General features: G+C 46.7%; 2 protein-coding genes and 2 long non-coding RNA genes across 4 annotated transcripts; 3 read left to right on the top strand and 1 right to left on the bottom strand.

Annotated features, from left to right (window-relative positions):
- Positions 1–11219: 11219 nt before the first annotated feature.
- On the top strand, positions 11220–25697 carry LOC136580384 (START domain-containing protein 10-like). Its single transcript, XM_066580923.1, has 6 exons — positions 11220–11499; positions 17314–17461; positions 18431–18534; positions 19368–19485; positions 24471–24523; positions 24970–25697. The coding sequence occupies exons 1-6, from the start codon at positions 11338–11340 to the stop codon at positions 25198–25200; spliced, it is 816 nt and encodes a 271-aa protein (XP_066437020.1). The 5' UTR covers positions 11220–11337; the 3' UTR covers positions 25201–25697.
- Positions 25698–27396: 1699 nt separating this feature from the next.
- On the bottom strand, positions 27397–60870 carry PDZD11 (PDZ domain containing 11). The gene is made up of 8 exons (XM_066580922.1): positions 60790–60870; positions 50638–50662; positions 42997–43158; positions 41351–41434; positions 38003–38059; positions 36916–37014; positions 31921–31981; positions 27397–28305 (listed from the first exon to the last, which is right to left on the bottom strand). Exons 3-8 carry the CDS (start codon positions 43087–43089, stop codon positions 28271–28273), a joined length of 429 nt encoding a protein of 142 aa, XP_066437019.1. The 5' UTR covers positions 43090–43158; positions 50638–50662; positions 60790–60870; the 3' UTR covers positions 27397–28270.
- LOC136580383 (uncharacterized) lies at positions 43213–46876 on the top strand. The gene is made up of 3 exons (XR_010786952.1): positions 43213–43667; positions 44699–44806; positions 46187–46876. It is a non-coding gene; the product is annotated as an uncharacterized lncRNA (long non-coding RNA).
- On the top strand, positions 53150–54436 carry LOC136579724 (uncharacterized). The gene is made up of 2 exons (XR_010786903.1): positions 53150–53939; positions 54166–54436. It is a non-coding gene; the product is annotated as an uncharacterized lncRNA (long non-coding RNA).
- Positions 60871–64176: the final 3306 nt, after the last annotated feature.

Genomic DNA, 64176 nt, shown 5'->3' with positions numbered 1-64176 from the left:
AGAGCTGTAGTTTTTATTGCTAGCATTTACTGGGTACATATAATGTATAACTTTTTGATTTAAAAAAAAAAAGCCTCAATTCTATTACTAGATTTTTTACAATTTTTTTTGCAGCGTGACTCATACAGCATAAATGACATGCTAAAAAAAAATTCTGCAGTCTTATGACAATACCAAAAACTATTGTTTTATGGAGGGGGTGGGGGGTTAGGATTATTCACGATTTTATTCACAATGCTCGCTCGAGCAATTGCCTTTAGCGAGTATACTCGCTCATCTCTAGTTACTACCATTATTTCCATGTACAACAATCTATGGTACATTTACTGATCCCGATATTTATGAACACAAAGCAAGATTTATCCAATGACAGTCGTGTGATCATCTTCTGGAACATCATAACAATCCAAACCCGGAATCTCCTGGTGAATTTCTTGCGACTCCATTTCTTTCAGAATCATTGGCCCAAATCTCTCATGTCTAGCAATAGCACTGTCCTTAAATGAGTACTTCTTTTCTTGCCTGACTCGCACGCAGGGCCACAAAAAATAAGGGTTGTAAGGTACCTAGCTCCCACACACTCTCTGGTAACTTTAATAATCACCCACAGCAGTTCCTGGACCACTTGTACAGCAGGGACGGTATTGCAGCTTCCGGCCACCAGGGGGAGCTCATCACAGCAGGGACAGAGCTAGGTCTGTCTTTGGTGGGGGGGGGGGGCTTATATTTAGCACTTCAGCAAAACCTCTACTAGGTCTTATTTTCAGGCAATGTCTTATTTGCAGGGAAACACGATAGTTGCAAAAAAATCAGATGCCTGGTTGTTCAGTAACTGCTCAGACCCTGCTGTCCTAACCACGACAGGAGCTCTGTGTAGTGCAGTAACCCCCTACATATAAATATAACTCACATATGAGATAGTCTCAATATAAATACATATATATACACTAAGGAGAATATTCCTCACGTATATGTATACACTGAGGCCTAGACCAATCTACAGCAAATTTCCTACATAGGCTAATGAGACGCTTCAGAAGGCTTTAGACCAGATTTTAGCTCTCTAGGACCTACGAATCTTGACCTATATACAAAAAAAAAAAATAGATGCTGAAACCCCCCAGTAGACTGCAGTCTCTGCTGCTAGATACTCAGACCCTGCTGCCCACATCCTAACCATGGCTCTGTGTATTGCAGTAAACCAACACATCTAAATATATATGTGCAACATCGGTTAATGCGGACGTTCCGAAGGTTTCAGACTTTCTTTCAGATCTCTAGCATTCTCGAAATATTTGTAAAAAAAATCGGAATACAAAAGCAAATATTAATTACAATCTCTTCCAGATGCACCTGCTGAGATGTCAAATTTCCGTGCGCAACAACCCCGATGGTTTTCTTTACTCGCCGTGAATGGACTGTACCTATATTGAATTTGAGCATTCTCATATATTAAACCCTTTCTGAACAGTTATGCCTTCAAGAAGGAACCCTGCACTTGGATGAAAGACTCCTGCGGCAAAGCTTCCTGCTGAAACCACACAGCAGCCCCAAGCCCATCCTTCCATTTGTATTCTGATTTCTAGCAATGTATGGAGAACGGTTGGTCCTACAGAACTGAAACCTGGTCTAGAATGTTCCAAAGTGTGTGATCTACTCATATTGCAAAATTGATAGTTGTTTGGCCGTGCATAAAGAGAAATACATATACCCTGTTTCCCCAAAAATAGCCCCTGTCCTGATTTTTTGGGGATTTTCGGGGAGGCTTGAAATATAAGTCCTACCCCAAAAATAAGCAATAGCTGCGATTACATATAAAAAAGAAAAGATACTTACCAGGTAGTTCTGGGTCCTCCTGCTGCTAGCCGGAGCTCTGCAGTTCATCGTACAGTCCCCATTTGCTCACAGAAAATCACTCCACGGTTATGGGATTCATAAACCCCACCTCCAGGAAGTGATGGCTCTGATTGATTCTCTAGTGCTGCTCAGCCAATCAATGCAGTGCTCAATGAACCAATGCGATGTCTGTGATTAGTTCTTCGAGCACTGCATTGATTGGCTGAGCAGTGCTGGATCAACCAATCAGAACCATCGCGTTGTGGAATCGGGATTTCAGAATTATACATGTATATAAAGATAGACTTTATTAACCCCTTAATGCCACAGGATGCAAGCTTACATCCTGGCAGGGTAGTAGTTAACGCAACAGGATGTAAATCTATGTTCTGTGGATAGCTCAGAAGTGAACTCGTGCCATCCTGCAGCAGGAGTCTGCTGTGACAGTGGGGATCGGTGAAAATGATAATAACCATACCTCCTAATGGATGACCAGAGTGAGGATATTTCCGTAATCATGCACTCATTCAGAATAAGGCCTTATTCACACGAGCGTGATTTTAACGCAAAATAGGCGCATGAAAAGATCACGTCTAATAGAACCAATGGTTTCCTATGTAAAACATTCAGATTAAAGAATTTTAGACGCGCAAAAAACTCGCACCTAACAAAGATAGAACATGCGTGTGCAAATCTCACATCTAAGGTCTGTGCTGCGAGAAGACATAGGACCTGACCTCTCTTTGGTGTGAGCTGCGCAGGAGTTTCCATAGACTCCTATGGGAGCTGGATAACATGCAACACGCAGCTCTCGATTGTGTGAACGGGCAATTTCACTGCTAATTAAGCTTGAGACTTAATAGCTGGAAATCACCCGTTCATGCTATTTTTTTTAGTGCAGTATAGCCACAATTTTTTCACGTTACTATACTGAGCTAAAACCACGCCTGTGTAAGCGAGGCCTCAAGTAGAGTAAAATCAACAAGTGTGGATCTCCATGATTACGTAATACCATGTCATACTGGGTGATAGAAAAACCCTTGATGAACCCCTCCTCGCATCCGTGGAAGCCGGAAACACACCAGAAGTTATTTGTGTCTTAGAATAATCTGGAGGATTTTCTCTATATTTATTTGCGCAGCGTAATCTAATGATTTAATAGTGGTGAGTCTTAAGGACCACGGTGACGCCCTTGTCAGGGTGAACACCTTGTACATAGTATTGGCATTGCGGGGCTAGGTTTATTCTCTACCCTTCCCAACTTCCTTGCGGGGATGGATTTTAATGTTTTTTCATCTGACCTAAGGAATTACACATTGAATGAATGAAGTTGTACCTTTGGAGTCACCTGGCAGTTTGTGAGCGCCACACTTGTGGATTTTACCCTACTTTATTCTATATGAGTGATTGTATAAATATCCTCCACTCTGCTCATCTATGGCTATTATAATCTGATTTAATGAATTTTTTTTTTTTTAAATATTGTGAATTTTTAATTTTTTTTTTTAGACATTTTAGGACTTTTTCACACGAGCGTAAATATGCGAAGTATTACGAGCATATTTTTTACGCACGTAATATACAGTGAGTGGATTCATTCACAGCTGTGTATTTGTCACGGGCTTTCGTTCGCATTAAAACAAATGTAGCATGTCCTATCTTGGTGCGTATTATGCACTGAAGTACCCCATTAAAATGTATGGCCATACATAAATATGCAGGAAATCTGAATATACGCTGCGTCTTTACGCAAAATCAGTGGGATTTTGTGCAGTTTTTCTTATGCACGTAAATATGCAGTGTATTTACCAATAGGCAGAAACATGCAGGGAATCGGCATATTTCGGTCAGTAAATATGCATACGCCCGTGTAAAAGAACCCGTAATGAATATTTAATAAAATATTTCATACATTAGTGAAAATGGGTGGGGTGGGGGCGTATTGCTGGGTGGTTTCCTAAACAATAGACAATATTGGGGCAGGCTTCTGTGTTCTCTGCACTTGATATATCACTCTCTTTCTGGTGATGGGGCTTTGAATACCCCGCCTCCAGCAAGCGAGTGCTGTGATTGGATCACGAGCGTCGCTAGCTCAGCCTCGGAGAGAGTGATATGTCAGTGCAGAGGACACGGAAGCCTGCCGCAGTGCTGGAGACCAGCGCGAGGGACTCAGATGCCGCGGGCTCGGTGAGTATTGATGTTTTTTTGTTTTTTCCCCCATGTACTTTAGTTGGGCTTACTTTCGGGGGATGGCTTTTATTTCATGCAGGAAGCCTCACAGTCCCACCGGAAGTTATAGGGCTTCATGCGGCTTAAACCTAGACTCCTTCCCTGTCTCCTGCTCTCGGTACAATAAGGATATGTTCACATGGGTGGAATCAGTGTCAGATTTTTCCGTGTGGATTCTGCCTCAAATCAGTAATCATCCGGTATCGCAGCCGTCCACTTTCCTTCATACCCTTGTTCAGTTGCACATATGTCCTGGTGAAATCTTTCACCCTGAAGTATTATCAGACAGTTCTGATAAATGAGGCTCGCGGTTTAAATGGTCAATATAGAACTTGTGGGAGAATGTTAATAGGCTATACAATGCTCTGACTCATGCTGGGATCAACTTCTCCCCAGAAATGGCGCTGTTATCAAGTTTTCCAGGCTCCAATCAGGCACAAAAAAGGGTCTATTTAGGCCGGCTGTCAACGGGTGTGCAAAGTCCCGCGGCAGATCTCTGCCGCAGGAGCCGCCGCCCAGGAGCAGGGGTCGCCGCCGAATCTCCGCCGGTCAGCCCTATCTGATAGACAGGCTGGCTGCGGAGAAGCGGGGCAATTCACAAGCATGCTGCAAATTGCCCGCCGCGAATGGAGAATCACAATGATTCTCCGCTCGTGGACAGGGGCTGGTGCTTCCCATAGCAATGCTATAGAAAGCCTCGGCCGGCGTGATTCGCCAGTGAATACACGTCCGTGGACAGGGAGCCTTAGTTTCTTCATTCTGGCCATGAAGCAGGTGATCCCGAGGCTATGGAAGTCAACAACATCCCCAACCAGAATTACCTGGCTGGAGAACATAGACAATTTAAGACAACTGGAAGAGACCATCACCAGAGATGACAATAGGCTTCAGAGGCTCTATGCGATGTGGATGACATGGTTGACATTACGATCATCCGATCAACTCAAGGAATGGCTCCACAGAGGGGATATTTCCAAGTAAGTTGCTACAGCTCCAGCAAAGGTACAAAGGTACAAATTGACGAGTGGGGACAGCGCTCCCACCAGGCGTGGTGGAGATCTTTTTTGTCTTTCTCTTTTTTATCTTTCTTCATCTTTATCTTTAATTCTTGACTGTTTTCGCTACTCTCTGTCCTGATATTTTACACCTGCACGGGGAGGTTTTCCTCCGGAGGGCATCCCCATAAACTATTTTGTTGATGTTGGATATAGCTTTATATACGAAAACCTTGATATAGTGAAAGTTATATGAAGTAGATTTTTTCTGATGTGACTATGTGAAGGATACACGTATGTCAAAGCTGTTCTTATTGATTGGTTGTACGACCAAATAAAATACGTTTGAACCATAAATGGTCAATATACTGCGACAAAATAGTGCAATATTGAATATCCCACTTTCTTATGACGTCTAGAATGTCACTATCTTGCCTGACAGACAGTTTTGTTTGTAATATTTAGATTCCGCATTCTGAATATAGGTAAGAACACGGATATTACACAGGAACATACACCCTTCTTAGGTCGCCTTCACACAGGTGACTGATATCGGCCTGAGAAACTCGGACTGCTACCGTACTCTGATACTAGCCATTCTGGATGGGAACGTGTTGCATTTTTGCTTAAAAAACGCATCTCATCTACGTACTTGCAATTCTCACGTGTGTTTTTCACGAGTGTGTAAAAAAAATAAAAAATTCGCACTTCCTTCAATGGTTTCAAGGGTAAAAATTGCATGAAAATTACGTGAGATACAAGTGTGTTGCGATTTTTAAAACATGCGATAGGAAATAATTGCCGATTCCTTGCGAGGAATCACCCAAAAATAAGACATGCAGCAGCTCCTCGATCTGTCAGCATCGCGGCGAGAGAAAAATCGCTCATGTGAATAAACGCATTTACATCAATGTGTTATTTTTGTGCACAAATTCCATCTATACCGCTATTGGATGAAACATGAACCCCCCCCCCCCCTGTGAATGCACCCTCATGCAGGGAATTGTTCATATGCGGTGGCATGGCCGGCCTCCGCTATGTGCGACCCGTGTGGTTACAGAGAGTACCAACCACCAGTTTGTAGGGGGCACCAGGCAGACGTAGGCTGGAGGTACTGCCCCCTTCATGGCCGCCCGGACAGATGATCTTCTTCCTCTGTGTGGCAGCATCTTGTGAATCTACATTAATCATCCTCCTCCTGGCTCTGTCCCCTCGACTCTGATGTTCCGAGGCGCCACTGTCAGTGCACTCGTGCCCAGCAACAGCACAATCACTGAGATCTGCTACTGTACATGTGATGAGCGTGGTACTTGGACTGTATCTATGTACCGAAGTTAGTTCTGGGGCTGTATTTATGTTATGAGCTTGGCTCTGGTATTATATCCATGTACTGAGGTTGGTTCTGGGGCTGTATTTATGTTATGAGCTTGGCTCTGGTATTACATCTATGTACTGAAGTTAGTTCTGGGGCTGTATTTATGTTATGAGCTTGGCTCTGGTATTATATCCATGTACTGAGGTTGGTTCTGGGGCTGTATTTATGTTATGAGCTTGGCTCTGGTATTATATCCATGTACTGAGGTTGGTTCTGGGGCTGTATTTATGTTATGAGCTTGGCTCTGGTATTACATCAATGTACTGAGGTTGGTTCTGGGGATGTATTTGTTATGAGCTTGGCAATGGTATTACATCTATGTACTGAAGTTGGTTCTGGGGATGTATTTATGTTATGAGCTTGGCTCTGGTATTACATCTATGTACTGAAGTTGGTTCTGGGGATGTATTTATGTTATGAGCTTGGCTCTGGTATTACATCTATGTACTGAAGTTGGTTCTGGGGATGTATTTGTTATGAGCTTGGCAATGGTATTACATCTATGTACTGACGTTGGTTCTGGGGATGTATTTATGTTATAAGCTTGGCTCTGGTATTATATCCATGTACTGAGGTTGGTTCTGGGGCTGTATTTATGTTATGAGCTTGGCTCTGGTATTATATCCATGTACTGAGGTTGGTTCTGGGGCTGTATTTATGTTATGAGCTTGGCTCTGGTATTACATCTATGTACTGAAGTTAGTTCTGGGGCTGTATTTATGTTATGAGCTTGGCTCTGGTATTATATCCATGTACTGAGGTTGGTTCTGGGGCTGTATTTATGTTATGAGCTTGGCTCTGGTATTATATCCATGTACTGAGGTTGGTTCTGGGGCTGTATTTATGTTATGAGCTTGGCTCTGGTATTACATCAATGTACTGAGGTTGGTTCTGGGGATGTATTTGTTATGAGCTTGGCAATGGTATTACATCTATGTACTGAAGTTGGTTCTGGGGATGTATTTGTTATGAGCTTGGCAATGGTATTACATCTATGTACTGACGTTGGTTCTGGGGATGTATTTATCTTATAAGCTTGGCTCTGGTATTATATCCATGTACTGAGGTTGGTTCTGGGGCTGTATTTATGTTATGAGCTTGGCTCTGGTATTACATCTATGTACCGAAGTTAGTTCTGGGGCTGTATTTATGTTATGAGCTTGGCTCTGGTATTATATCCATGTACTGAGGTTGGTTCTGGGGCTGTATTTATGTTATGAGCTTGGCTCTGGTATTACATCAATGTACTGAGGTTGGTTCTGGGGATGTATTTGTTATGAGCTTGGCAATGGTATTACATCTATGTACTGAAGTTGGTTCTGGGGATGTATTTATGTTATGAGCTTGGCTCTGGTATTACATCTATGTACTGAAGTTAGTTCTGGGGCTGTATTTATGTTATGAGCTTGGCTCTGGTATTACATCTATGTACTGAGGTTGGTTCTGGGGATGTATTTATGTTATGAGCTTGGCTATGGTATTACATCTATGTACTGAGGTTAGTTCTGGGGCTGTATTTATGTTATGAGCTTGGCTCTGGTATTACATCTATGTACTGAAGTTAGTTCTGGGGCTGTATTTATGTTATGAGCTTGGCTCTGGTATTACATCTATGTACTGAAGTTGGTTCTGGGGATGTATTTGTTATGAGCCTGGCAATGGTATTACATTTATGTACTGAAGTTGGTTCTGGGGCTGTATTTATGTTATGAGCTTGGCTTTGGTATTACATCAATGTACTGAGGTTGGTTCTGGGGATGTATTTGTTATGAGCTTGGCAATGGTATTACATCTATGTACTGAAGTTGGTTCTGGGGATGTATTTATGTTATGAGCTTGGCTCTGGTATTACATCTATGTACTGAAGTTGGTTCTGGGGATGTATTTATGTTATGAGCTTGGCTCTGGTATTACATCTATGTACTGAAGTTAGTTCTGGGGCTGTATTCATGTTATGAGCTTGGCTCTGGTATTACATCTATGTACTGAAGTTAGTTCTGGGGCTGTATTTATGTTATGAGCTTGGCTCTGGTATTACATCTACGTACTGAAGTTGGTTCTGGGGATGTATTTGTTATGAGCTTGGCAATGGTATTACATCTATGTACTGACGTTGGTTCTGGGGATGTATTTATGTTATGAGCTTGGCTCTGGTATTACATCTATGTACTGACGTTGGTTCTGGGGATGTATTTATGTTATGAGCTTGGCTCTGGTATTACATCTATGTACTGAAGTTGGTTCTGGGGATGTATTTGTTATGAGCTTGGCAATGGTATTACATCTATGTACTGAGGTTGGTTCTGGGGATGTATTTATGTTATGAGCTTGGCTATGGTATTACATCTATGTACTGAGGTTGGTTCTGGGGATGTATTTTTTATGAGCTTGGCTCTGGTATTACATTTATGTACTGAAGTTGGTTCTGGGGATATATTTATGTTATGAGCTTGGCTCTGGTATTACATCTATGAAGTTGGTTCTGGGGATGTATTTGTTATGAGCTTGGCAATGGTATTACATCTATGTACTGAAGTTAGTTCTGGGGCTGTATTTATGTTATGAGCTTGGCTATGGTATTACATCTATGTACTGATGTTGGTTCTGGGGATGTATTTGTTATGAGCTTGGCAATGGTATTACATCTATGTACCGAAGTTAGTTCTGGGGCTGTATTTATGTTATGAGCTTGGCTCTGGTATTATATCCATGTACTGAGGTTGGTTCTGGGGCTGTATTTATGTTATGAGCTTGGCTCTGGTATTACATCAATGTACTGAAGTTAGTTCTGGGGCTGTATTTATGTTATGAGCTTGGCTCTGGTATTACATCTATGTACTGAAGTTGGTTCTGGGGATGTATTTGTTATGAGCTTGGCAATGGTATTACATCTATGTACTGAAGTTGGTTCTGGGGATGTATTTATGTTATGAGCTTGGCTCTGGTATTACATCTATGTACTGACGTTGGTTCTGGGGATGTATTTATGTTATGAGCTTGGCTCTGGTATTATATCCATGTACTGAGGTTGGTTCTGGGGCTGTATTTATGTTATGAGCTTGGCTCTGGTATTACATCTATGTACCGAAGTTAGTTCTGGGGCTGTATTTATGTTATGAGCTTGGCTCTGGTATTATATCCATGTACTGAGGTTGGTTCTGGGGCTGTATTTATGTTATGAGCTTGGCTCTGGTATTACATCAATGTACTGAGGTTGGTTCTGGGGATGTATTTGTTATGAGCTTGGCAATGGTATTACATCCATGTACTGAGGTTGGTTCTGGGGCTGTATTTATGTTATGAGCTTGGCTCTGGTATTACATCTATGTACCGAAGTTAGTTCTGGGGCTGTATTTATGTTATGAGCTTGGCTCTGGTATTATATCCATGTACTGAGGTTGGTTCTGGGGCTGTATTTATGTTATGAGCTTGGCTCTGGTATTACATCAATGTACTGAGGTTGGTTCTGGGGATGTATTTGTTATGAGCTTGGCAATGGTATTACATCTATGTACTGAAGTTGGTTCTGGGGATGTATTTATGTTATGAGCTTGGCTCTGGTATTACATCTATGTACTGACGTTGGTTCTGGGGATGTATTTATGTTATGAGCTTGGCTCTGGTATTACATCTATGTACTGAAGTTAGTTCTGGGGATGTATTTATGTTATGAGCTTGGCTCTGGTATTATATCCATGTACTGAGGTTGGTTCTGGAGCTGTATTTATGTTATGAGCTTGGCTCTGGCATTCTATCTATGCACTGATATTGGTTCTGCTGCTGTATACATGATAGGAGCTTGGTTCTGGTACAGTATTTAGTCACCGCCGTGCTTTCGGCATAGGCAGAATACAAATAGACTGCCTATTAGTGCATTATGTATCTTTTTTTTTTTTCTTATGATGGCGTAGGTGCCAAAATATATTCTGTGCAGAGCGCTATCTAACTTTAGGGGGTATACCGATCTTGGCTTTTCATGGCCGAGAAGGGAAAACCCGGAAGCTCTTTTCCGAACGTGCTGTTACTGTAGCTCTGCGTGAATGGAAGCAGGATAGTGCAGCGTGCTGCGCTGTGTCCCTCAGGGTGCGTTCACACGAACGTATATCGGCTCGGTTTTCACGCCGAGCCGATATACGTTGTCCTCGGGTGCAGGGGGGGGGGGGGGAGGATAGAAGAGCCAGGGCCAGGAACTGAGGCTCCCGCCCCCTCTCTGCCTCCTCTCCGCCCCTCTGCACTATTTGCAATGAGAGAAGGCGAGACAGGGGCGGGGCTAAAGGTCCCGAATTAGCCCCGCCCCGTCCCGCCTCTCTCCATTGCAAATAGTGCAGAGGGGCGGAGAGGGGGCGGGAGCCTCAGTTCCTGGCCTTGGCTCTCCGAGAGCTACGGAAAACATGCTGCACTAAGCGCTCGGCTCTGTCCATAGGCTTCGGCCGGTCGCCATGGCAGTGGTTTCCCATCTAGGATATGAAAAGCCAAGATGCGAATACCCCTCTGGCCGCTACAGCCCAGCGGATGGGATGCACAAGTCTCTGAGCTGCGCCATTCTTCTGAAGGGGCTTATTGTCCCAACGGCTGGGGATAATCGTTATCTCCTGGACACCTCTCTACAGTGTACACTAAGAACCATAACAGCTCCTGCCACTAGAGGGAGCCCTCGGCTCTTGTCACCACGGCGCCATGTCACATATGTAAACACAGAAGAGGATGGAAAGCCGGTTGTGAAAGCAGCCAATCAGAGAGCGCAGTCGGTCGGGGGGGCGGGGTCAGCAGCTGCTAGGGCGGGGCCGTGCGGGTACCGGACACCTGTTACCTGTCCGCAGCCGGAGAGCCGCCATACTACAGCCGGGAGGGCGCTCCTCCCAGCACACCTGTCCCTGCTGCAGCCTCACTCCCTTCGTCTCCATGGCTCGGCAGGTGCCCGACATTCCCGACGACTCCGTGTTCCTCTCCTTCCAGGCGCAGTGCGAGTCCCACGAGGGCTGGACCTGCTACTACAACAAGCCGGGCATCGGGGTGTGGATGAAGCCCCCTGGCGGGAGGAGCTGCCTGGTGCACACGGTGAAGGTGAGGCTATTAATAGCTGACACGTGACCGCGGCCGCTGCTGCAGGGGGGCTTCCTCTTTGATAATACAGGGTTAATTTTTAAAGGGTTCCATCGGTTGTAGGATTTACTGACACGTCACTTGTAAGAAAGTGACACCCGCAGGAGGAGGTTCTGCATCAGCTGCGCCCTCCTGACCAGGCTTTAGGGTGTATTCACACGGGTGATTTTCTCGCATGCGTTCCGTCCGATTGCAATGTGAAAAGAACGTGTTAATTTAAATGTTTATTCCTATCAGCAACTTCTCTCTTGTACTTCTGTGCCATCTCGTCACGTTCTTCGGAACGCATCGCCCATCCGTTTTGTGGGACCTTTAATGCTTGACAGGCCGTGCGATGTGCAGGCGAGTGCGATACGAGGTTCCCCACTGTAATCAACGGGACACACCTTTGATCCTCTATCGTGCGTGAAACTCGCACAAGAGGGGCGGAACTTCACAGATGAGAGGTGTTTTTGCCTGAAAAAGGCTTTGCATCTGCAGGTAAATGGCACTTTCACGGCCCGTTATTGCGCTCGCCCCCGTGTGTAGATAGCCTAAGGGTGTATTTACATGGGCAGTTTTTCTCGCACAGTAAGGCCGCCTGCACACAAGCGGAAATACCACGGCGGGATTTCCGCCACTGGAAGCCTGCATAGGATTGCGTTAACAAACGCAATCCTATGCAGACGGCTGCAATTTGGCCGTGCGAAATCTGGCATGGCAAACAAACCGCGGCATGTTCCGTGAGCCCCGCACAGACATGTCACTCACCCGCCGCCGGCTCCGGTCTGCGCATGCGCTGGCTGCCCGGCAAGCCGGCACATCAAATAGCCAGAGCCGCGGGTGAGTACGTGCTGGTCCCTGCAGACGCTTGGATCGGGTCCCGCGGCGAGAATCCTCAGCGCCGGATCCGACCCGCCCATCTGCAGGCGTCCTAATGCTTGCTGTGTATATTCTCCCCCCAATTTTTATTATTGAAACCCCATATACCCCCAAACCCGTCCAGCAATGTGATGCGCTTTTCTCACAATACACATTGCATTCGCAGGAAAAAAATCACAGGCTTTCTAAGGCCTCATGTCCACGGGGAAAATAAGAATTAAAATCCGCAGCGTTTTTCCTGCACACGGATCCGCGCCCCATAGGGATGCATTGACCACCCGCGGGTGGATAAATACCCGCGGATGGTATTTAAAGTGAATTTAAAAAATTCTGGAGCAAGAAAAAAAAATGGACATGCTCCATTTAGGTGCGGATCACACGTGCGGGAGCTCATAGAGCACATAGCTCAATTGATCTCCCACATGAAAAATAAAAGACAATGACAGTGCATCCGCAGCCCAAATCCACAGCGTATCTGATTTTCCCCGTGGACATGAGGCCTAAGGCCGCCTGCAGACGAGCGGGTCGGATCCGGCAGCGAGAATTCTTGCCGCGCGATCCGACCCGAGCGCCTGCAGGGACGAGCGCGTACTCACCCGCGCCTGGCGGCCCCGGCTCTTTCATGTGCCTGCTGCCGCGCAGCCGGCGCATGCGCAGACCGGAGCCGGCGGCCGGGTGAGTGCGTGCCCTGCAGAAAATTAGGACATGCCGCGGTTTGTTTGCCGCGCGAGATTTCGCGCGGCCAAACCGCGGCCGTCTGCATAGGAGTGCGTATTGTAATGCACTCCTATGCAAACTTTCAGCGGCGGAAATCCCGCGGCGGGATTTCCGCTCGTGTGCAGGCGGCTTAAGTGCGATATTGCGCTGAGTTTCTCAGACCAATATCTGTCACCCGTGTGAATACGGCCCTGCAGCTGGCACCCCTCGGGTCCTCATACAGAAGCTACAGACCAGTCTGTACCGGTCAACTTGCGGGTTTTTTTTTTGGTTTTTTTTTATGGAAATCTAGTGCAGACTGCAGCGCTGCTTCATTTCTTCTAAAAAGTGGAAAATGAATTAAAAGGAACGTTTTTGTTTGTTTTTTGTTTGTTTTTTGTTTGTTTTCCCTTTTTTTTTTAACATTGTCAGCGGATGACTGAACTGAATGGGGAAAAAAAGTTTATTTTTGGTTCCACTTCTAATCTTTGTTTAATCTCAAACAGAAAAAAAGATTACAAAATGGATTGATTGAAAAACGGTAAACAGAATGAAGTGGAAACAAACTGGGATGTTTTGTTTTTTTTTGTTTGACAATCTAGCAACCTACCCCCCCCCCCCCCCCCGCCCCCTCCACCTCAAAAAACGATGGTTTTCATTGGTTCAGTGTTAGCAGAAATTAATTTATCTGTTTCATGTAAATGAGCCCTTCCATGCATTCTAGAACAACCCCATGCACCTAGACTACGTTCACATGGGGCAGACTGTGCTGCAGACTGTCGGAGCGGATTTTGTTTTGCAGATCTGCTACAATTTGGTGTCGTTTTTGACTTTGAATTTCTTTTAGAATTAACCCTTGATTTGAAGAGGTGAAATCCACACCGACAATCCTGTACTTGACACGTTGTGGAACCCAAATCAGGTCCGTTTTTGCAGCATGTGGACCAGACTTTACAAACCTTTTCTACTTTGCTGCTAACTGTAAATGCCGCAAGTTTTCTGTGCGGAGGGGCTGTATGGCAAATCCACCCTGTGTAAACATAGCCTCGTGGGGCAAATCAGTGCCAGGAGAGGGGTACTTTGCATACAGGTGATAAGTCTGCACCTGGATACTGGTTTATAACCCTCCTGTACTCTGCCCGGCACTAAGACGGCATTGTTTGCAGTGTGCATTAAAGGGAAAGTGTTTTCAGAAAAGCAGCTATTTTATAAAGTTTTTATGATCAGCACCAAAAAATTCTAAAGGTTTTTTTCCTGTAATTTTCAATGTCATGATTAAAAAAAAAACAATTCTCAAATTGTGCAATTTTGCATACTGATCACTAGGTGTAATCCTAATCTGGCGCTTCCTGTTCACTTATCATCCCAGGCAGTGTTACAATGAAAGGTCACACCTATATAGATGACACAGGATCTACCATTCACAACAGGTGATGTCACAACTCACCTCCTGCCCCTCCCTGCATAATGACCTCTGCACAGGGAACAGAACATGCCTACAACAGTCACCAAAGAAATCAATGGATTCTCTCCTGTCCATTGTGTGACTGGCCGTGAGATCAATGAACTGCAGCTCAAGTGATGGCCGCCCACAGAGTCCTATGCAGACAATAGAATAAAACATTTACAAAAAAACCTGTTTAGAAAATGTAAAATATTTAACAATCTGGTTTTAATTGCTAAAAAAAATAGGGGATATATTCCCTTTTAATGGGGTTTACCAGGAATAAACTATTGATGACCTATCCTCGGAATAGGTCATCAATAGTTAATCGGCAGGGGTCTGCCACTACGGTAGCCCACCGATCAGTGGGTTGAAGAGGCTGTGGCTCTCGGGTTATGGAGCTCTTCTCAGCCGTGTGATATCACGGTCATTGGTCACATAGCCTGAGTGCAGGTCAGTCCCGTTCAAGTGACTAGGACTGAGCTGCTCTACTAGGCACAGCCGAGGGAAATCCTAAAATCGTCAGGGTTGTTCTCCCGGATCTCAGTAACAAGACCCATGTGTCACAGGCTGTTTCTTTGCTCCAGCCACCGCTTCGACCCAACTCTACATGGACACGTCTTTCTTCTTCCTTGTCCTCTTCCACGGCATTTCGTACACCAGGGTAGTGCTATATAGACGTTCCTATCCAAAATGGCTACAAATGGTGAAAGTTTTTGGAATTTAATCCCTAAAGCAACAGGGTACAATAATCATCATATAAGTGAATAATATCGTCTCACTGATGGCGGCGCTACATGGCTATACATTCGCCGGTAAGAAGAATTTCTTCGCGCCACGAGGTGCTGCTGCCAGCGATGCTTCTGCGACTACAGGCTACGTGGGGGAGCATTCGGGCAAGCTACTCCCCTTTGCAGTTGAAGCGTCTACTATCACGCATATACGTTGGAAGAAGTAGCGAAACCGGCTGGCATGCGCAAAAGAGGCTGAATGTATTTTCGAGGCTCTGGCTCCGATGATTTTCCTAGCCGATGGCTGAGCAGTAGGTGGGCATGTAAATAAAAAGGGCCGTTGTCCTGACAGCCAATCGCTGTTCCTGTGCAAGAACACCCCACCAAACGATAACCCATCCTCTTAGCTGAGGAACGACTGGCATTTAAACCAATTTTGTCTAAATGTCAACGGTGGGTAACCAGACAATCCCTGTAAAGTGACTCTCTGGGCTTGGAGAAACAAAAATGGCCACACCGCTTTCCCGACTACCTGATGTTCTCGGTGTATTGGTATGCCTCAGTAGTCTATGACGTTGCATGCTATTCTGATTGGTCAGCATTGCTCACGTGCAGCACTAGCCAATCGGAGCAGGTGTAGAGTGTTAGAGTAATGATGCATCAGGTAGTCAGAGAAATGGTGCGGCCATCTTTGTTTCTCCAGGACCGGATGGTCGCTTTCAATCATCAGCTGCAGAAATGTATGGAAATTGGAAATTACTGAACAGGTTTTCTGAGTTGTTTTATTCTTCGGCCTGGTGAGGTTTCATAAACCTGTCACGGGGGCTTTTAATGTAGAGACCCAAGGCAAGTTTACGGGACATTACTTTTGATGTCACTGTTCCGCCTGCTGTTGGCTCTTTCTGGTGAGAATGAGGAAAAAACGACAGTTCTTAATGGCCCATTCAGATTTTCAGGTCTAAGTGCTGTTCGTGTATTTCACGCACGGCACTTGGACCCATTATAACCAAGTCGGCTATTCACATGGGCATTTTGTTGCACGTGGACCAATGGGGTATTAGTGTATCTTGACGCCACCAGGAAGTCCTGGTGGAGCCATAAGTGACGAGGGTGACGCCCCCTGAACCTGATTGGTCGAAAACGTGCTTGTGCTGCAGTTCCTGGAAGGGCAAAAGCAATTCCGTATCCCAGCTGCGGATGATAAGCATTCAGCTTCGCAACATTAGCAGCGGACAGCGGCCATCATGATTACACAGCCGGGAGAAGGGCACAAGATATTGCCTATCTCAAGAGGACGAGGGGTTAAAATAACAACTGGCTGAAACTTTTTTACTTTATGAAGAACAATACAGAAATCTCAGCAGAGCACGGTGTGGGAGGGAGGCCGGGGGTGTTTTCACAGGGGAGGTTTTGGTGCAGCGTTTAAAGCTAAAACTAGGAGTGGATATAAAAAAGAGAAGTCGAACCTCTGGTCTGCACTCCCCCTCGCTCTACTATCCTCTCTAGCTTTGGCTTCAGTCAGATCGACAAGTGCGATCTGCTGTAAACCAAACAAGATGTATTTACATGATTTGCACTTGTTTTACACAGGAAACTTTGCACCCAGATTGAGGAAGTTCTGATGACTCACAAAAAACAAGAAATGGCTAAAACGGCCTTTTCTATATGAAGCTCACACATAGCGGGATGTTCAGCTGCAGAATCCGTGCAGAAACTCTTCTGCATTTGTCAGTATGCTGTCCATACGCGTACATTCACGCGAAAAACCGCACGCATACACAACCATTCGCTATTTATTTCCATGATCACTCGCAGTTATTCCACTGCGGATATCTGCGCGTGGAATCCAACCCGCTCGTGTGAGTCCGGCCATATAGTGGTTTTTTTTGTTTGTTTGTTTTTTCGCTTGAACCATCCATTCGTGTCAGTGTCTGTATATAGCTTCATAGACTATAATGGGGCCGTGGATAAACCCGGACAGCACATGGCCCCAAATGCTCAATGAATTTTCTCTGCGTATTAACTTTATTTTTTCTTCTTCAGGGGTCTATGACTTTTCCGGATGTCGCAGCTGAAACGGTATATGATGTTTTACATGACACGGGCTATCGCAAGAAGTGGGACGTAAACATGATAGAAACCCGGGACATTGCTCGGCTCTCTGTGAACGCAGATGTGGGATATTACTCTTGTGAGTTATAAGTAATAGTAGATGATTAAAATCCATAGGAGGTTATTATGGTCCAAGTCCTTATACTAATCAAATAAACTAGTTGTCTGACTTATTCATCATTGTACAAGAGGGAGAACAGGAACTGCCTTAGGCTGCGTGTCCACCGGCGTTTGTTCATTGTGTTACCCGCGGCGGGTATCACAGTGAACGCTTTCTATAGCGTTGCTATGGAAAGCGCAGCCACCGCGTCCACGAGCAGAAAATCCTAGCGATTCTCCGCGGTGAGTATATGAGTCAGATAGGCTCACCGCAGAGAACTGACAGCGCCCCACCCCCACCCCTCCTCCCCCGCGGCGGAATATCGCTGGCGATATTCCGTAACGGCCATGGACAGGGGGCCTTATACAGAGACTCAAGAAAAAGCACTAGCGCTCCATTTACTTTGAATGGGATTGCAGAAATAGCCGAGGGGGCGCCGCTTCTCTGTTTCCATCAGGCCCATTGAAACAAATGGATTGCTGACCGCACATACACGGTAAAGGGTGAGAAGTGACGAGAGTAGGACATGAGTCTCGTTCTTGAGATCTGTGGGGGTTTTGGGCATAAGACCTCTACATAACAGCAAGTTATCCCATATACTGTGGATTGGGTATAAGTAGCAATTGTGGTACAACCCCTTTAAGTGGTACATATGTTTTAGTTTTCTGTTCTCCTTTTTTTCATGACATTTTTTTCCCCATAGAGAAGCCTATGGGAAACCGTCTATAAAGAAAGCCATGCCTAGAGCATGCTGGGATTTGCAAGAAGTGCCACGGACCCCAAACATACACCAGACGTGCGCGGGGGGGAGCACATTGTTTGTAGTGCGCCTCGTAATTCTCTATTGTGCCACAGCTAACTTCTGGATGTGACATTTGTGCTGCCAGTATTTTTTAAATAGACTGCCTATGAAATCGCTCCTAATCAGCCCCTTGTTTCCCTCCTTAGGGAAGTGCCCTAAACCTGTGAAGAATCGGGATGTGGTCACACTACGGTCATGGCTTGTAATGCCGGATTGCTACATCATCATCAATTTCTCTGTCAAGCATAGCGTAAGTCTAAGAAGCTTTACTGCCCACAAAACTCCTTATTGGGTAGATTGTACTTCATGGGTAACCCGGGCTGGCACTTGGGGGGGTTATAGGACCTCGTTCAAATAGTTATTATGCAGCGCAGTTCTTTTCAAGTCTCTTGTGAAATGCTTGGTTAAAGGACGTCTGTCAGCTAATTTTTGACTATTACTTCCTCCCCCTCTTCAGGCGCATGCGCTGTGACTCCTCCCTGGCAGGAATGCCCTCACACACATGCGCCATCCTCAGTGCAGTGCGGTAATGTCAGACGTGCAACGTGGAGACGTCCATCAACATAGAAGGGGGTGTTTTTAGCAGAAAAGGGAGACCCAGCCCTCTGGCAAATGTGAACTGCCCATTGGATGGTCCGAGGCTAATTAATAGATGGCGCAGGAAGACATTCTGTGGCTTTATTCAGAGATGGCAACCACAGTGCACAGAGATAACGGTACTGTTTTAACCAACATTCAAATAAGGGAGATGGAAAAATACCTCTGCAGCGCCACCTATTGGAAGGTAGCTTCCTGCAAGTCAATGAGTCAAACATTGAGTTGCAGGAAGCTACCTTCCAATAGGTGGTGCTGCAGAGGTATTGTTCCATCTCCCTTATTTGCATATTACCCAGCGGAGCATGAATGGCCTTCTAAGTCTCACTCACCTTCTAGGTGCTCTCCCTAAGGAGAAAAGCTAGCGTTCCTAACCATCATTCAGTCGCTTGTGCATTGGTATATTGAGTTTAATAGGGAAAAGTTAGCTGACAGACTTCCTTTTAATATCAATTTACACTTCACAATTAATCTCCATGTCTGTTGCAGATGTATCCACCACGGCGGGACTTGATTCGAGCAGTGTCCTTTCTTGCGGGCTACCTTATTAAAATCAATGGTCCTACAAGCTGTACACTTACCTATCTGGCACAGGTGGATCCCCGAGGTGAGACTTAGTCCCAGCTCCTAACTAGATTGGGCAGTCATAAAACATTCTATTCCATCAAAACACCATATAAAACATGAAAGGTATAATGTCCCAGTAAATGGACAGTCTGGAGAACTACAATTGCTGCCTAAAGGGGTTTGCTGGGCAAATTATATTGATAACCTCTCAGTATAGGTCATCAATAGTTAATTGCTGCGGACCTGCCAGTTGGGCTCCCTAGCAATAAGCTGTTTGTCACTGCAGCGAGACTAGACATCCTCATTGGGAATGGTGCAGGAAGTCTCTGAGGCGGCTTCACTCCCACTGAAATCAGTGGAAGCGCTACCTCTTATTACACTTCAATGTCTGACCCCAGAAGTGCCGGAAGTATAATAGGGGTTTTCAGCTTTCATTAATTTCAATGTGGGGGAAGCTACTTTGAAGACTTCCTGCTCCGACCCCAAAGACAATGAATGGCCCTGCTTGCACTGACAGTGGACCAGACGATCAGCTGATCACCAGGCATCCTGAGTAGCGGGTCCCCAGCTAGTCACTATTGATGACCTATCCTGAGGATAGGTCATTCATAGAATTTGCCTGAAAAACTCCTTTAATCATTAATAGTAAAATGGCAACAATCATTGTGATCATGATTACATAAATTATGTAGTGCAGTGTAGTTGACTTTTGACAGCTTTCCTACTAGACTATGATAGGGCCACCAGCCCTGCATTACAGGGTGCCAGTAAGTAACTGGTGGCATCCACGCACCCTGTCAACCGTTTGCATGCCGTGTTTACTATTGTCTGCAGCATGTAAGGGGTTAAACGACCAGGATCAGAGGTTTCTCCACTCTTGGCTGTTAGAGCAGGAGCTCTGCTGTCAGAAGACCATGAAGTCGCAGCTCATCCCTGTACAAGATTCCCATGCTGGCCATTGACTGGGCTGCTGTATATTTACAGCAACCCTCTTCAGATGGGGGAGTGTGAGTTGTACCCAAAAATCATCAGACAATCCATCTATAACTTTCTGGTACAGACCCGCTCACAACACTGACCGACGAGACGGATGCCAGCAGCCATTGCTTACTGTTTACAAGCCTGCCTGACACTCGGCTTGATAAAAAAAAATAAAAAATTAAAATCGCTACTTATAATAAGTTCCCGGACAAGGTTAGACCCCCGCCCCCCATTGTTGGCTGCATATTGTTACTTGTGACAACCCCCCCCCCCCCCCCACCTACAGAGCTGCAGAACCAGTCTGTCTGACTTACTGATTCCTCCGGCTCATATATCTGCACTCCTTGCCATTTCCCCACCGTGCGCTGTGAAAGCAGCAACTGAAGTGCATCCAGTGGACTACTTTGGCGCACACTTTGGGCTTATTCACATGCGTGTAAATACAGAGCACTGAATCCCCATTGATTTGCAGTACATGAAAAACACAGCAGCCTGTCTTAGTTTGGTGTAACGGACTGATATAGGTCATTAAGTCAGTGGGACTGCGCAAATATGCAGTGAATACATATGATACATGCGTATTTGTGCATAAAATTAACCCTTTCCAATCCAATTTGTATTCTGGTTTTCTTAGGGGCTTACTCTTTTTCTGCTGTTATACAACGGCGCTATCTGCTGGCTAAAGCCAGTACTGCATGAGGTGACACATTGGATAGGCTCTGACAGCAGAGAGGCTGGCAATATACAGTAAGAGAACTCCGATGGACTTCTTCCAACATCAAAGCTGTACAGCCTTAAATCATAATGTCTTTAGACGTCACAGTGGATTGGAGAGGGTTAATAGTCGTCTTGCGTTTTTGCAGGGATTACAAGTGCAAAAAGACAAGAACGCAAGAACTTAAAACAGACTCCCTATAAAGAGTAGCTGCACTTTTTTTTTTTTTTAATTGTACAGTATATACGATTCTAAGCATTTTTACGGTAGGTTTTCTCAGTCTATTCTGTACATTTGTGGTGGAAAATCCCCTTTTCAGCTAGAAGATTGTGCAGAGAAATACAGCTTCAGCTAACTGTATAGTTGTCCATGGAGCTGCAGCTGTCCTTGCACTGTTCTCTAGTGCAGGCACAGCTGTCCCATGATGATTGTTAGTCTCATCCGACCTTCAGTTGCTCAATGCTCTCCATGCATTCCTGTCTCACAGCTTCTTTCAGTTCTGTGGTTGACATGTTTGTGGTGGCCTCGAATGAATATATATATATATATATATATATATATATAGCCATCTTGTTCTTTGTTGTCCTGATCTTCTCTTTCCACTGACCTTGCATCAGTCCTGTTTCCAGTGAGTTAGCAGGCAGCATTTGTTCAAAACAAGAGAGCCGCTGTTTGATTTTTTTTTTTTTTTTTACCCTCTAGTGATATTTTCGGTTTGACACGTTCTAACACTACCTTGTTCGTTATCATGGCAGTCCAAGCTATCCATAGCATTCTCCTCCAGCACCAGAGTTCAAACGCATCAACTTTTTTATTCTCTGTTTTCCTGACGTCCAACTTTCGCAACCATACGTCGTTATGGGAAAGACGATTGCATTGACCAGTCTGGTTTTTGTTGCAATGCTCATATCCTTGCTTTTCCAGATCTTTTCCATTCCATTCATTGCATTCCTACCAAGTGTAATCAATCTCTTGATCTCAGGTTCAGGTTGCTTGTTGCAATTGATTTTGGATCCAAGGAAGATGAAATCTTAGACTGTCTTGACTTCTTCGTTGATGTTTATGTTCACTGACCCGTTGCCTACCGCGGTCATGACTTTCGTTTTCTTGCTGTTGAGATACAGTCCCATGTGTTGGCTTTCCTTTTGCACTCGTTGGATAAGGTGTTCCAGGTCCCTTTAACTTTCCGCAAGCAGGGTGGTGTCATCTGCATATCGGATGTTGATATTTCTGCCTCAGATTTTGACTCCCGATTTCTAATTCGTCCAAGTTGCATCGCCTCATGATCATTTCTGCGAACAGATTCAAAAGGCCTGGTTATAGAATGCTGCCTTGCCGTATACCTTTCTCGATTCTGAACCAATCCATGTTTCCATAAGCTGTCCTGACTGTTGCTTCTTGGTTGTTGTAAAGCGCCCTTATAAGCTGTTCAATATGTTCTGGGACGCCCATTTGCTTCAGACACTTCCAAAGCTGCTTATGTTCCACACAATCAAATGCCTTGGTGTAGTCGATGAAACATATGTACACGTCCCGATGATACTCTCAGGTCTTCTCAGTGCAGGTTCGCGATTTGGTCTCCTGTGCCACGTCCTGTGCTGAAGCCAGCTTGAACGTCTGGTAGTTCCCGTTCAACAATTGTCGCAATGCGTTTTTGTATGATCTTTAAAAGCATTTTGCTGGCGTGTGAGGTATGAGGGCGATGGGGCGGTGATTAGAACATTCTTGAGCATCACCTTTTTTGGAAGTGTGATGAAGACAGATCTTGTCCAGTCTTTGGAGCTCTAGATCTTTTGACATAGGTCGTTAGGATCTTGATTGATACTGGTTTGAGCAGTTCAGCTGGTATGTAATCAATGCCTGGAGCTTTCCTGTTTTGGTAGTTTCAGGGCCCATGTGACTTCTTCCTCCAGAATGCCCAGTTCTTGTTCTACTTGATGTACGTGATCAACGGGTTGTCTGTCTGCCTGCATACAACTCTGCTGTATATTCTCACCCCCTACGCTTGATTTGATCATAGAACTGTTTATTTCTAAAGCCTGCTCTAGGACCTTCCTCAAGACACACCTATGGATACAGAAAATGCAGTGTCCACAGTAGCAGATCAAGCTGCGTCTTATATTAATATGCTGTACATATGAAAGGTCCCTTAGGGTGCTTTCACATGTCGATTTGCTACAGATTTTGTAGCAGATTTCGATGGGGATCTCTACAGCAGATTTCACCACTTCAATTGAATTCAAAGTGAAGGGGTGAAATCTGCTTTAGCTCTGCATCTAATCAGTGATGTGTACACTCCCTTAGTGCGGCTTCCCCCAGACTAATTAGCGCACACACTCTGCAGAGAATAGAACCCATGGATTTCGGAGCGTTCATTCACATTTTCGTTTTTGCACATGTGAAAAAATAAGCACAATGTTCTACTTTAGTACGCATTTGCACAGCTAAGGCCCCATAGGAGTCTATAAAGGCTGCGCAGATACCCATGTATTTGCGCATAACTGGAAATAATTAAGCTACATAGCCTTTTAAGTCATGGCACGGTTGTGTCCCGCGCCCATGTGATATTTCCCACAGTAAAACGTGCAAAAGCATGATGTTCACGGCACAAAAACGTTGTGCTAATGTGCGTTTTTGCGTATACGCCCGTGTAAAGCCAGTGTTAAAAACAGTACTTTTGATTTTTAAACCTACTTTCCCTGTGCCCCCAATGATCTCCCACCACAGCTTTCATTCCTCTGCTGCTCTATCCTTTGGCACTGTGTAAGGAGAAGCCGTTCTATGCTGCAGCCTGCTTCTCCTCTCACTGTCAGGGTCACAGTGCATGGGGTGTACAGTATTATATGTCACAAGCCAATGCACTGAGACCTTAACAGTGCATCGGGTCCTGCAAAGGACCCGGCGCTCTGTAAGGGGAGGAGCATGCTGCAGCGCAGGACAGCTTCTCCTTACACAGCGCCGGAGGACAGAGCAGTAGAGACAGAGGAATAAAAGGTAGTGCTGGGAGAGTATAGAGGGGCACAGACTTAGTATGTTTGAAAATCAAAATACTGTATAAAAAGTGGGTTTTATTAATAAACTGCTATATGGAACAGTTCTCTCTAGCTGAAGACTGACTTCTCGGCACAGTCTTCTCCTACCTGAAGGGGGGCTTTGTACAAAGAATGGGCTAATAAAACCCACTGCAAAAAATGCTTTTGATCACCTATTTTGTGCATTAAATTGCAGCTCCTCTTTAGGTTAAGAAAATCCTTATATCAGTAATATCTATTAACATTGATGGTTACTGCCTATATGTACAATACATCTGCTCTTATTTCTCTTTTTAGGATCTTTACCAAAATGGGTTGTAAATAAGTCCTCCCAGTATTTGGCACCAAAGGTGAGACTACCATGTATTATTAGGCTGCTTTCATGTGGTTGTCATACTGGCACATTTAGCATCCATATCATGACTACAACACCAAACCTCCCTTGGATTTAATAATTCACAGAATGATTCTGCATCACAGCAGTGTGATCGAGGCCTTAGAGCGGGCTCACACGACCGTATTGGAGTTGCGTATTACGTAAGCTCTGTATGCCCGTGTCATATGTGGCGGTTCGCAGGCAATCAATTGCAGTGTCTTACGCATTTCCACTCACATTAGCATGTTGGAATTGTGTTATCAGCAAGCCCAAAATAGAACGCAGTATGTTCTATTTTGCCATGTATATGCAAAATAGAGCCCATTGTTCTCGATTGTCTCATAGTTCACATTTTCTTCCATCTACTACATTGCCACTGATCACCTCACTCTACCCTCCTGTTGACCCTTGTTAATCCAGATTCTGCGGAAACTGCATAAGGCGAGCTTACAATATCCAGCCTGGAAGAAGAAGCACAACTCGGACTTTAAGCCATGGCTAAACCCAGAGCAGAACACTTTACCTCGAATATCCCTTAATGAGCTGTCCCTGCAGAGAGCAGAGTCCCTGGAACATGTGGACGAAAGTCAGGTGTGTGAAGTTAAAGAGGACAGAGGAGACAGCGAGGAGGAGGAAGGCAAAAATGGCTAAGAGTTCATCCGACTGGGGCGAGGGGAGAAAACTACTTGCTTTGGCCAGAAAAGTTAATTAGAACTGTAGTATTTTGGACAAGTAGTTGTGATCACAGTCATCCATTTACACTAGCGAGGAAGTCTATGTCTTTGGACCGAAGACTAATAACTGAAGCATGCCTATAGGTGACTCTGGAACAATGTGGACAAACTTTTGTCAAACCAAACCAAAAAGTGATCTCACATCTTTACAATCGACTGCCAAGTGTGAATACAGGCAGCAAAGTCTTCCAACCTGCCAAGGAATTCCATGTTGATCGCGGTGACATGTAAGCGTGTCACCATCTCTGTGCCTTCAATTCATGTTGCGTTTTTGAATAGCTTATTGCCTTAAAATGTAAAAAGTTGCACAGGTTTCTCCTTGGCCCCAGATCATTAATGAAGTAGGTTTAGTGGGGTGAATTTTTCTGCAACTCGTGAACACGGCAGAAAGATCCACTTCCGGGAGAGACCAGATTCATTTACATCTTTCTGGTTCTTTAACCCCTTCATGACATGGCCTATTTTGGGCTTAAGGACGCAACAATTTTTGGCGGATTTTCTTCTCCGTTTATCAAAAGCCATAACTTTTTTATTTTTCCGTCGACGCGGCCGTATGAGGGCTTGTTTTTTGCGTGGCGAACTGTAGTTTTTATCGATGCCAATTTTGGGTACATAGACTATATTGTAAAAATTTTTTTTTTTTTTTTTTTTTTTAATAGAGAGAAAACGCATCAATTCTGCCATAGATTTTTTTTTTTTTTTTTTTACACCGTTAATCATGCAGCATAAATGAGACTTTCCATTTTTTCTGCAGACCGGTACGGTTACAACGATACCAAAATTCTAACATTTTTTTTTTTAGGTTTTCCCACTTTTCTGCAATAAAAACCCTTTTTTTGGAAATCTTTTTTTCTATTATAAATTGCTGCATTCAAAGTCACGTAACTTTTTTTTTTTTTTTTTGATGTACAGAGCTCTATGAGGGCTTATTTTTTGCGAGACGAGCTGTAGATGGTACCATTTTGGCGTACATACGGCTTTTTTGATCACTTTTATTGCGTTTTTAGTGAGGCAAAATGCTAAAAATGAGCATTTTGCCTCAGTTTTTTAGCTTTTTTTTTTTTTTAGCGTTTTTTTCGGTGCACAGTCAAAAGCATGTGCAACTTATTGTACACATCGTTACGGACGTGACAATACCAAATATGTGGGGTTTTAATTTTTTTTACCTTTTTTATGCTAATCTGAGAAAAAGCATAAAAAATGTTTTTTTTACTCTTTTTTTTTTTACATTTTTTTAAATTCATTTTTTAAATCTTTTTTTTACACTGTTTGTGTCCCTCTGAGGGACTTTAACCACTGCCCTGATGATCGCTGTCATAAGGCATGGCAGAGCTACTGCTCTCCCATGCCTTATCGCTCATACAGCGATCCTAGGCATAGGCAATACAGGACGCCAGTGTCTGGCGTCCTGTTGCCATGGTGACAGGCCGGGCTCTCGCGATGACATCGCGAGTTCCGGCCGGAGACACAGAGGGAGCCGCGCTCCCTCTGTGAACTCTTTCCCTGCCGCGATCTACATAGATCGCGGCAGGGAAGGGGTTAACAGTGGCGGGCGCATCTCCGATGTCCCCCCGCTGTTGCAGCGAGACGCCGGCTGTGACTGACAGCCGACTCCCGCTGCGGGATAGCGCTGGATCATATGTGATCCAGCGCTATCTCCAGGACGTAAGTTTACGCCCTGTTGCGGGAAGTACCCTGCTCCCAGGACGTAAACTTACGCCCTGCAGCGGGAATGGGTTAAAGCAGAAGTGGATTACAGCTCTGGGTTCCAGTCTTATAATTCTCGTTTTCATAGAGATGCATAAAATGATTGTTACATATTCTAATTAATTATAATTGTTTACTACATAATAATCTTTAGAAGCCAAACTGTAAAGAACTGGGATTCAGAGTTATTGGCCAATTGAAGTCACTTTTAGAGAATATTTAAGAAAAGGCTGTTATTTCTAATGTGAAAATGTTTTTTTAAATTGACAACTGCCATAAAGCAGGCATTATAGCTACGGTGTGATCATTGCTTCATGCGATTTAAAGTTGTGGTAGCGCATAGACACTTCTTTCAATGATGGTAAAGATACAATTTTGTTACATATTAAGACATTATACAAAGGTATTCATGATCATCACACTTTACTTACTATGCAAACTAACAGTTTTACAAATACATTTACGAAAGCAAGTCATTAATAAAGTGTCAGATTCCGCCATTCTCACCCCTGCATTTGAGAGAATGTTCACACAGGTTGGAATGCAGGCTTCTTCACTTAACTGCTGGTGCAGGGTTTTGCTCGCACTAAAACACAGAGAACACTACCCATTGATTGGGTCTGTTCTCATAAGCGTGTTTTGCACACACTGGAAAAAGTAGGACCTGCTCTATTTTCCTGTATTGTGTGCTGCAGAAGTCCCATAGAAGTCTATGGAAGGTCTGAAAATGCACAAGGGGAAGAAGCAGGAAAAAAGAACACAGCTGGAGCGCATTAGATAGCCATTAAATCCATGAAAAGGGTGTGCGCAAGAATGTACAGTCTTATGTCAAAACCGCCTCCCATCACTTCCAGGAAGTAGCGATCTTTCAGGGGATCAGCGAGTGTTTGCCATTGTTTTCAATGGGAAACATCGCATCTCCCTCCCCTGCACGTTGCACACTGTGCTATGCATTTTCTGTCCCCAGAATAGGTGTGGAGGTTTGAGTAAATACCACGATTTTGATAGAATGGGGTTCATATTCGTGCGTCTTGCAACGCACAAATCTCACACGATTCTAAGCTGTGTAAAAGCGGCCTAATAGTGTGCTAACAAAAGAAAGTGGTGTAGTGTCAAGTTTAATAACGCAACAAAGATATGTAATAGGTGTCCACGTATGCCAGAGCCATCATGCCAGCACCCAGATCCGGGGGTCAGGGCTCTTGGGAAGAGCTTCTCTCCAGCAATCATGCAGAATCCCAGTGCTCCTGTGGATGGGAAAGGAAGACCAGCAGATGGCGCTAGTGTACCGTTCTTTCTTTCTGCCTCTGGTAATCTGGAAGAACACAAACACCACAATTCTATTTATTTCCTGTACAGCATCAACATATTTCACTATGCAGAGATGTCAATCACTAAGGGCCCATGCACACTGGCCTATTGTCACTGCATATTAAGTGGCGCTAAAAGCCCAGCGATTTCTATTGGGCCACTCACCTCTACATTATTTTTTTTTTTTATGTGCATGGAAGAAAAAAAAAAATACATGTCCTATTTAGTTGGGGGATTTAACGTATACAGCAAATATGTACATAATGTATATTTGCTTTGTACTGCATGTTACACGCATGAAAAGGTATATCTCCTTAAGAGGGAACACCTAGAAGGTGTGTGAGGAGACTTAGGCCATTCATGCTCCTGCCAAATAGGTGAAGATGGAACAATAGCTCTGCAGCGCCACCTACTGGAAGGCAGCATTCCTGCAAGTCAGTGTCAGTCTTTTTAGACAAGTTTTGGAACAACAACTGCAAAGTGTAAGTCAAAGCCAGAAACCCACATTTAGAGGCCTCTCCCTAGCCCAGCCAATCACCCCGAAACAGCTGTCTGTGTATGGTTTCTGGCTTACAATTTTCAGGTCATTGTTATAAGACTTGTTTAAAAAGTCTCAACATTGACTTGCAGGAATGCTGCCTTCCAAGAGGTGGCGCTGCAGAGGTATTGTTCCAGCTTCGTATTTACATATTTCCCAGAGGAGCATGCATGACCTTATAAGTCTCCACTCACCTAGCTGCACTATAGCACTTAAAGGAATCTACAAAGTCCATCAACATCTGCTCTCTTCATGTTTATGGGGAGGTTTTCTTCTGTAGCTGTATATAAAATCGGTGATGGAAAACAAGTTTTTCCAGTTCTCACTCGGCAGTCCTGCCGCTGACTGACCACACCGGCCTTTATTGCTATTCTTGGCTTTGAAATTTCACACGTTTGTTTCTGTTGACGGCGCACTACCTGCCCCTCCAGAAGTGGGCACCCTAAATCTGCAAGCCTGCTGCCAAAGCAGAAGACGTATCCCGCATGCATTGGGTCTAAGTGATACATAAATGAGATTTCTAAGCAAAGAATAGTAATGACAATAGAGACTGCCCGGGTCAGGTAAAAGGGGGAGACAGTGGGCTGGAACCCCACGCGAGAATTGGGGTACTTTTGGGACCTGGGATTTGCCAGCTTGTTTGCATATGGAATAAAACTTCTCCACACTGAAGGGCAAAAAAGACTACGTTTCAGTTGTTTGGGTAAAATGTGATTGTCCTCAGCAAGAGAAACCATGTAATCTTGTAGATATGACAAGTCTGTTCCTATACATAGATAGGATGGCTCTAATCAATCCTTTAAACAGGCTTGGAGCAGCATCCAGGGTGCAAAGTCAAAGGAAGGTTGCCAGAGATTCCGCTCTTATAAAAACTGCATATCTTTATTTTCCTCCATAAAAGACAGACAACGTTTCAACCGCCGCTCTGCGGTCTTTGTCAAGTCACCGCTGCTCTGGCAACCTTCCTTTGACTTTGCACCCTGTACGCTGCTCCAAGCCTGTTTTAAAGGATTGATTTGATTAATATCTGGATGACGGATCCACATCCTGGAAGGAGCGTGCATCATTAAGCCCGTTGGCGAGTTTCCCCCAGGATTAATATCTGGGTACGGTTAAGAGTGCTGCGGTTGTTCGGTGGATTTAGATAGGATGGATCTGTCAATTATAAGGAACAAACCGGAAGGAAAGCTGCCCAATCTGCATCTCCTTGAGCCACCGGACAGGATGTTCCTATATGTGTGCTGCCATATAATGCTGTCTTCTTCACAATGCTTTTAGGGATAATTACTACTATACCCCTCTGGTCTCAGACTCGCCATTTCCGTCCCTGCCAGTCTTTTACAGCAGATGGAACAGCGTTGTCTTTGGCGCTTATCTATCCAGTGGAAAAGACTGACAGGGACGGAAACTATACGAGATGGAGAGCAAAGAGGTGTCACATGTTCTCCCCTACGGTGCCATCGTGGTTTCCGTCCCTACACAGTTTCCACATGGAAAATGGAACCAACACTGGCTGCACTCCTATGCAAGACTCTACTTTAGGCCTCATGCATACGGCAGGTCCAGACTCCACCTACGGAATCCAGCCCTGACTGTGGCAGGTTACCCTGCGTACCTGTGTGTGGAGGCGGGGGCCACACGGACCGCTCTTCTGGCTTCTCTGCACTGCAGATAGTCCACATGACTTGCTGTCGGACATGCGCAGTACGAATTTTTTTTATACACTCCTGCTTTCCTCGTGGAATCCCCAATGTTAATTGCAGACGGGCTGCGCGTCGGACAGCTTCCATTGACTTCAATGGAAGCAGTCGGTGCGGGAACCGCAGGAAAATGGAGCATGCTGTGATTTTTTTTTTTTTTTTTTTTATCCATGAGCAGAAACCGCAATTGGTTTTGGCTCATGTGCATGAAGAATCTTGGGGGCCCGCTCCAGATTCCGCAGCAAAATTCCGCCCATGTGCATTGGGCCTTACTTACATCTGACTATGGTAAAGTACTTGTTATATAAACTACACTTCCTTGAGCACAGTCTGTGCGGAGACACTCTGGACTTTAACCCCTTGAGGGGCACGCCCGGAAATTTTCCGGGACGAGCTCCACTGCTCATAGCGATATAGCCCGAAAGATTTCCGGGCTATGTATCGCTATGGGAGCTGCAGAGCACAATGCCACAAGCTGTGGCATTGTGCTTTGCCTGCACAGTCCCACAGAGAAGAAAGCAAGGGCTTTGAAAAACCAGCAGAAGATATTGCCGATCTGCCGGCAATCTCCTGCTTCTAAGTCTCCTGCTTTGTTTATAGGTTGCCATAGAGACCATCAGCTTGTCAGGTCTCTGTGGCAGGGAGAACTGGTGCTTGGCTGTCAGAGGACAGCTAGGTACCAGCTCTTACAGCAGAGACCAGAGAAAACCTCCAATCTCTGCTGTGTTAACCCTTTACATGCTGCAGTCTGTGACTGCAGCATGTAAAGGGCTGTCACCGTCGGACCCCCGGAATGTGATCAGGGGGTCCTGATGGGTCCCTGTGGAAGTCCCATAAAGGGACAAAAAAAAAAAACCCACAAAAGTAAAAAAATAAAAAATTATAAAAACACTTGTCTCCCTTTACTTTGTAAAAAAAAAATCAAAAATCAAATCACACATGTGGTATCCATGCGTGTTAATGACCCAGAGAAGGAAGTTAATACATTATTTAACCCCTTAATGACATGGCCCCTTTTTTTCTTTTTTCCCCATTTCTTTTTTTCCTCCCCCGTTTAAAAAAAAAAATCACAACTTGTCCCGCAAAAAACAAGCCCTTATATGGCCGTGTCAATGGAAAAATGAAAAAGTTATGGCTCTTGAGACGCAACTGCAAAATTAGTTGAAATTCAATGATTAGACCATTTAAAAAAACCTGCCCTGGTGGGTCTGACAGGGTGGTAGGAAACCCGCCACTCAAGGGGTTAATGCAGACTGTACTGCAGGTGAGAATGAATGAAACTTCAATCATTTACATAAAATTGTTCTAAAAGGTGAATTTCAATAAAACAGTCCTCGCTTTAAATTGTATGTATGTAGCTTAGTGTCTGCCAAATACTCACTGTATGGGAAGTAACGGACTTGCATATAGATTTCCCTGGCGGTTTTCAAAATTTCCACTGCCTAAAGGAGAGAAAAAAATAATTATACCAGCAACTACTTTAACCCCTTCTCACTGCAGTTATTTTGGATCATTTTCATTTTTCCTCCCCACTTTCAAAAAAAAAGTTTATTTTTCCAGTGACACTGCTACAAGACGACATTTTTTTTTTTCTAAGAACAGTTATATGTTTTTCATTGGTACCATATAATGTACTGGTAAACTTTTAAAGGTTTCTAAGTGAGGGAGATTGCATTTATGACGTTCACAGTGCAGTAAGAATGAGGTCTTCTTTATTCTGTCAATACAGCAATACAAAATGCTACTTAAAATAAACTTACTTAAAACAAAAAAGTAGCGTTCCGTCGCCATCTTTTGAGGTCTCCCTTTTTGTGAGGTGACCTGTATTTTTTATTGATACGATTTTGGGATAGGACTTTTTGATCACTTTTTATTCAATTTTCTGGGAAACTGGGACCAAAAAAAAGTGTAACTACAACATTGCGGTTTTTTTTCCTCCTGACAGTGTTCACTGTGCAGGATTAATAATGTGATTTTAATAAACTGGACTTTTACAGACAGTGAAAACAGGTTTTTAATTTACTTTTTGCTGCAAAGGAAAAGGAAGGGCTTTTTTTTAATTAAAGGGGTTGTCTCGCAGCAGCAAGTGGGGTTATACACTTCTGTATGGCCATATTAATGCACTTTGTAATATACATCGTGCATTAAATATGAGCCATACAGAAGTTATTCACTTACCCACTCCGTTGCTGGCGTCCCCGTCTCCATGGCTCCGTCTAATTTCAGCGTCTAATCGCCCGATTAGACGCGCTTGCGCAGAAGGGTCTTCTGCCTTCGGCTCGGTCTGGCACGAGCGGCGTTCTGGCTCCGCCCCCTTCTACGCGTCATCGCGTAGCTCCGCCCTGTCACGTGTGCCGATTCCAGCCAATCAGGAGGCTGGAATCGGCACACGTGATGGGGCGGAGCTACGCGATGACGCATAGAAGGGGCGGAGCCAGAACGCAGCTGCTGCCGAACCGAGCCGAAGGCAGAAGACCCTTCTGCGCAAGCGCGTCTAATCGGGCGATTAGACGCTGAAGTTAGACGGAGCCATGGAGATGGGGACGCCAGCGCAGGGAAGGTAAGTGAATAACTTCTGTATGGCTCATATTTAATGCACGATGTATATTACAAAGTGCATTAATATGGCCATACAGAAGTACTTAACCCCACTTGCTTTCGTGAGACAACCCCTTTAATTTTTCTGTAAATTAAATCTTCACTCTTTTTTTTAGTCCTCAGAGGACTTGAGCTTGCAATAGTTTGCTCGCTTACACAGTATACCAGACTATAGTATTGCATTATACTGTGTTTTGACCAGCATTCTATTTAGGTGTGCCACAATCATGTTTTAAAAGGGGTTGTCCAAGTTGTCTGTTTTTAACCCTTAAGGACCAGGCTGTACCTTTTGGTACAAAAGGTACTTAAAGACCAGACATTTTTCTTTTTAGGGATTGTACCCATGTGGAGGTTTTACTGCCCTATTTTTTTTCCTTCAGCTACCAAAATTATTTTTGCTGCATTTTTTTCCGCTTTGTATAGGGCTGTTTTTTTAATATATCTTTTTCACTGACTTTTTCCCCAGTTTTTGCTTTATTGGGAGTAAAGGGCTAATAAAAAAAATTTGTTTTAACACTTATAGTAATTGTTTTTAAAGGAGTATATTTACACTAAAATAAAGTATGAAAACGGGTTCCTCATTTTGGTTTGGAAGTTTTGATATATAATATGTATGGTTTTGGATTACAGGGCACATACGGCCATGGTTTTGGGTTATTTTCTTTATGTATTGTATTATATTATCTTATTCTGTAATTTTTTTTTCTTACTTATTTATGTAACTATTTTTTACCATCTATGTCCTCCATTACATTATAGAAGACCACTGGGGGGCATTCACGTTTTGTGTTTTTTTTGGACACTTTTCCACTGTAGCATCCATAGGAGTCCCAGTTACAGGGAAAATATCCCCTTCTAGTGACAATAGTCACTGGCAGAGGTGATCAGGGTTTGCTAGGATCCTGCAGCTGTGCTGTAACAGGGAATCCCGGCAGCCTCGTTGAGCGCTGTGTACTAGGGAATGGAGAAGAGGTTAAAAACCCCTCCTGCCTTCTCCTCCGGGTTATCAGCTGTGACTTAATAGCCGACAACCTGACTTGCTTCTGCTTGATTGCAGAAGCAGGGGCTTTAATTCCCCGTCGTATTTCTGCGATTGGGCGGGATTAAAGCTCAGGACCAAGTGCTGTAAATTTACAGCACTTGGTCTTTAAGGGGTTAAATAAAACCCTGTTGCCTATGCAGTTAAATAATTAACAGTTATTTACTCGCCTCTCCTTGCTTCCCACTGTGTCCGCACCAGGTCTCCCATCTGATGTCAGGTATACAGACTGCCCCCCAGCCTGCTTACAGGACCACACATGTACTGCAGAAAATAAAGCTCAGCACTCGATTGCTGAGCTCTATAATTGGCTGCAGCGCCAATGATGTCCCATAAACCGCAGGACTGGAGCATGTAAACAAATACTGTAGTGGAGCACTGAGCAGCACCACAAGACACAACATGGAATGGAGAGAGGTGGGTATATGACTGTTAATTATTATTTTACTGAATGGGGATCAAGGTTTTATATAAAACATACAACCCCTTTAATAGGCAAACTGTCATGTCAGCCCTTAGGGCCGTCAGAAGGCTCCAAACTGCAATGACGTCCCCACTCCAACCTGCAATCTCCGATCGCGGTGTCCGCTTAGTCCTCATCAGGACATTTACCCCCTACTATTCCAGTGATACCACGTTTATACAGTTTTAGGTTTTCTTATTTTTATACACGAAACACTTTTTAAAAGATTTTTGTCTCGCTGCATTCAGAGAGCCGTAACATTGTAATTTTTCCATCAGAGCTCTATGAGGGCTTGTTGTTTGCGGAATGAGTTCTGGTCTCCATTTATGCCATTTTTGGGGGACATATTTTGATCATTTTTTTTTTTTTTCCATTTTTACTAGATGCAAGATTAACAAAATCTGAAGTTCTGGTATTTTTTTTACCGTGTTGAAGAATATGTTAAATTAATTCTGTCAGTAAGATTATATTAGATACCAAAAATTTATATAGCTTTTGTTTGCAACTCTTTCACGTCTTAGAAAAAAAAAAAAAGTATCACCGCATTCAAAGAGCCCTTACATCCCCCAATCAACAGTGCTGTGAGTTTTTGTTTTTTCTTTTGTGAGACGAGTTGTAGGTTTTAATGATACCATTTGGTGATCCATATGACTTTATGATCACATCCATTTTTGTGAAGCAGGATATGAAAAATTACCTATTTTCACTTGGGTTTTATATTTTTTTCTTTTACAGCTTGATTTATGCGAATTAAATAATGTACTTTTTTTTACATGACATTACAAATGTGGCAATATCGAGTTTGTGTATATATATATTTTTTTTTTAACATACTAAGAGGGGAAAGGTGGGGTTTTGACTTTTTTTAAACCTTTTACTTTTGTCCCACTAGTGGACTTGTAGTTCACAACTTTTGATTGTTTATATAATAAACTACAATACTTCAGTATTGCAGTGTAATATATTGCCAATGCAGCTCAGAGACTGAGCCACGTAGACCACCATAGATGGCAGACCTGGAGGCCATCTTCAGGCCTCTGGGTGCCAAAATAACCCATCAGGACGCCGTAATCACATTGCGTATGTCCGATGGGTGACAGAGGGAGCCCTCTCTCTTTGTCAGCTTTTTACATGCTGTGGGTGCATTAACCATATCCTGGAAAGGGTTAAACGATGGGGCTTAGAGGTTTCTCTGGTTCCTGCCATTACAGCTGAAGCCTGGCTGTCAGACGGCCAAGCCCCTTCTCCTTCAAGCGGATGCAGCGCTGTAAAAAGGTGTACGGACAGTCGTTAAGGGGTTAAAAGATGCTGTTAGAATTGGTAGGAACATTTGAAGCGTTAACAGACGCAATTGAAGTTATTGCAGTTGTTTCAGGCAGGTGTTGGCTGTCAAAGTTGCCCGACACTCAGTGCATGAAGTGGGCTTGACTATCCTCTATACATTGACACAACGTGGGCTGTGCATCAGTAAGGGGTTAAGCAGCTCGGAAACATGAGCCAGGATGAACTTTATTACAATGTTACACTCAGACCACAACCCGTATTTTAACATAAATGTCACATTTGTAAGGAGTCCATTCAAGAGTCTACTTATAAGTGATGACTACAAGGATCTTACTGATCCTGCATTGTCCTACAGGATGTCAGTCCAGTTCTGGGGCACACCAAGTATCGGGCCGCAGATCTCTGAGCACATCTATGTGTAGATCTTGTACTAATCCTCAATAACATGATAATTAAAGTGTTTGTGCAGTTAGTCATTCTCTGCAGATTTAAAGGGCTTGCCTGGTTAATGGACAAACCCTGTATGTAAATAATAAACAGAGCTGCATACAAACACACAGACCTGGCTGCATCTTCCAGTATTTGTCTCCCTCCTCCTCTCCCCTCCATAGGATTCTATGGGCAGCATGGAACAGCAGCAAATAAAGGAATTCCTGCCAAATAGGCTAGTGAGGCCTTAGGTAAATAGTGATTTGCACTTTTGCTAGTTAGTAGTTTTGAGTTACTAACTTTTCAGATATTGTTCTTACACAATAGCCAAAGTGATCTCATTTTAACAGGCACTACCCTAATGACTAATGGGGAAACCCTCACCTTCCTGCCACACCACTAGGAGTATACAGTAATAATAGTCCTCTTATGAATGGGCATTGGTTCCTAACGCAAACTCCCTATGTGTATACAGTGTGAACACAATACTATCAGAGATCGATCTCTGTATTAGTGACGGAAAACCTCCAAGAATGGCCGTCAGCCAGTCCCTTCTCCGGTACCTTGCTGTGCTCAATATCCTGGAAGTCCACATTGTTGACAGTCAGCACTTGGTCTCCTTCCTGCAGGCCGGCGCGGTGAGCGTCAGAGTCCGGGATGACCTATACAAAGAACAAATGCAAACTTTATCATCTTTAAAGTGCCACAAATTATGTTATATGACGGCGACCCAATGGATGAACCTGAATATTCAATATTATTCAAAGGGGGTTTCCAATTTTTTTTTTTACATTTTTATATAGAGAGCCCAAATTAATATATTCATCGTGGCACCAAAGCGGCGGTCCGGCACCACAGCATCGGAGAAGTGATATAGCCAGGTGAGAAGACCCGTCCCATAAACCTGTCACGTGGGCTTCTAACGTAGAGGCGCGAGGCAGGTTTACCTGACATTACTGATTACATCCCTGTCCGGGCTCCTCCTGGCTGCAGCATTCATGTTTAATTGTACTGAAATCTGCAGCTTTTTAAAGGGGTTGTCCAGTTTTAAATTACTGATGACCTATCCTTAGAATAGGCCATCAATGGTAGATTGACAGGGGTCCACTTATTAGTCAGCTGTTCGCTGTACCACTGCGCTTGTGCCCCTGTCATAGCACAAGGTATGCCAGCTCTTTGCGGCAGCTGAAGGTGCACTGTGCTTGGGTGCGTTCTTTTGCCCCTCAATTCAGTGATCAGCAGGCATCTCAGTATCTGGACCTCCACTGATCCAAAAACTTTTTTAATGTCAAAAGTTTGGGGTTTTTTGCAGCTACTTTATATACACGGTATACGTTCATGTATTTTGTGCATATAGAGCAATGTTTTACTTTCTGGATGTAATAATTGTACAGAAAGATCAGGAATGATTCATCTGGCCAATTAGTATTTTTTACTATGTTCTATAGAATTACAGGATCTATAGAACAGTCTGAAAACCCAGTCCTACCTCTTAGCGGTTTACCCATCAGTATGTACAAAGTGGCAACTACATGTGTGACCCCAGTCCAAACCAGCAATATGAGGCTGAGGTTTATATACATTTAAGAGTAAAGAGGACAGGATTGTCACATGATTAGAGGGTCCTGATAGCCGGTACTAGAGACATACCTTAGAGATAAAGATACCAAGCTGGGAGGCTTTTCCACCTCTGATGTTAAATCCAAGCTGTAGAGACAAACAGAATCAGCGTTAATCAGTCTTGTGGCCTTTAGCAAACCGAGATCCATCAGGGACTCGGGATTCAGACCCCCGTATGAGACAAGCTCCGACCACTTATTGTTTTTTAATAAAGTTATTAACTCTCATGTTTGAGGCATTAATGGAAAAAAATAAGAGATTTTCCAGTAAGTACAAAATTTTTTACTCATCTCACGCATTGGGGGACAGAACCTAGGACCGTGGGTATAGTTACTGCCATTAGGAGGCGGACACTAAGCAAAAAAAAAAAAAAGTTATCTCCTCCTCCCAGCTACACCCCCTCCTGCAGGCACCGAGCAAGCAGTAGGGGCAACATGCAGGTCCAGACCGGGTCTGACAGGGTCATCCTTTTTGGGCACCATGAACAAGTTGGAGTAAAAGCCCTTGAAGCATTCTGACTCCCTGAGAGAATATTGTCTGCATCACCTGATCTAAAGCGGTGGCCTGTAAAGGAGACACTGGGATACTGGAAGTGAAGAAGCAATCTGGGGGATAAACTGAAAATTCTATGGTCAAACCCAAAGAGATGACCTCCTGAACCCAGGCATTGGACACATGAGCGAGCCAGGTCTCCTTGAACAGGGAAAGTAGTCCTCCCACCCTGGATAGAACGGGTGGAGGCCGGCCTTTATGCAGAAGATTTTGTGGAAGCAAACTTGTAGGATTGGGGTCGGGAGCGCCAGGATAGTCATGGTTTAAAAGAGGGCTTGCGATTTTGGTCCTGCAAGGATTTCTTGATATTCGAGGACCTGGGGCTGGAGCGATGAAAGGAACAAAATGGAGTCCGCTTCTTCTGTACAGATCTTGCATGGCTGGTTTTATGCTGTGGAAGATGCCAACTCTTCCACCCAGTGATTTCAAAAACAATCTGGCGCCAAAACGAAGCAAGCCGACAAAGGGAAAGCGAGGTAATGACCGCTTAGGCGGCATCTGCAGTCCAAGATTTGTGCCATAGTGTGTGTAGCGAGGTTACCGAAACAGCTGAGGCGCGAGCCAAGTGTGTACCTGACTGTATCTAAAGAGGTTTTGCAGAGAAACTTCCCCATCTGGCTGATCTGCTGAGCAACATCAACTAACTGAGGAGGGCAGCCAGAAAGAACGCCTCAACGTAGTTGCTTAGCCCATTCAGTTGTGGCCCTACTGAACCAGGTAGAGGCAAAAAGAGGCTAGAGAGAGAAATCCATGGGAAGAAGCGCCTGTCACGGTCTAAGCGGTGGCACCCAAGAGAGGCATGCCCAAGGCAGGGAAGGAGTAGTAGGCAGGATGGTGGTGGAGGAAGAGGGAGAAGGAGGGAAGAGAGGAATGCTCACCTTTCCGCCAAATGAAGCTGAACTCCCAGTCTCCAGCAACGTACCCCCCAGGGCTCGCCTGCCTTTAAGGAGGAAGGTAGTGGTCCAATATCACAGTCACTAAGGCTAGTGCGTCAAGGTCCAATTAATGTTGACTGTACCTGCTTGTGTTCTGAAGGTTGGGCTGTCAACAGAGAGGTTAGATCCAGTCTGTTAGCGCTCTTTGGTGGGTTAAACAGAGAGAGTCTAATGCCAGCCATGTAGTCCCAGAGTCATGAAGACTGAAGACCAATGGAAGGAGAGGTCTGCCTCCTAAGGATACCAAGCTAAAACTGGCTAGCTTGGTGCCTGCAGAATGGGTATAGCTGGTAGGCGGAGCGAACACCTTTTTTTTTTTGCTTAATGTCCACCTCCTAGTGGCAGTAGCTATACCTGTAGTTCTAAGCTGTGTTCCCCAATGCAATAAACACGAAAAAAAAAATTGTATGCTTCCAATGGATATGAGTGGGGAAAAAAGGCCTCCCATTGCTGATATACATATACTAATATACTGCATATCTTTTGTATTGCAGTGTATTCTGTCTTCTACTGTAAATCTGACAGGTAGCCCATTAGGCTCTGGCATACATCCATGATAGCCTTGGAGGCTTCTCTTAGACCCTCGGCTGCCATGGCAATGCATCAATGAAATGAGTGTGTTGGATGCCACAGTCAGATTGACCGCAGAATCTAAGGGGTTAAACAACTGGAATAACCGCTATCTCCCATTCTGGTCTTCAGGCTGCGTGCAGACAAGGCATTTATGTTGTCATTTTGAGCTGCAATTTAAAAGAAGTATCATTAAAACCAGTTATTTAAAAGCTGCGTGCATTGTTAGAATCTGCATGCAGTTTTTAAAAATACCCAAGTTGTTGTTTTTTTTAAACGCATGCTGTTTTTTAAATTATGGTTGAAAACTGCAATGTGTGAACGCAGCCTGAGAGCCAGGAGTCCGGTATATAATATAGCCAGTACACGCAAGTGATGGTGTGAGTAAAGCTCCCACCATCACCACGACGCACTACTACGCCGGCTCGTAGCAACTACTTTCCTGCCGTGCCATAACAGTACACCACAGGGCAGGAAGGGGTTAAACCCCTAGGGAGATAAACAGCGGCATGTTTGTCAACCACTTATCTCCTCTGCATAGTGAGATTATCATGCATGCATGGATCCACTAAACAAACACATTTAGGTTACGTACACACGGACGATTTAACGTTGTGCCCGAGATTCTCAGGCGCAACTCGCATCAGACACCCTGTCCTCGTGCCGCCCGACGTGCAGAACACCCACACATCTGTATGTACGGTTATCAGCCAAGAATCGGACAGTAAGAAAACATGCTGTGATACTAATTATATACCATATTTCCCCCAAAATAAGACAGTGTCTTATATTAATTTTTGTTCAAAAAGGTTTAACTTTTTTTTACATGTATAGCTGCCTGGACGCTATTTAAATTGACTTTTTTAATTAACTGTTAGCGGGGCTTAATTTTGGAGTAGGGCTTATATTTCAAGCATCCTCAAAAAGCCTGAAAAATCATTTTGCATCCTCAAAAATTCTGGAAAATCGTGCTATGTCTTATTTTCAGGTAAACAGGATAGATATATATATATATATATATATATATATATATATATATATTTTTTTTTTTTTTTTTTAATTTTTTTTTTTACTTGGGACAAGTCATCCAAGTAAAAAAAAAAAAGCCCTGTGAACACGTCCATCCAAATAAATGGTTACAATTTCCGTCTGATTTTCAGACTGGAGGAAAAAAAATAAATGAAGATCAGACGGAAAATTGGTTCGTATGACTATACCCTTATAGGGAAGATGGGGGAACAAGTGTCTCCCCAGCAACTGAATGTGCGCAGCAAGGACTCGTGAGGATTGGTGCACTGGGCTTACATTCTACAAGACCCACCTGAGCTCCGGGGGGCTTCTTCAGAAGGATGGAGCGAGGCAGGAAACGCGGCAGCTCATTGTTGTAATCCGAGTTGTAGACGCGCTGTGACAGACAAAGCATGTTAACGAGGGCGCTGAATAAACGATGCCTGTTGGTTCTGAGGATACGTTCACACGGCGGAATTCACAGCGGAATTTTCGGAGTCATTAAAACCAATATCAAGATCCGTGGCTTCTTACCAGTTTTTGGCGCAGAGTGACACGTGGATTTAGGCCTTTCAATGGGCAAAATCTCCATGGGGCATTCTGACGTGGACGCGCAATTCATACATTGGCAGGGCTACATCCGAGCGCAGATCCGGGCCAAAAGCCATCGCAGAAAGTCACAGATTTGGACACGGTTTTTAGAAGCAGAATTCGCCACAGTAAATTGCGCGGTGTGAACCTGCGCTCAGCGCCACCGCACTCTAAAGGCACTTACTGTAACTTAAAGGAGTATTCTGGCAACGGGACTTTTTTTTTCCGCTTTCACCCATCCACTGGATTGGTGGGGTCCGACTGCTGGGACCCCCACTGATCTCAAGAACACGGTGCCAAGGGTCCCCAAATTAAATGAAGCAGCAGATGAACGTGCCCACTGCCGCACCATTCCTTCCAGGGGAACTGCTGGAGGTGGTGGAGTACAGCGTCAGCTTTCTTCAGCATTCCCTTATGGATAATTGGCGGGGATGCTTGATCGCTGCTCCAATCATATGGGAGGGGGAGCAACCGATTCCACTAGGGTTGCCACGTGACCAGTAACATCCCGGCTGGTAATTAAGTTGAAAGACCAATGCTGCCATTTTTTTTTTAACCAGCCTTATTAATGGACAGTAAAAAAAAACAGCTACCAGCTGAGCGCCCCTCCGGTAGGACAGCGACTGCATGTTATCAGGTCTTCCACCATCTGTCTCTGGTGGAAGACCTGATAACACAGACTCTGCCGTTATCAGCGTCTGTGACCCCTGGCGCCCCACAATGTATGCCATGTGTACAGGATGATGTGCCGGAAGCAGATGCAGGGGGGCATGAGGGGTCACGGCAGCACCAGGGAGAGAAATACTTCATGATGTGGGGCTGCTGCCCGGCCGGAGTTCAGGGTAGTGAGGGCACTACTGGGGGTGAGGTTACTATTAGGGCCATATTATTATTATTGGGACCACTACTGGAGATGCCATTACTACTGTGGGTGATGTTACTATTGGGGCCACTGATGGGGCAGGTCTACTATGGGGCCACTACTGGAGACACCATTACTAATGGGGCCACGATTACTACTGCGGGTGAGGTTACTACTGGGGCCACTACTAGGGGCACTGATACTATTGGGTCTACTACTGGAGATGCCATTACTACTGGTGGCCACTAGAATAACAGAGGTAAACATATGTTGATAAGCCACGCCTCTGACCACACCCCCTTTACCTTGGCAGGTTTTAGTTGTGACATAGCTGCCCCCCCCCGGGTCGCACTGGTCAGCCCCCCCATCAGACGCTTAACTCCACTAGATATTGCCAAGCCTAAGATCAGCGAGCTCCAGGCTGATGGCCAGGTGAGCGGATCCTACAGGGTCCATCACCGTGTACTGCCGAGTACCCCCAGCTAGAGGCGCTACCATGTCCTTACCTCCTGCAGGGGGATCCAGGCCGGAGGGTTCTCGTAGGGAGGCAGGAAGACTACCGGGTAGGGGTACTCCTCGTACGCTGCGCGCCCCTCCATCCCTGCGGCACAAGGTACAATCCTCACCAGGCTGGAGGTGACACATGCAGCACCAGGCACATCCCGCTGGCATATTACCAAAGGAGGCCTGAGTTCTCCTATGGGGCCGATTCAGCCAATCAGCTGGCTGGAATCGGCACCACGTGACACAGCGGCGTGCCCGCGCATTGCCGTGCACAGGATTGTGCTGCCTGAGTTCTCCTGTGCGGCCGATTCAGCCAACAGCGGCGTGCCCGCGCATTGCCGTGCACAGGATTGTGCTTTGCCCGCGCTTTCACATGTTCAGTGCCTTGCCATGCACTCGTGTGGACACAGGATTGTGCCTTGCCCGCGGTTTACATGCCACTCGTGTGTGGCACAGACAGTTATTGATTTGGCAGGTATTTTTTGTGCTTTTTGGCAGGTATTTTTTGTGCTTTTTGGCAGGTTTTTTTTGTGCTTTTTGGCAGTTTTTTTTTGTGCTTTTGCCAAAGGTGATTATTTCTTTTGCGCACGTGGATTTGCCAGCGGAAGTTTTACATCTTTTGCGCAAGTGGATTTGCCAGCGGACGTTTTACACAGGACTACTAAAAGCCAAGGTAAGCTGCTGCATCTGCTCATTTAATTGCGCTCTTACTTCCCCTGCGCGCATTGGCGGAGAGGCGGCCAATTCTGCATGCCGCTGCATTGTCCACGAGCGCGATCCCCAGAATGCCGCTGCATTGTCGCCGCGATCCCCAGCATGCCGCTGCATTGTCCACGAGCGCGATCCCCAGCATGCCACTGCATTTTCGCCATGCCGCTGCATTGTCCACGAGCGCGATCCCCAGCATGCCGCTGCATTGTCCACGAGCGCGATCCCCAGCATGCCGCTGCATTGTCGCTGCGATCCCCAGCATGCCGCTGCATTATCGCCATGCCGCTGCATTGTCCACGAGCGCGATCCCCAGCATGCCGCTGCATTGTCGCCGCGATCCCCAGCATGCCGCTGCATTGTCGCCGCGATCCCCAGCATGCCGCTGCATTGTCGCCGCGATCCCCAGCATGCCGCTGCATTGTCGCCGCGATCCCCAGCATGCCGCTGCATTGTCGCCGCAATCCCCAGCATGCCGCTGCATTGTCGCCGCGATCCCCAGCATGCCGCTGCATTGTCGCCGCGATCCCCAGCATGCCGCTGCATTGTCGCCGCGATCCCCAGCATGCCGCTGCATTGTCGCCGCGATCCCCAGCATGCCGCTGCATGCATGGTCGCCGCTGCATTGTCCACGAGCGCGATCCCCCAGCATGCCACTGCATTGTCGCCATACCGCTGCATTGTCCACGAGCGCGATCCCCAGCTTGCCGCTGCATTGTCGCCGCGATCCCCAGCATGCCGCTGCATGCATGGTCGCCGCTGCATTGTCCACGAGCACGATCCCCAGCATGCCGCTGCATTGCTATGTGTGGAGACGCGGTTACCAGAGATTTGTGCGCTGTGCGCTGCTACGTGTGGAGACGCGATTACCTGAGATTTGTGCGCTGTGCGCTGCTACGTGTGGAGACAACACCCAAGATTTGTGCGCTACGTGTGGTGAGTACGTCACCTGAGATTTGCGTGACGCCACCTGACGCAACCTGTCTTTTTTTGCAGATTTGTGCGCCTTATTGCAAAATAACGTGTGGAGAGGATCCTGACGTTTGGACGCGTTTCGAGAAGAATTTCTCTTCGCTCGGACACCATCTGACATCACTCAGCGAGGTAAGCTGCTGCATCTGCCAAATTTTTCATTGCTTGCATATGCTCATGTGTACATGCATGCGTGCCTGTATGCGTACATGCCTGTATGCGTACATGCATGCATGCCTTATGCGTACATGCGTGCCTGCGTGTATGCGTACGTGCGTGCCTGTATGCCTATGTGCGGGCATGCGTGCCGTATGCGTGCGGGCATGCGTGCCGTATGCGTGCGGGCATGCGTGCCGTATGCGTGCGGGCATGCGTGCATGCCTTATGCGTGCGGGCATGCCTTATGCGTGCGGGCATGCCTTATGCGTGCGGGCGTGCCTTATGCGTGCGGGCATGCGTGCCTTATGCGTGCGGGCATGCGTGCGGGCATGCGTGCATGCCTTGTGCGTACGGGCATGCGTGCCTGCATGCATGCCTGTGTGCGTGCGGGCATGCGTGCCTGCATGCATGCCTGTGTGCGTGCGTGCATGCCTTGTGCGTGCATGCATGCCTGTGTGCGTGCATGCCTTATGCGTGCGGGCATGCGTGCATGCCTTATGCGTGCGGGCGTGCATGCCTTATGCGTGCGGGCATGCGTGCCTTATGCGTGCGGGCATGCATGCCTTATGCGTGCGGGCATGCGTGCCTTATGCGTGCGGGCATGCATGCCTTATGCGTGCGGGCATGCATGCCTTATGCGTGCGGGCATGCGTGCATGCCTTGTGCGTGCATGCATGCCTGTGTGCGTGCGTGAGTGCGTGCCTTATGCGTGAGTGCGTGCCTTATGCGTGAGTGCATGCCTTATGCGTACATGCATGCCTGTATGCGTGCATGCATGCATTATGCGTACATGCGTGCATTATGCGTACATGCGTGCATTATGCGTACATGCGTGCATTATGCGTACACGCATGCCTGTATGTGTACACGCATGCCTTATGTGTACACGCATGCCTCTGTGTACACGCATTCCTCTGTGTACACGCATTCCTGTATGCGTACACACATGCGTGGCTGTATGCCTATGTGCGTGCATGCGTGCCTTGTGCGTACAGGCGTGCGTGCCTGTATGCGTACAGGCATGCGTGCGTGCCTGTATGCGGACATGCACGCGTGCCTGTATGCGGACACGCACGCGTGCCTGTATGCGGACATGCGTATGCATGCATTTATGTATAGATGCACGCATGCGTGTACATGCATGCAGATGCACACATGCGTGTACATGCATGCAGATGCACACATGCATGCATAGATGCACACATGCATGTATGTATGTATAGATGCATGCATAATTCTTCTGACCTGGTTGGGGGAGTAGTGGTCATTGTAAGTGGGTTGAGCGGATCTAGGAATCAGTAATACTGGTGGGATGTGACTGTTAACCTGCTGATTTCTCGTCATTTCCTGCAGATCTGACGTCCTTGAGAACGGGAAGGCTGGCAGACAGTGAAGAGACCCTCGTCGTTCAGCAATCTTTAAACCCTTCTTTTAATGCACTGTTTTTTCCCAGTGACTCCCTTGTTTTTAATACGCTTTTTAAAAAAAATAATTATGACGGAGGATCCTGAAAAACTGCGCAATATTTTACTGCAATGCATTAAACAGAAAAGACCCATAAACACAGCCGCCTTTTGTCTATGTCACAAAGGCTGCTAGGTGTCATAATTAAGGATGAGCGAGTATACTTGCTAAGGTACTACTCGTTCGAGTAATGTGCCTTAAACGAGTGTCTCCCTGCTCATCCTTAAAGATTCGGGGGCCGCCGCGAGGGAGAGCGGGGAGGAACGGAGGGGAGATCTCTCTCTATCTCCCCTGCGACTCACCTGTCAGCCGCAGCGGTCCCCGAATCTTTATGGACGAGCAGGGAGATACTCGTCTAAGGCACATTACTTGAACGAGTAGTGCCTTAGCGAGTATACTCGCTCATCCTTAATTATGACACCTAGCAGCCTTTGCAAACTTGGATTGGTGTAGGAAAACTAAGTGTTCCTCAAAATTCTGAAAAGTAATGTTAAATTTGTACGTCTCCTAAATGGAAAAAATAAATGTACAAGAGTTTTAAACAGTGCTTCCAGAATAAAGTGTACAGATGGAAATCTATATGTTCGCAGAGATTTGTACAGAATGTTGGCACTTATTTTATATATGACATTTGACAATGTGAAAAAATGAAAATTCAAAATTGTGCAAAGTAGCAATTTTAATAAATATACACAACTTTTAACAGTCCTTTTTTACTACCTAACAGAAGTACAACAAGGGGAAGAAAAAAATGTCACAGTCACTTGGATATGCAAAACCTTTACGGACTTATGATATGTCAAGTGACACATGTAAAGTTCCAAGTTTTCAGTCTGTCACTAAGGCGCAAACAGGCTTGTTCTCTAAGGGGATAAATAGCTTAGTGTATAAACTGTGAACCGACTAACGAGGGACAGTGAGCAGCATCACATGCAACCTGACAATCTTCATCGTACTGCTCCATCAGATCCTGATGATGGATTTCCATAGCAGGTGATGGGCCATTTCCAGCTTTTAAGCGTCCTCCGGAGCCAACATCTGGGAACTTTTGGCTCTCTGGTGATTCAACTCTGTGGTTGTGAGCACCGGAAACGGTTACCACAGTGCAGTATTCTGACCAAAACGTATCAGCTGACCTAGAAGGAGGAAGAAAAAAAAAATTAACCCTGCCTGCAATTGGCTTAATTCCGTGGGTTTTCCTAGTTCTTGCACTGTCCCTGCTTTTCTTCACTCCTACTTTAATAGATAAAGACATCGTATTTGGACAATTGGTATGTTTCTCCGAAGGTTGGTGCAGTATTGGGATGGAACCTGTACGTTTGCTAAAAAAAGGAATTAAATGCTCAAATCTAATGTTATGTCTTTTTCGCCCAATAAGACGAATTTAACACAGCAAGTGTGTGAGAGAGAGAGAGGGGGTGGCTGAGTAAGTGGGTGAGCATACATGCATGTATACATACATGCACGCATACAGGCATGCATGCACACAGGAACGCGTGCGTGTACGCATACAGGCACGCGTGCGTGTACGCATAAGGCATGCACGCATACAGGCACGCGTGCGTGTACGCATAAGGCATGCACGCATACAGGCACGCGTGCGTGTACGCATAAGGCATGCACGCATACAGGCACGCGTGCGTGTACGCATAAGGCATGCACGCATACAGGCACGCGTGCGTGTACGCATAAGGCATGCACGCATACAGGCACGCGTGCGTGTACGCATAAGGCATGCACGCATACAGGCACGCGTGCGTGTACGCATAAGGCATGCACGCATAAGGCATGCATGCACGCACATAGGCATACAGGCATGCATGTACGCATACAGGCATGCATGCGTGTACGCATACAGGCATGCGTGTACGCATACAGGCATGCGTGTACGCATACAGGCATGCGTGTACACACAGGCATGCGTGTACGCATAATGCGTGTACGCATAATGCGCGCATAAGGCACGCACGCATACAGGCATGCATGTACGCATAAGGCACGCACGCATAAGGCATGCACTCACGCATAAGGCACGCACGCACACAGGCATGCACGCACGCATAAGGCACGCACGCACACAGGCATGCACGCACGCATACAGGCATGCATGTACGCATGCCCGCACGCATAAGGCATGCACGCATGCCCGCACGCATAAGGCATGCACGCATGCCCGCACGCACAAGGCATGCACGCATGCCCGCACGCATAAGGCATGCACGCATGCCCGCACGCATAAGGCATGCACGCATGCCCGCACGCATAAGGCACGCATGCCCGCACGCATAAGGCACGCATGCCCGCACGCATAAGGCACGCATGCCCGCACGCATAAGGCACGCACGCACGCATAAGGCATGCACGCACGCATAAGGCATGCATGCCCGCACGCATAAGGCACGCATGCCCGCACGCATAAGGCACGCATAAGGCACGCATGCCCGCACGCATAAGGCACGCATGCCCGCACGCATAAGGCACGCCCGCACGCATAAGGCATGCCCGCACGCATAAGGCATGCCCGCACGCATAAGGCATGCACGCATGCCCGCACGCATACGGCACGCATGCCCGCACGCATACGGCACGCATGCCCGCACGCATACGGCACGCATGCCCGCACATAGGCATACAGGCACGCACGTACGCATACACGCAGGCACGCATGTACGCATAAGGCATGCATGCATGTACGCATACAGGCATGTACGCATACAGGCACGCATGCATGTACACATGAGCATATGCAAGCAATGAAAAATTTGGCAGATGCAGCAGCTTACCTCGCTGAGTGATGTCAGATGGTGTCCGAGCGAAGAGAAATTCTTCTCGAAACGCGTCCAAACGTCAGGATCCTCTCCACACGTTATTTTGCAATAAGGCGCACAAATCTGCAAAAAAAGACAGGTTGCGTCAGGTGGCGTCACGCAAATCTCAGGTGACGTACTCACCACACGTAGCGCACAAATCTTGGGTGTTGTCTCCACACGTAGCAGCGCACAGCGCACAAATCTCAGGTAATCGCGTCTCCACACGTAGCAGCGCACAGCGCACAAATCTCTGGTAACCGCGTCTCCACACATAGCAATGCAGCGGCATGCTGGGGATCGTGCTCGTGGACAATGCAGCGGCGACCATGCATGCAGCGGCATGCTGGGGATCGCGGCGACAATGCAGCGGCAAGCTGGGGATCGCGCTCGTGGACAATGCAGCGGTATGGCGACAATGCAGTGGCATGCTGGGGGATCGCGCTCGTGGACAATGCAGCGGCGACCATGCATGCAGCGGCATGCTGGGGATCGCGGCGACAATGCAGCGGCATGCTGGGGATCGCGGCGACAATGCAGCGGCATGCTGGGGATCGCGGCGACAATGCAGCGGCATGCTGGGGATCGCGGCGACAATGCAGCGGCATGCTGGGGATTGCGGCGACAATGCAGCGGCATGCTGGGGATCGCGGCGACAATGCAGCGGCATGCTGGGGATCGCGGCAACAATGCAGCGGCATGCTGGGGATCGCGCTCGTGGACAATGCAGCGGCATGGCGATAATGCAGCGGCATGCTGGGGATCGCAGCGACAATGCAGCGGCATGCTGGGGATCGCGCTCGTGGACAATGCAGCGGCATGGCGAAAATGCAGTGGCATGCTGGGGATCGCGCTCGTGGACAATGCAGCGGCATGCTGGGGATCGCGGCGACAATGCAGCGGCATTCTGGGGATCGCGCTCGTGGACAATGCAGCGGCATGCAGAATTGGCCGCCTCTCCGCCAATGCGCGCAGGGGAAGTAAGAGCGCAATTAAATGAGCAGATGCAGCAGCTTACCTTGGCTTTTAGTAGTCCTGTGTAAAACGTCCGCTGGCAAATCCACTTGCGCAAAAGATGTAAAACTTCCGCTGGCAAATCCACGTGCGCAAAAGAAATAATCACCTTTGGCAAAAGCACAAAAAAAAACTGCCAAAAAGCACAAAAAAAACCTGCCAAAAAGCACAAAAAAAACCTGCCAAAAAGCACAAAAAATACCTGCCAAATCAATAACTGTCTGTGCCACACACGAGTGGCATGTAAACCGCGGGCAAGGCACAATCCTGTGTCCACACGAGTGCATGGCAAGGCACTGAGCATGTGAAAGCGCGGGCAAAGCACAATCCTGTGCACGGCAATGCGCGGGCACGCCGCTGTTGGCTGAATCGGCCGCACAGAACTCAGGCAGCACAATCCTGTGCACGGCAATGCGCGGGCACGCCGCTGTGTCACGTGGTGCCGATTCCAGCCAGCTGATTGGCTGAATCGGCCCCATAGGAGAACTCAGGCCTCCTTTGGTAATATGCATCCCGCTGCGGGGTGAGAAGGTAACGCCCGCGAGCATATTAGTAGTTTACACTGCGGTTATTCCTGCTGCCGATTCCAGCCAATGAGGTGGCTGGAATCGGCACCATGTGACCTCCCATTGTGCACGAGCAGTACAGTTCAGCTGCCGTGCACGATGAGAGCTGTGCCCGCGCCCACGTGACCGGTGACGTCACCGGTACTTGAATTTGCCCGCGAGGAAGAGGAAGCTGATGGTTGGAGCCTTTTATACTACTTTCAACGTGGGAGAGGAAGATTTCTGCGCTGTGTGGTGAGTACCTACCTGAGATTAATGTGCTGTGCTGCTACGTGTGGTGAGTACCTACCTGAGATTAATGCGCTGTGTGCTGAGTACCTACCTGAGATTAATGCGCTGTGTGGTGAGTACCTACCTGAGATTAATGCGCTGTGTGCTGAGTACCTACCTGAGATTAATGCGCTGTGTGCTGAGTACCTACCTGAGATTAATGCGCTGTGTGCTGAGTACCTACCTGAGATTAGTGCGCTGTGTGGTGAGTACCTACCTGAGATTAATGCGCTGTGTGGTGAGTACCTACCTGAGATTAATGCGCTGTGTGGTGAGTACCTACCTGAGATTAATGCGCTGTGTGCTGAGTACCTACCCGAGATTAATGCGCTGTGTGCTGAGTACCTACCCGAGATTAATGCGCTGTGTGCTGAGTACCTACCCGAGATTAATGCGCTGTGTGCTGAGTACCTACCCGAGATTAATGCGCTGTGTGCTGAGTACCTACCTGAGATTAATGCGCTGTGTGCTGAGTACCTACCTGAGATTAATGCGCTGTGTGCTGAGTACCTACCTGAGATTAATGCGCTGTGTGCTGAGTACCTACCTGAGATTAATGCGCTGTGTGCTGAGTACCTACCTGAGATTAATGCGCTGTGTGCTGAGTACCTACCTGAGATTAATGCGCTGTGTGCTGAGTACCTACCTGAGATTAATGCGCTGTGTGCTGAGTACCTACCTGAGATTAATGCGCTGTGTGCTGAGTACCTACCTGAGATTAATGCGCTGTGTGCTGAGTACCTACCTGAGATTAATGCGCTGTGTGCTGAGTACCTACCTGAGATTAATGCGCTGTGTGCTGAGTACCTACCTGAGATTAATGCGCTGTGTGCTGAGTACCTACCTGAGATTAATGCGCTGTGTGCTGAGTACCTACCTGAGATTAATGCGCTGTGTGCTGAGTACCTACCTGAGATTAATGCGCTGTGTGCTGAGTACCTACCTGAGATTAATGTGCTGTGCTGCTACGTGTGGTGAGTACCTACCTGAGATTAATGCGCTGTGTGGTGAGTACCTACCTGAGATTAATGCGCTGTGTGGTGAGTACCTACCTGAGATTAGTGCGCTGTGTGGTGAGTACCTACCTGAGATTAGTGCGCTGTGTGGTGAGTACCTACCTGAGATTAATGCGCTGTGTGGTGAGTACCTACCTGAGATTAATGCGCTGTGTGGTGAGTACCTACCTGAGATTAATGTGCTGTGCTGCTACGTGTGGTGAGTACCTACCTGAGATTAATGCGCTGTGTGGTGAGTACCTACCTGAGATTAATGCGCTGTGTGCTGAGTACCTACCTGAGATTTCTGCGCTACGTGTGGTGAGTACCTACCTGAGATTTCTGCGCTACGTGTGGTGAGTACCTACCTGAGATTTAGGCGCTGTGCTGCTATGTGTGGTGACTACCTACCTGAGATTAATGCGCTGTGTGCTGAGTACCTACCTGAGATTAATGCGCTGTGTGGTGAGTACCTACCTATGATTTAGGCGCTGTGCCGCTATGTGTGGTGAGTACCTACCTGAGATTAATGCGCTGTGTGCTGAGTACCTACCTGAGATTAATGCGCTGTGTGGTGACTACCTACCTGAGATTAATGCGCTGTGTGCTGAGTACCTACCTGAGATTAATGCGCTGTGTGCTGAGTACCTACCTGAGATTAATGCGCTGTGTGCTGAGTACCTACCTGAGATTTATGCGCTGTGTGCTGAGTACCTACCTGAGATTTCTGCGCTACGTGTGGTGAGTACCTACCTGAGATTTCTGCGCTACGTGTGGTGAGTACCTACCTGAGATTAATGCGCTGTGTGGTGAGTACCTACCTGAGATTAATGCGCTGTGTGGTGAGTACCTACCTGAGATTAATGCGCTGTGTGGTGAGTACCTACCTGAGATTAATGCGCTGTGTGCTGAGTACCTACCTGAGATTAATGCGCTGTGTGCTGAGTACCTACCTGAGATTAATGCGCTGTGTGCTGAGTACCTACCTGAGATTAATGCGCTGTGTGCTGAGTACCTACCTGAGATTAATGCGCTGTGTGCTGAGTACCTACCTGAGATTAATGCGCTGTGTGCTGAGTACCTACCTGAGATTAATGCGCTGTGTGCTGAGTACCTACCTGAGATTAATGCGCTGTGTGCTACGTGTGGTGAGTACCTACCTGAGATTAATGCGCTACGTGCTACGTGTGGTGAGTACCTACCTGAGATTAATGCGCTACGTGTGGTGAGTACCTACCTGAGATTAATGCGCTACGTGTGGTGAGTACCTACCTGAGATTAATGCGCTGTGTGCTGAGTACCTACCTGAGATTAATGCGCTGTGTGTGCTGAGTACCTACCTGAGATTAATGCGCTGTGTGTGCTGAGTACCTACCTGAGATTTATGCGCTGTGTGTGCTGAGTACCTACCTGAGATTAATGCGCTGTGTGTGGTGAGTACCTACCTGAGATTAATGCGCTGTGTGTGGTGAGTACCTACCTGAGATTAATGCGCTGTGTGTGGTGAGTACCTACCTGAGATTAATGCGCTGTGCGCTACGTGTGGTGAGTACCTACCTGAGATTAATGCGCTACGTGTGGTGAGTACCTACCTGAGATTAATGCGCTGTGCTGCTACGTGTGGTGAGTACCTACCTGAGATTAATGCGCTGTGTGTGGCGAGTACCTACCTGAGATTAATGCGCTGTGCGCTACGTGTGGCGAGTACCTACCTGAGATTAATTCGCTGTGCGCTACGTCTGGCGAGTACCTACCTGAGATTAATTCGCTGTGCGCTACGTCTGGTGAGTACGTCACCTGAAATTTGCGCGACGCCACCTGACGCAACCTGTCTTTTTTTGCAGATTTGTGCGCTACGTGGGGAGACGCGGCCACCCGAGATTTGTGCGCTTTTTTTTGCAAACTTACGTATGGAGATGATCCTGACGTTTGGACGCGTTTTGAGAAGAATTTCGCTTCGCTTGCACACAAGCTGACATAACTCGTCGAGGTAAGCTGCTGCATCTGCTAAAATTTTCATTGCGTGCATCTGCTCATACGTGCTTATTTTGCGCATATTTGCAGGTTTTCGCACGCGCGTGTGTGTACGTATATATGATTCTTCTGACCAGGTTGGGGGAGTAGTGGTCAATGTAAGTGGGTGGAGCGGATCTAGGGATCAGTAATACTGGTGTGATGTGACTGTTAACCTGCTGATTTTTCGTTATTTCCTGCAGATCTGACGTCCTTGAGAATGGGAAGGCTGTCCGACAGTGAAGAGACCCTCGACGTTCAGCAATCTTGAAACCCTTCGTTTTATGGACTGCTTTTTGCCGGTGACTCACTTTTTTTTTTTTTTTATAAGCTTTTTGGAGTATCCTGAAAAACTGCGCAATATTTTACACCGATTGAGTAAACAGAAAAGATCCCCAAACACAGCGGCCTTTGGTTTATCAGGGAATGACACTTGGTGTAAAATCCAAATTTTTAATAAATAATAAAACGTGATTTGAATTTGTTTTTTTGTTTTACCTTATTTATGTTTTCAGGCTCCTGATTACCCACGCTGTAAAGCCGGCTGCGACGAGCTCCGCCATGGAATTCCGGGGCGGAGCCCATCACGGCAGCCCCAAGAGACCCCAATACCTACCTCTGGTTCCGGAGTCCCGCATGACGCCTCAGTGCGCATGGGTAATAGAGCGTGAGACGCACCGCAGCGGCATGTGACGCGGCTGGCGGTAGGCGTAGAGGCGGTTTCACGCTATTTTCCGCTGTGCTACAGCGGAAAATAGCGTGAATGGACGGCTTCCACAGACTGCAATGGAAGCCGTCCGCGCGTATACCCGCGGCATTTTACGGTGCGGAATTCCGCACCGTAAGCATTGAGCTATTAGGTTGAATACCGTGTTTCCCCGATAGTAAGACACCCCCCGATTGTAAGACGTTTCAGGGGGGTCGGCCAATGTAAGCCGTACCCCGAAAGTAAGACATATGTCTTACTTTCGGGGAAACACGGGGGTATTGCCGCCTCCCTCTCATCTACGGTAGCTGCGCGCCGCCTCCTGCCCACTTCCGCGCCGCCCCCCCTCCATACGTCACCGCGTCTGCCGCCTTTGGCCTCATGTCCACGGGGAAAATCAGGCCCGCTACGGATTCTCCATGGAGAATCTGCAGCGGGTCCCTCCTGCCCCACGGACATGAGCGCTGAAAATAGGAATAAATCAGAATTAACTTACCTCTCACACGCTCCGGATACTTCCTTCGCTGCGGCGTCATCTTCTCTCGTCGCGGCCGGATCTTCTTTCTTCGGCTCGGCGGATGTGCATGATGACGTCGGTGACGTGCCCCGCACATGCGCCGGGCCGAAGCAAAATGATCCGGCCGCGACTGAGAGAAGATGGCGCCGCGGCGAAGAGAAGAACCAGAGCGTGTGAGTACAATTTGATTTTTGTGTCCCGGGAGACCCGCATGAAAATGGAGCATGGTCCAGATTTTTTCATGCTCCATTTTCCAATATAAGACATACCCCGAAAGTAAGACATAGTGGGGCTTTTGGGGATAAAAAGAAAGACACTGTCTTACTTTCGGGGAAACACGGTAGCTCCGTCTGTGGGAAGGAGCCCTAGGGCCTCATGTCCACTAGCAAAATGGAATTGCGGTTTCCGCAGCGGATTTGCCCCTAGGGAATCATTGGCCATCCCGTCCATTAAACTGATTTTTGCACCCGCGGATGGAATTTTAATAGAATTGCGTTTTTCATGCGTGGGAGAAAAAACCGCGGCATGCTCCATTTTACCGCGGATCGGCCACATTGCTATCACATTGACAGCAATGTGTGCGGATATCTGCATGAAAATTATACAATTGAAAGCTGATTCTACGCGGATTGTATTTTTCCAGTGGACATGAGGCCTAAGGCCGCCTGCAGACGGCCGTGTCGCATCCAGCTGCTCGCAACGGGACCCGACCTGAGCGCCTGCAGAGAGCAGTGCGGAACTCGCCCGCTCCCGCAGCTCTGACTCATGTGCCAGCAGACGGCACATGCGCAGAGCCGGCAGCCAGCGAGTGGCGTTTCTGTACGGGGCTCTGCGAACCCCGCACAGAATTAGAGCATGGCGCGGTTTGTTTTCTGCGCGTGATTTCGCGTAGACAAACCACGGCCTTCTGCATAGGATTGCGTATTGAAATGCAATCCTATGCAGGCGTGTACAGCCGGAAATGTACGGTGCTGCGTCTGGCATAGACTGAAGTGGCAGCGGTGCGCACTCGTCATCAGCTGATTGGCAGGGATTCTGGGAGGCAGATCACCACTTCACTGCGCATAGATCATCAGTACTGGAGTCCCAGGGAACCCTTTTAACCCCTTGCCACCGCAGCACGTGAATGTATGTATATGTTAGGAAGCAGCTTTCTGGAATGGACTTGCATCTACATCCTACAGATCTGAGCCCACACCATCTACTGCTGAAGACTGTTGCTAATGACAGTTGGCCTCCCGCAGCCACAGAGGGGATGGGTGAGACAACAGATTCCCGCTGTTAACCCTTTCCAGTCCAATGTCGGGCCTGCCCCGACATCATAATTTCCCTCCAATGTCGGGGCAGGCCCGACACTGCAGTGCAGGAGTGGATCTGCAACCGATCGTCAGGCACATCGGGTGCAGATGCACTCCTGCACTGGTCCTCATCGAAGACCCCCGAGGAGAAGGCAGAAAGGGATTTTAATCCTTTCTGCCTTCTCCTTTACACATTACTTAGCGCTATGTAATGCATAGATTCTGGCCGGCGATCATGTGACCGCCGGTGTTACCTGACCCCAGCAGTCACATGATCGCCGAACCGGGAGGCAGAAGGAGAGTACTGAAGACGCCGGACAGGTAAGCAGGTCCCTCCCTGCACCCTCCTGAACTCTGTCAGCTCAGGAGGGTGCAGGGAAAGTGTATTTTTTCTCACCCATTCTCCCCAGAACCAATTTATTTGGAGCTGGGGAGAATGGGTGAGAAAAAATAAGTGGATTGGAAAGGGTTAATGCTTTGCATGCAACGATTGCTCTTATTTCATTAGGTTTTTGTATGTAATCAGATATACTTCAGTCTAAGCCGACCTGAGTATAAGCCAAGGTACCAACTTTTACCCCAAAAACCTGGGGTCAATTATTGACTTGAGTATAAGGCAAGGGGTAATATTAGGTACCTCGGCTAACACTGGGATCGGCTATACTCGAGTATGCATTGTGGCTGCTGCTACAGGCCAAGTGGGCAGTATTGTCCGGGTCTCCTGGACTCATGGTTAGTGTAGGGACTAGCGGTATAACCAGGAGCTTAGAAGTTCGCCCGCTAGCTTCACGTTTTGTCTACAATGTCAAGTAATACCTGTTCTTTATAATCAGCCTATCTGTTAGTAGTGGTTGCATTTTTGGCTTCTGTATGCAGTGTTTTCTATCTCTGTGTATTCTGTTCCGTCTCTGTTATATGCCATGCGTGTGTCCTGTTCTGTGGCTCCTAGGATCAGCTATGGCCCAGTTCCGAAGACCGCTGGGCCGCCCTCTTATTTGGGGATGTATATGCTTAGGTTGGGCCACTGTCGACACACACCCCCCCCTCTTTAGCACAGGGTCAGTGGCATGGATTCCATGTGAATCTCCTGTGTGCATGTATACTACTAGACTACTAGTCCTTTGGTCACGATGGTGTTGGCAGTCTGCTAAATCTGCCCACACGATCATAACAGTCTGTTCAGAAAGCCACATAGTACTGATTACATTTTGGGTCCCATTTGTGCATACTAACATAACATTAGGGCCACAATGGGTACATTTCTGAAAACAATACAAACAGGGGTATCCATTTTGGGGTGTCAGTGCACATGAAAATGAGGATTTTTGGTGGAAAAAAATTTAGAATAGCACATTAGCCGAAATAAAGCCTTATTATAATTTTTTTTAATCATAATTCCATTAATTCCTGAAAATGTGGGATCTAAATACTCCTCACACCACTCAGTGAACACATTAAGGGGTGTACTTTGTAAAATAGGGCCATTTTAGGGGGTATGTATTCTGACACCCACGAGCCTTTGCAATCTTGGCTCGGTGGAGGAAAAAGGATTTAGCAAAATGAGGAAAAATGAGGTTCAACTTGAATGTCTCCAAAATGGTTCCAAACAAAAGATGTTTTTGCAAATGTGCGTCCAGAATAAAGTGAACAGATGGAAATATATGTTGGCAAAGATTTGTAGAGTATGCGTGCACATATGAGATATAACATTTGCAAATGTTAAAAAATTACAAGTTATTCAAAATGTTGTCAATATTCTTAATTTTAATTAATATACACAACTTCTAACTGCCCATTTTTACCACTTAAACGAAGTACAACAAGGCACAGAAAAAACAATGTAAGAATCACGTCGATTTGCAAACATGCCCATCTTGAAAGCGTCCTACTGAGCCAACATCTAGGACCGTCAGTCTCTCTGCTGCTTCAACAATGATTGTGAGCAAACGCAGTGTGGTAATCCTGAAATAACTTATCAGCTCACCTGTAAAGAAGAAGGAAAAAAGTTTGCAAGAAAATTAATAAAAGCTTAGTCTATCCAAAAATACCAAAAAAAAAAAAAAAAAAGGTGAGTCACCGGCAAAAAGCAGTCCATAAAACGAAGGGTTTCAAGATTGCTGAACGTCGAGGGTCTCTTCACTGTCGGACAGCCTTCCCATTCTCAAGGACGTCAGATCTGCAGGAAATAACGAAAAATCAGCAGGTTAACAGTCACATCACACCAGTATTACTGATCCCTAGATCCGCTCTACCCACTTACATTGACCACTACTCCCCCAACCTGGTCAGAAGAATCATATATTATATATACACGTACGCACACACGAAAACATGCAAATATGCGCAAAATAAGCACATATGAGCAGATGCACGCAATGAAAATTTTAGCAGATGCAGCAGCTTACCTCGACGAGTTATGTCAGCTTGTGTGCAAGCGAAGCGAAATTCTTCTCAAAACGCGTCCAAACGTCAGGATCATCTCCACACGTAAGTTTGCAAAAAAAAGCGCACAAATCTCGGGTGGCTGCGTCTCCCCACGTAGCGCACAAATCTGCAAAAAAAGACAGGTTGCGTCAGGTGGCGTCGCGGAAATTTCAGGTGACGTACTCACCAGACGTAGCGCACAGCGAATTAATCTCAGGTAGGTACTCGCCAGACGTAGCGCACAGCGAATTAATCTCAGGTAGGTACTCGCCACACGTAGCGCACAGCGCATTAATCTCAGGTAGGTACTCGCCACACACAGCGCATTAATCTCAGGTAGGTACTCACCACACGTAGCAGCACAGCGCATTAATCTCAGGTAGGTACTCACCACACAGCGCATTAATCTCAGGTAGGTACTCACCACACGTAGCACACAGCGCATTAATCTCAGGTAGGTACTCACCACACGTAGCGCACAGCGCATTAATCTCAGGTAGGTACTCAGCACACAGCGCATTAATCTCAGGTAGGTACTCAGCACACAGCGCATTAATCTCAGGTAGGTACTCAGCACACAGCGCATTAATCTCAGGTAGGTACTCAGCACACAGCGCATTAATCTCAGGTAGGTACTCAGCACACAGCGCATTAATCTCAGGTAGGTACTCAGCACACAGCGCATTAATCTCAGGTAGGTACTCAGCACACAGCGCATTAATCTCAGGTAGGTACTCAGCACACAGCGCATTAATCTCAGGTAGGTACTCAGCACACAGCGCATTAATCTCAGGTAGGTACTCAGCACACAGCGCATTAATCTCAGGTAGGTACTCAGCACACAGCGCATTAATCTCAGGTAGGTACTCAGCACACAGCGCATTAATCTCAGGTAGGTACTCAGCACACAACGCATTAATCTCGGGTAGGTACTCAGCACACAGCGCATTAATCTCGGGTAGGTACTCAGCACACAGCGCATTAATCTCGGGTAGGTACTCAGCACACAGCGCATTAATCTCGGGTAGGTACTCAGCACACAGCGCATTAATCTCAGGTAGGTACTCACCACACAGCGCATTAATCTCAGGTAGGTACTCACCACACAGCGCATTAATCTCAGGTAGGTACTCACCACACAGCGCATTAATCTCAGGTAGGTACTCACCACACAGCGCACTAATCTCAGGTAGGTACTCAGCACACAGCGCATTAATCTCAGGTAGGTACTCAGCACACAGCGCATTAATCTCAGGTAGGTACTCAGCACACAGCGCATTAATCTCAGGTAGGTACTCAGCACACAGCGCATTAATCTCAGGTAGGTACTCACCACACAGCGCATTAATCTCAGGTAGGTACTCACCACACAGCGCACTAATCTCAGGTAGGTACTCACCACACAGCGCATTAATCTCAGGTAGGTACTCAGCACACAGCGCATTAATCTCAGGTAGGTACTCACCACACAGCGCATTAATCTCAGGTAGGTACTCACCACACAGCGCATTAATCTCAGGTAGGTACTCAGCACACAGCGCATTAATCTCAGGTAGGTACTCACCACACGTAGCAGCACAGCACATTAATCTCAGGTAGGTACTCACCACACAGCGCAGAAATCTTCCTCTCCCACGTTGAAAGTAGTATAAAAGGCTCCAACCATCAGCTTCCTCTGTAGGCTCGGAATTCGCGGGCAAATTCAAGTACCGGTGACGTCACCGGTCACGTGGGCGCGGGCACAGCTCTCATCGTGCACGGCAGCTGAACTGTACTGCTCGTGCACAATGGGAGGTCACATGGTGCCGATTCCAGCCACCTCATTGGCTGGAATCGGCAGCAGGAATAACCGCAGTGTAAACTACTAATATGCCGCCCGCGACCAGAGCGCCCAGCTGCTTCCTACTTCCGGTAGTCGTCCTGCTTTCCCTCGGGCTTCCGGGATCTCCGCGCTGACCGTCCTACCTGCAGTGATAGGAGCCCCACTTGGAGCACGCCTGCACAGTGACCTCCTGGGCACTAGATGGCGCTATTACCTGACGGCCTGGAAGCCACTATTTCAACCAGTTTTTTTAATCAGTTTTATGTCAATAAAGGTAAACAGGTGTTTCTTTACTCCTCGTCAATGACAGTCCGCAGAGGAGGTTGTGGGGATGGGGTGAAGCTTTCCATGAGTGATTGGACCGGTGCTCTAAGTTACAGTGTTTCCCACCTGCGCCGTCTATGGAGGAGCGAGGGATCCCTGGAGCCGAACGGTCTGTCCCTGAAGGTGCGTTCACACGAACGTATATCGGCTCTGTTTTCACGCCGAGCCGATATACGTTGTCCTCATGTGCAGGGGGGGGGGGGAGGCTGGAAGAGCCAGGAGCAGAAACTCAGCTCCCGCCCCCTCTCTGCCTCCTCTCCACCCCTCTGCACTACTTGCAATGAGGAGAGGCATTCCCCCGGAATTTAGCCCCGCCCCCGTTCCGCCTCCTCTCATTGCAAATAGTGCAGAGAGGAGGCGGGAGCTCAGTTCCTGCTCCTGGCTCTTCCAGCCTCCCCCCCCTGCACATGAGGACAACGTATATCGGCTCGGCGTGAAAACCGAGCCGATATACGTTCGTGTGAATGCAGCCTGAGCTACAATGGGGTCCGCCACTTTACACCCAGCGGCCCGGCTTGGGGACAGAAGAAAAAGCTCCGCCTGCTGAAGAAAATACGCTGCATGTTCACATGCGCCAAAGAGAGCGGACAGGCTTATTGAAATGGTCCCATTCCCTTCAATGGCCTATTACGGTGGGTAATACGCACCACCATAGGCCGCGCCGCGTAGATTTATCACGTGATTACACATTGCATCAAAAAATATTCTTATGAGCAAGCTTATTGAAATCAGTGGCTTCTATTGACTGTATCATACACAATCTGTGCTGATAACACGCCGTGCGGATACACTTATGAGGACGAGCCTTACTGCGCCATCACTAACAGCTCTGCAACCGCGACCAGAAGGCTGATGTGGCCCTCGGGGGAAAAGGAGTTTGACACCCCTCATCTAGATCGTGCAAACTAGAGGCTGTGGAAGTTGGCGTCCCCGATGGTCCCATACATCTATTGGCGATAAACCTGGTGACCGGGCAGCCACGGAAGTGTGACAATGTTGTGGGGGCTCTTGTGACCCCCTTGTGTGTGCTGCTGAGCGTTATCCTGCTGGAAGCCGCCATGAGAGGAACACATGTGGCTGCAGGATGTGCTGAACATATCACTGAGCTGTCATTGTCCCTCGTACCACTATTAAGGCCCATTTACATGGGCCGATGATCACTAAAAGATTGCTCAAACGACAGTTTAAGTGACAGCTTTGAGCGATCATTGTGCCTAAACTATTAAGTAGCTATTCAGCTACTTAATAGCAATTAGGCGTGCAAATGAAGCCTTTAGCTGAATGCAGTTAATAGCCGGAGGGCTCTTATCTGCATTCAGATCCTTTGTTCTCCAGGGGTAAACAATGCTATCAGCACTCCCCCTTGTGGAGAACTGCTGCTAAGAGCAAATGACTATTTTTAGGTTGTACTAAATTTAACGATCAGCTAGCAGTGCCCAAAAAGCATGTGATGGGCGTGCGTTTAGACGCACTGATGATCGCTAAAACGATCGCCAATTAGCGGGGGGTTTTTTTAGTGGTCATCGGCTGGTGTAAATGGGCCTTTAGGGGTGACCGACTGTTGTATGCTATGGCCTCCCAGAGTATCACACCCGACTGTTGTATGCTATGGCCTCCCAGAGTATCACACCAGCAGGGGGCAGGATTGAGGCAAAGGCAGGATTGAGGTGCTCACCCTGAGGGTGCGTTCACACGAGCGCATAAACGGCGCGCTTTTGCGACCAAACGTATATACGTGACCATCTGAGGCAATGGTTTCGAATGTATTCGTTCACATGGGCGATTTTACGGCTCATAAAAACGGCAACCCGCGGAAAAACGGACATACGCGACCGAAATACGTGCCAGCGAATATTCGATGGCCGAAAAGACCGTTTGAAAAGTAGGAACAAACGAAAATACGCTTTCTAGCTCTGGTCGTGATCGGCGAAAAACGTTCTTTCCGGCGATTATACGCTGCGCTCGTGCGAACGTAAATACGCCTACGCTCGTGTGAACGCACCCTGAGGTCTGCAGATACGAACAGAGCCAGCCGTCGTCAGGCTGTAAACTAAACCTGGTTGGCTGCCAGTAATGGGAGGGGGCGGAAGCTTAGCAACTAGTTCCCACCGCCTCAGTCAGTAAAGGGCGAAGAGAAGGGGATAGGAGTTTAGCAGACACGCTGCTAAACTCCCACCTCCCTTCTCCAGCAGCTACCATACGCTCTCATAGGAGTCTATGGGAGCCACCGCCGCATTTCGGCTGGAAAGATAGTCCCTGAACTATCTTTTCTGGCCGATGCAAAAGCGTCCAGCCAAAATGCGCTCGTATGGGTTATCATGGCCGATGGGGCACTTTTATGCCGCCGAAATACGTCCATCTGAACTGATGCATTATAAACCAATGCATCAAATGGGCAGCGTATAGCAGCCGGGCGTGAAATCACTGCGATGTACGCTCGTGTGTATGAAGCCTGAGATGCAACTGCAGCAAAATGACAACTTCTTCTAGGAGCTGGATTTTCTTTTTTTTTTACACTTATTGTATTTAATAAAGATTTACATACACCTAAAACAGCAAAACAAATTCTAAAATATTCTACTCCGTTCCCCAGCAGATCCTTTCCGGACACCTGATGACTTTCGACGCCTGGTGAAGATCTCAGTGTTGCACAGGCTACATCACAGCTAATGATAGTGAATGTGGTTGCACAGAACCTCAGCAGTTCACAATACCTGCTGCAGTTACTTACAGGTGGCGACACGATCATGCTCACTTTCATTACTTGCAGACAATAAAAACCAAAAGGCCCAAAAAAGCCTCAAAAAAGGCCCTTCCGCACTCCAAGGGTCAGGAACAACAACTAACTACTGTGGCTAAATATTAATCCACATTTATTAGCGGTGTATAGCAAAAGGTAAAAATAACAAATGCAACACATTTTAGCGCTAGCTATAAAAAGCGAACCTGGACTCTGGGGTATGGGCAGGTGGTCCTGGCCATAGGAACCCTGCCTGGCACCATGTAAGTCCCCTTCTTGTGTATATGTGTGCGTAATATATATATATATATATATATATATATATACACACACACACACATACATATACACACACAGAAACAGATGCTAGTACAGGTGTTAGT

This window comes from Eleutherodactylus coqui, chromosome 10 (assembly GCF_035609145.1).
Source record: "Eleutherodactylus coqui strain aEleCoq1 chromosome 10, aEleCoq1.hap1, whole genome shotgun sequence".
Taxonomy (NCBI): Eukaryota; Metazoa; Chordata; class Amphibia; order Anura; family Eleutherodactylidae; genus Eleutherodactylus; species Eleutherodactylus coqui.
The sequence above is the reverse complement of the archived record's forward strand: the minus strand, read 5'-3'. Positions and strand labels throughout refer to the sequence as shown.

Excerpts from the sequence above, each read along its gene's own strand:
- LOC136580384 (XM_066580923.1), top strand. The coding sequence starts at position 11,338 with ATGGCTCGGCAGGTGCCCGACATTCCCGACGACTCCGTGTTCCTCTCC. Across the intron at positions 11,500-17,313 it reads GCCTGGTGCACACGGTGAAG|GGGTCTATGACTTTTCCGGA; the intron begins GTGAGGCTATTA and ends TTTCTTCTTCAG. Across the intron at positions 19,486-24,470 it reads GGCACAGGTGGATCCCCGAG|GATCTTTACCAAAATGGGTT; the intron begins GTGAGACTTAGT and ends TTCTCTTTTTAG.
- PDZD11 (XM_066580922.1), bottom strand. The coding sequence starts at position 43,089 with ATGGAGGGGCGCGCAGCGTACGAGGAGTACCCCTACCCGGTAGTCTTC. Across the intron at positions 38,060-41,350 it reads AGAAGCCCCCCGGAGCTCAG|CTTGGATTTAACATCAGAGG; the intron begins GTGGGTCTTGTA and ends TTGTCTCTACAG. Across the intron at positions 31,982-36,915 it reads AGGATATTGAGCACAGCAAG|GCAGTGGAAATTTTGAAAAC; the intron begins GTACCGGAGAAG and ends TCTCTCCTTTAG.